The sequence below is a fragment of the Gopherus evgoodei genome, chromosome 12, assembly GCF_007399415.2.
Source record: "Gopherus evgoodei ecotype Sinaloan lineage chromosome 12, rGopEvg1_v1.p, whole genome shotgun sequence".
NCBI classification, from domain to species: Eukaryota; Metazoa; Chordata; order Testudines; family Testudinidae; genus Gopherus; species Gopherus evgoodei.
Window position 1 is genome coordinate 7,800,611 of NC_044333.1, and position 70,607 is coordinate 7,871,217.

The window sequence follows — 70,607 nt, forward strand, 5'->3', positions numbered from 1 at the left end:
ACTGGGAATACCCTCCCAGCCTAAGTATACAAGTACAAATTAAAATCCTTTTAGTAAAATACAAATTTGAACTCCTTCCAGCCAAATACACATTTGCAAATAAAGAAAACAAACATAACCTAACTCGCCTTATCACCTAGTACTTACTATTTTGAATCTATAAGAACCTGTATTAGGGAGACTGGAGAGAAACCTGGTTGCACGTCTGGTCACTCTCAGAACCCAGAGAGAACAACAACCAAAATCTAACAGCACACACAAAAACTTCCCTCCCTCAAGATTTGAAAGTATCCTGTCCCCTGATTGGTCCTCTGGTCAGGTGACAGCCAGGCTCACTGATCTCGTTAACCCTTTACAGGCAAAAGAGATATGAAGTACTTCTGTTCTATTAAGTCTTAACTATCTGTTTATGACAACAAAGAACAGGGCTAAGACGACCCTGGCATCACTACAGCCTCCCGCACGGCAACGGAGACACACACACACACCCGCAAAGGATGTGGATGACGTCCAAAGGGGACAGCGATGACCTGAGGGAGGATCCAGGCTTAGCAGGGAGACCAAGGAGACCCAGGAGAGTTTGCTGGCCCTGATGTTACAAGATGGTCACAAAAGATTTGCTGCCCCTGGGTTGGGATCTCTGCTGGAGGCTTGCGTGCAGGCTCGATAGTAGTGTTCGGTCACGTCCACCTGAGGATTTAAACCGCCTGTCGGCCCAGTCCTTTCTCAGGGACCCTGGAGCTAGTGGCTGGCCTGGAAGATTCCCCCAGAGAGGAAGCTTGACACTGGGGCTAGTGCTGGAGCAGGGCAAGCGGGGGCTGTGATGCACATTAGAGACTGCCAGATTACTGATTATTAGCAGGTAAATATGCTCAGTGGTCTGTGATGGGATGTTAGATGGAGTGGGATCTGAGTTACTACAGAGAATTCTTTTCTGAGTGCTGGCTAGTGAGTCTTGCCCACATGCTCAGGGTTTAGCTGATTGCCATGTTTGGGATCGGGAAGGAATTTTCCTCCAGGGCAGATTGGCAGAGGCCCTGGAGGTTTTTTGCCTTCCTCTGCAGCATGGGGCACAGGTCACTTGCTGGAGGATTCTCTGCACCTTGAGGTCTTTAAACCATGAGTTGAGGACTTCAATAACTCAGACATAGGTTAGGGGTTTGTTACCGGAGTGGACGGGTGAGATTCTGTGGCCTGCATTGTGCAGGAGATCAGACTAGATGATCATAATGGTCCCTTCTGACCTTAAAGTCTATGAGTCTATGAGGTAGAGGAGGTGGGCCGGCGACAATGAAAGCGCTGTTCTGTTTGCATGAGCTGCTTGGCTAACGAAAAGAGCTACTGACCCCTGTTGATGTGTGGTGTACTCTGTGTGTGTCACTGCTGTGAAGAGATGAGCCTATCTGAGCACCTCAGGATCGCGTGAGGGAGCACACGCCCTCCTTTCTTATGTTCCGCGGACGGCCTATGGCCCAGTAAGGTCATAGGAACTTCCCCTGCAGATCAGACCAGGGAATCCATCTAGCCAGTGACCTGCCTTCAGCAGTGACCAGTACGTGCTGATTCAGATGAAAGTGTAACACCCACATTGCACCTGGCCAGTGGTGCCCTGCTGTGGGATTCTTTCCCAGACCCACAAGGTGAGTCCAGCGGCCCAAACTTGAGAAGTAGTCGGAACCTGCACCCCTATCGCCACCAATGAGAGCCCAGCATGCTCAGCAATGCTCCTGCTTAGCATTACCCCCCAACAACCCAGCCATCGCTGGTTCACGCCTCTGTCCTGCCTTCAGCACCTAGCGTGACTGGGCCCCTATTGAGTTCTCTCTTAATCAGCTTTCTGCCTCTCCCCAACCCACCTAGAGTCTCCTAGAACTCCATTCTCCCTTTGGCTGGACTCGATTTGCATTCCTTAGCCCCTGGGGGCCACACTGACCCAGGTCCCTCCTGAAGCCCTCCGGCTGCAGTTCCACTCATCACAAACCTGCTCCTTCTATCAAATGTACAGAGTTCTGGGGATTTCTTGGGCCTGTGGGACCTTAGTGAGTTTCCCTGCTTCCCCATCTCTCCCCTGCGGCCAGCTTCTGTAGCATGGCAGGGTTGGCTGTGGAGTTCCTCTACTGTGATATCTCCCCTCAGATCCTTCGCAGTGCTTTACTCCCCTGCTATGCTAAAGGAATTCCAACTGTGTGCTTATCTTCCCCCACAGGTTTACCTTCACAGTCCTTCCGGCACCACTGGCAAGCGGTGGGTGGGAAAAGCACACAAAGCTTCCCGCTCCAGCATGAAGGAACACAGATGGCGCTTGAATGCATAAATCTAAAGCCATGTTGGAAACGATGACGAGCTCTGGCAGAGCCCAGCCAGGATATTACACAACTGAAAAGGCTCTGAGGAGCAAGAGCAAAGGGCCCAGACAATTTTCGGTGGCATGCAAAGCTGTGTTCCCAGAAACCAGACCTCAACAGCTGAGCAATTTGCAAACACATGCATGGTCAGGTTCAGCTGCTCATTATGCAAACTGCTCTGCATGTGTCCTCTCTCTCAGGCTCCCACTCGGACAGGAGGTCCATTGGGACAAATAGCACACTGGTCAGTTCTGGGACACTGGCAGAACAGTGGGTGCAATGACCTGACACTAGCTTTCAACACTTGATCCTTATGGGGCTCATCACAAGGTCGGCTTCCTCCTTGTGCGCCTTTCCTTTCCTTTCCCAAACCAGAAAAACAAAGTCTCTCTGTCCCAATAAAACTCCCTCCCCAAACAACAACCAAATCCTGAGCCCCAAACAGGAGATCAGTTCCCCATGGGCAGAATCTGGTCTCATTCCTTCCCGGAGTAGCCGTTCCTTTCTTCTGGCCTTTCATGCTGAATCCAGTAGAGTTTAAGGTCCCAGCTGCATCTCCTGTCCAGCCACTTACCCCCGCCCTGTCCAATTGCAAACCCTCAGAGACTGGGTGAGGATACCAAGGTTTGGGGCTTTGGTCTACTCAGACAGCCCCATCTCAATGGCCCAAGGGATTTGTAGGACACAGATGGGAAGTCTAGCATGTCACAGGGCTGTCTCCATGGACCTGAGGTTCTCTCTGGCCTTGCCATGTGACAGGGCTTGGTTCTGTCTTTGGCTCCCTGAGCTGGTGGGGGCAGGAAGTGCCGTGGAAGAAGAATGTTCAGCCCTTCAGGGAAGCAACATTTCTCATAGCTCCAGAGCAGCTCTGAAGACTGAGCTTCTGTGCTCATCACCCTTTCCCCAAAGAAGGTCACGGCAAGGTGGGACCATGAGGGAGAAGGAGAGCTTTCTTCTCTGGAGGACAAAATCGGCATGAAAAAAGGAGTGATTCTAGGCTGTTTAGTGGAACCAGAGAACAAAATGTTAAGGCACTGGGGATAACCTATAGAAAGGGAAGTATCCCAATGTCCTCCACTGCTGCCGGAAGAGAATGCACAGACATCCATCCAGCTCACAGGGGCAGTGTGAGAATCACACGAGACGCCAAGGGAAGGACAGTAGGTCAGGTAGGAGCTTGGGACGTTCTGCTAGGGGACCCCTGAAATCTATAGCATACGGGCAGGTCCCCTCTGTGTTCCCAGAACAAGCCGAATAAACCCAGCTGTCCCGAAGCTGGCCCAGGTTTCTCACAAGAGTGACTGCAGGCCAGGGTAGGAGGCTGGTTGCTTCTACAGGGGCAGCCAGACCATTGTGATGGGCTCGGTACAAAAGCTGGTTCCTTATCGCCACAGCCTTGTGGCTTAACAATAGAGTCCTCATCGGGTGGGGTGGGCGGGGGAGACACACACTCACCCTATCCTTCACACCGAAGTGTTGACCGTGCCTGGCAAGCGGAGTTGCTGTCAGACACACTGGCAATATTGAAACACCTCATTGAAACCCGATCCACAGGGCATTTATTCTGAATTCCTTGAAAATGTGGGGGCCTGGGCCCTGCAGGCAGCTCCGTGCTGTTCGGGGAAGTGAGCAGAGCCTGGCTAGACAAGTGAGACTGAGGGGCTAGTGGATTTCCAGGTTGGAACATATGAAAGAAGAAAACGCCCCTCTGGGGCAGCATTCAGAAAAAGAAAGAAAGCAAAGGAAGCCTTTTTATCTAAGCAGGAAGGAGCTCTCCTGAGATACATAGACACAAATGTTCACGGTGAGCCTTCCGGCCCCAGCGAGGATGTGAATGGTGAGGAGATTCCTGATCTTCCAGTTAGTAAGAGTGCAGGTGACCTGACAGCTACTGCAGCATCCATAGCTCCAGCTCAAATGGATGTAACCATACACATTCCTCAAGAAAAGTGTTGATCAGAGAAGAGTGTGGTGGAGGCACAAGAAACAGCTGCTGCTGAGTTTAATTCCTGAAGTCTATGTGATCCAGGACTGTGGACAGTTTCCTGTAACAGTTGCCAGTGCAGAACGCAGCGTCTCCAAGCTGAAGAAAATAAAAACACATCTGCGCTCCACAATGACACAGGAGAGGCTGTTTGGCCTTGCAACCATCTCAATAGAGCATGAGCTGGCCCAGACTGTGGACCTTCAGCAAGAAGCAGTGCAAATCTCTGCAACCTAGAAGGCACAGAAAGCACCATTTTGATTATTCAAACAGATAAAAATGCCAGTGTTTACTATGCAGACAAGAAAACTTACATTTGCTGTTCAGGCATTTGAAAGTTAAGTGTTAAAATTTTTGAACAAGGCATTTTAAATTGTTCATTCTCCTTTCTTGGGGTAGGTAGCAGAGCAGCACCATGAGAGGAGTGGAACAGGAAGATGGGAGAATTGAGACCTTTCAAAGTTTTGGCCCAAATGAGGGAGTATAGGGGCATCACTGGAGTTCCCTGCCTCAGGTGCCAAAATATGTGGGCCAGCCCTGGCTTGGACACATGCAGGAGTTAGCTGCTGGGCCCAAGTCTTTCAGTGCCCTGTGACCTCCAAAGAGGGCATTTCACACAAGCCCATCTTTGTCCTAGATGAATGAGGCATTGTAAAGAACAGACGTAAAGTGTACATGAGCACACACAGAGTGCGTGCGTCCCCCGGCCATCTGCACTGAACTGCACGCCAAATAGCTTCGCCTCTCTGAGTATGGCTACACTTACATTTGTGCAGCGCTGGGAGTTACAGCTGTGTTCGTACAGCTGTGTAGGGCCAGCGCTGCAGTGTGGCCACACTGACAGCTACCAGCGCTGCAGTGTGGCCACATTTACAGCACTTGCAGCGCTGTTGGGAGTGGTGCATTGTGGGCAGCTATCCCACAGAGCACCTCGTCCCATTTTGGCGCTGTGGGTAGTGGGAAGGGGACGGAAGGGTGAGAGTCATTCCGCTTCTTGTCCCAACGCCCCATGGTGCATCGCTACACATCCCAGCAGTTTGGTGCCATTGTGAGTCTGCAGCGCGATTTCTGTTAGAAATGGAGCTTGAGCTGCTGAGGACCTTGCTGATGAATGTTGCCAGCACATCACGCATGGCAGTGGAGCTATTCCTTCAGCTCCAAAGTGACAGTGAGGAGTTAGACGATAATATTGATTCGCCTGACGCGCAAGACACTAAATTGCTTGTGGCAGTAACGGACTCAGCACCTTCGAACGCCGCCTTTGGGCTCGGGAAACAAGCACTGAGTGGTGGGATCACATCGTCTTGCAAGCCTGGGATGACGAGCAGTGGCTGCAGAACTTTCGGATGAGAAAAGCCACTTTCATGGGACTGTGTGAGGAGCTCGCCCCCACCCTGCGGCACAAGGACACGAGATTGAGAGCTGTCCTGCCAGTGGAGAAGCGGATGGCTATTGCAATCTGGAAGATGGCAACTCCAGACAGCTACCGATCAGTCGCGAACCAGTTTGGAGTGGGAAAGTCGACCGTTGGAATAATGTTGATGCAAGTTTGCAGGGCCATTAATTGCATCCTGCTAAGAAGAACCATGACTCTGGGGAACGTGCAGGACATTGTGGATGGCTTTGCACAAATGGGTTTCCCTAACTGTGGAGCGGCGATAGATGGGACGCATATTCCTATTCTGGCACCACCCCACCTGGCATCCGATTACATTAATCGGAAGGGGTATTTCTCTGTGGTTCTCCAAGCGCTTGTGGGTCACCGTGGGCTTTTCACTGACATTTACAAAGGATGGCCTGGAAAGGTGCATGATGCACGCATCTTTCAGAACAGTGCCCTGTTCATGAAGCTGCAGGCTGGGACTTTTTTCCCAGACTGCAAGATCACAGTAGGGGACTTCGAAATGCCCATTGTTATCCTTGGAGACCCCGCTTACCCCTTAATGCCATGGCTCATGAAACAGGGAGGGAAGCTTGACAGGAGCAAGGACCAGTTCAACTACAGGCTGAGCCGGTGCACAATGACTGTGGAGTGTGCTTTCTGCTGTTTAAAGGGACGCTGGAGGCGTCTTTATGGGAAGCTAGACTTGGGGGAAAGCAGCATCCCTGCTGTTATATCCGCGCGCTGTACCCTCCATAATATTTGTGAAGGGAAGGGTGAAACATTCAGTGAGGAATGGCCCTCCGAGGTTCAACGCCTAGAGGCTGAATTTGCACAGCCAGAGAGCAGGGCTACTAGAGAGGCCCAGCACTGGGCTTCCAGGATTAGGGATGCCTTAAGGGAGCAATATGAGGCTGAAAGCCAACAGTAATGTTTGGTGCCTTGCACGGGTGTGAAGTGCAGTGGTTACAATGATTTGCAGTGCCTGTTTTTCCTTTGGGGTACAGTATTTTTCACTTTCTGCAATAATAAAAAATGTTTTAAAAGCCAAGAAATCATTTATTCAAAATACAGTACATAAAAGGGCAGGGGGGTAGAGTGCTGAACTGTACATTCAGAGGTTTGAATATGTCCTGCCTGGATTGCTGTGCAATGCCTGCTGCACTTCAGGATTAATATGCTGCATGGTGATGGGGGTTGAGTGCATAGGGTAAGGATCGTAGTTCTCAGGGCTGGTAGGTGAATGTACAGGTGTTGGGGTCAGCTGGTGGTGGTAAGAACCAGGCTGCTGGAAAAAGGGGTTTTGAGCAAACACTGGGGCACAAGGGAGAGAGCTTTGGGAGTGGGGGGGCTTAGCTTGGTACTGATCTGCCTGCATGGCTACGAGAGACTACATACAGTCCATTTGGCGTGCCAGGAGGCTTATCAGCTGCTTTGTGCTTTTCTTGGTAGCCAATTCCTTTCTCCTGCTTTGTGTTTCCCTCCACTGATGCATTTTCTCTCTCCAGTCCTGCAGCCTCTTATTCTCTCTGGCAGACTGATTCATAACTGCTTTCAGCAAATCTTCTTTGCTTTTACTTGGTTTACGCCTCAAGTTCTGTAGTCTTTCAGAAGGCTGTGATAGGGCCGGAGGATTCAAGGACACTTAAAAAAAACAGAAATAGAAACATTTAATACAGAGGCTGCATTGTTTATTATCACAGGGAAGGAGTTTGTAGACTATTTGTAGCATCATTTACACATAGCAAACAGCACAGAGAGGCCACAGCAGCGAAGACATGGTGAGTAATGGGGTGAGTGTTTCTGCCGTGACTCACCTGGGAAGGGGAGCTGCTTGAGTCAGGGCTCACTGCGGTTTCTGTGCATTGGGGAAAGCAGAGAGCAACTGGGAGGAAAGTGCACTGAACACCACCCCCACAATTGCCACAGCAGTTACTCCTCTGGGAAGGGGAGCTGCGTGAGTCAGGGCTCACTGGGGTTTCTGTGCATTGGGGAAAGCAGAGAGCAGCTGGGGGGGACCTGCACTGAACACTATCCCTACATTTTCCACAGGTTTTTCTACTGCCAGATATATCGCTGCTGCGTGTTACCTGGGAAGAGAGGGAGGGTCTTCTACAGCAATGTGGATTCCGCCCTGGTCCCTATGCAGCTTGCCTGTGTGCAGCAATGGTCCCCCCACCCCTTGTGGCACAGTGGCGCGGATGCATTAGCCTGATTGGGACAAGGACCACGGTGGCTCTCCCTATAAACTTGCGCAAACGCATTGCCCACGCTCTGGCTGAAACTTTTGAAGAGATTACCGAGGCCGATTACAGAGACATGATAGACCAAGTCAATGGGCTATTCCACATCTAGGCATGCATGCATGCAGCCATAACCCCTCCCTCCTCTCCCAAAACATTTCCATCCTTAAAATAAAAGCTGCTTACCAGGAACCCGCTCCTCTGCTTCTTCTTCACCAACAAGTTCCAGCTGCTGCGACTGGCTAGCCTCCTCCTGGCTTGAGAAGAGCTCCTGTCTGCATGCCTCCTGGGACTCCGGGGTGTCTCCCTCCACCCCAGTAGCCTCACTCTCGGCTTCCTCTACACCCTCCCCCTCCTCTCCCTGCTCTGAACTCTCCATCGTGGTCCTTGGATTGGCAGTGGGGTCACACCCAAGTATGGCATCCAGCTCCTTGTAAAAACGGCAGGTCGTGGGGGCAGCTCCTGAGTGGCGGTTTCCCTCCCGGGCTTTGCAATAGGCACTCTGCAGCTCCTTTACTTTAACCCTGCACTGCAAAGCGTCCCGTTCATGGCCCTTTTGCAGCAAGGACTTTGATATCTGCCCATAGGTATCATAATTTCTACGGCTGGAGCGCAGCTGTGACTGCACAGCTTCCTCACCCCAAACACTGATGAGGTCCTGCAGCTCGGAAGTGTTCCATGCTGGGGCTCGTTTGGGGCATGGAGGCATGGTCAGTGATTGATTGATTTGCACTCCACACCTGGCTGAGCAAACAGGAAGAGGATTTTTAAAACTCCCGGGGCATTTAAAGGGTGGGTCACCTGAGCCCAGGGCAGTGGAGTGCAAAACGATGAGCAGAGTGGCTGAAAAGGTATGCTGGGATACCTCCTAATATCCTGGAGGCCAATAAAAGCGCTTGTGGTGGCCACACTTGACCAGCGCTGCATCACCAGTGCCGGAATCGCTACACCCCAAGCAGACCAGGTGTACAGCTAGCGCTGCAGCCAGGGAGTTGCAGCACTGACTGTGCTTTGCAAGTGTGGACACAGAGTGAGTTGCAGCTCTGTAACCCCATCAGCAGCGCTGCAACTCTCCAGTGTAGCCAAGCCCTCTGGAACCCACAGAGCCCTTTGAGATTTAAAAGGTCAGCACACAGCAAACGAAGTCATTGCAGTTACTAAGCAAAATACATTGACATTGCCAATGCAGAGCACTACGTAAGTGCTAACTGTTATCAGCTGGACTATTTTATGTGTATGGAGCGTTCCCCTCCCTCCTCTGCCCCTTCCCTAATAGCACCTGTGGGTACAGTATGCAAGTGACTTCCTCTTCCAAGTCTGACTCTTCTCCACAGAATAACCTGGCCTGTCTGCTGAGGAATACCAGAAGAGCCTGCTTAGGCCTCCCATTCTTCCCATCTTCCCAGTGTCACCCTCCCAGGCAATCCCAAGGGCCAGTGGTGTGAGAGGCAGCCCTGCTGCCCCTGAGACTTGCAGGTGAGAGGAAAGAAGGCCAGAACAAGATGTGCACAGGTCAATGGGAACCTTCCTCTTTCTGACTCCCAGCCCTCTAGTGTGTCAAACAGACGGGAAAGCAAAACCTGAGCCACGCAGAGCCTTGGAAAGGCTCAGCTCTGTATTAGCTTCCTCGGAGAATATCCAAGTACATAATCAACAGCTCTCACTTCCTCACAAGACAAGGAAGAAAGACACATTGGAGGGACACAAAATGGGGCACCAGCTAAAGGGGAGGCACATGCTCCCCCACGTGGCCTGCACGTTAAGGACATTATTCAGTTGCATCCATCTCATTGATGACTGGAGATAATTTTTAAGTCTTCTGAAGCTAGAGAATGAGTTCAGGATGATACAGGCACAGTGAGAAAGCTTCTTATTAGGGCTGTCGATTAATCGCTGTTAACTCACGCGATTACATCAAAAAATTAATCGCAGTTTCAATCACTCTGTTAAACAATAGAATACCAACGGAAATTGGTTACATATTTTGGATGTTTTTCTACATTTTCAAATCGTTGATTTCAATTTACAACGCACAATACAAAGTGCATAGTGCTCACGTTAGATTATTATTTTATTAAAAATATTTGCACTGTAAAAATGATCAACAAAAGAAACGGTATTTTTCAATTCACACAAATGCTGTAGTGCAATCTCTGTGCTGAAAGTGCAACTTGCAAATGTAGAGTTTGGTTACATAACTGAACTCAAAAACAAAACAGTGTAAAACTTCAGAGCCTACAAGTCCCCTCAGTCCTACTTCTTGTTCAGCCAATCCCTGAGACAAACAAGTTTCTTTACATTTACCAGAGATAATGCTGCCCTCTTCTTATTTACAATGTCACCTGAAAGTGAGAACAGACATTCACATGGCACTGTTCTAGCTGGCATTGCTAGGTATTTACGTGCCAGATACTATGCTTGATCTTAGCTCACAGAGAGCCGAGAAGCGATATGCCCCTTCATGCCCCTTCACCACTCCAGAGGACATGCTTCCATGCTGATGACGCTTGTTAAAAAAATGTGTTAATTAAATTTGTGACTCAACTCCTTGGGGGAGAATTGTATGTGTGAAAGTAGAATGAATTATATTGTAAAAATAAGAATGAATTAAAGAAATGTTGTATGTACCTTTAAGCAGAAATAAGAAATGTTGAAATACAGGTGCCAGGAAAAGAAAACATTAGGCATAAACAAGGGTGCTAATGGCGAAACATTAACAGAAGATCGGTAATAGTTAGTAAGGAAATAAGATATGCATGCCTAGCCCAGGTAAACTTATCAGATTCTGCTTCCTTTGTTATCTTGCTAAGTGCTCGCCCTTTTATCTGTATAAATAAGATAGTTTATGTCTTGCATGGTGCTCACATTATCTGGCTGTTATTAGCAGAGCGCTGTGCTAATAAAACAGAGTGGTCTGACAAACTGAGTCCTGAGTCTAACTTTGACATATGTCTCCTGCTCTGATTACCTGCATTCTGCCATATATTTCGTGTTATGGCAATCTCAGATGACGACCCAGGACATGTTTGATTTAAGAACACTTTCACTGCAGATTTGACAAAACGCAAAGAAGGTCCCATTGTGAGATTCCTAAAGATAGCTACAGCATTTAACCCAAGGTTTAAGATCTGAAGTGCCTTCCAAAATCTGAGATGGACGAGGTGCGGTGCATGCTTTCAGAAATCTTAAAAGAGCAACAGTCCGACGTGGCTACTACAGACCCCAAACCATCAAAAAAGAAAATCAACCTTCTGCTGGTGGCATCTGACTCAGATGATGAAAATGAACATGCGTCGGTCCACTCTGCTTTGGATTGTTATTGAGCAGAACCTGTCATCGGCATGGACACATGTCCTCTAGAATGGTGATTGAAGCATGAACAGACATACAAATCTTTAGTGTGTCTGGCACATAAATATCTTGCAATGCCAGCTACAACAGTGCCATGCGAATGCCTGTTCTCACTTTCAGATGAGATTGTAAACAAGAAGCAGGCAGCATTATCTCCTGCAAATGTAAACAAAATTCTTTGTTTTAGCAATTGGCTGAACAAGAAGTAGGACTGAGTGGACTTGTAGACTCTAAAGTTATATAATGTTTTATTTCTGAATGCAGTTATTTTGTGCACATAATTCTACGTTTGTAAATTGAACTTTCATGATAAAGAGATTGCACTCCAGTACTTGTATTACTTGAATTGCAAAGTACTATTTCTTTTTTTCTTTTTTACAGTGCAAATATTTGTAATCAAAAAGAAATAGAAAGTGGGCACTGACACTTCGTAATCTGTGTTGTAATTGAAATCAATAAATTTGAAAACAGAGAAAATATCCAAAAATATTTAACTAAATGGTATTCTATTATTGTTTAATAGAACGGTTAAGCACAATTAATTTTTTTAATTGCTTGACAGCCCTAATTCTTATACCTTTGCAGTACTCTGGAAACAGCACTTCCGGGGTACTGAAAGTGTGTCCAAGATCTCTTTCTTGATGGGTAACAGCTAATTTAGACACCATCGTTTTGTATGTATCATTGGGATTATATTTTGCCACGTGCAGTACTTTGCATGTAACACTGAATGTCATCTGCCATTTTCTTGCCAAGTCACCCAATTTTGTGGGATCCTTTTGTAACCTGTTGCTATCTGTTTTTGACTTAGCTGGCTAGCTTGAGTAATTTTATATCATCTGCAAATTTTGCCACCTCACTGTTTACCCCTTTTTGCAGCTCATTTATGAATCCGTTGGACAGTGCTAATCCTAGGCCAGTACAGACTCTGAGGGACACGACTATTTACTTCTGTCCATTCTCAAAATGGGCCATTTATTCCTCCCCTTGGTTTCCTGTCTTTTAACTGGAATGCCTGAGAATGCTAACGATCGTTCATTTAATTTAATTTAATGACAAGCCTTTTATTATCTTAATCACTCTATTTGTTTATAAAAAAGCTTGCTGCACTGGGGGGCAGAGTCATTAGCAGCGCCCTTGCATCCCCACCCCTGCCCCAGGTGATGAGGGAGGGGCATGGGACCCGTCCCCACACACACACATCTCCCCTGCAGGAAGCCGTGCAGCCCTTCCCATGAGCTCAAAGGTGCAGCCCATGTTTGTAGTCCTTGCCCAGGAATTACAATCACTGGTGAGGCAAGGGAGTGCTTATCTGAGCTATCCTAGCCGCACATTCTTCTCAAGGAGAAGTGACCCTCGAAAGGTTCAGATGAGGGCCCACCCTTCCCGAATCTGAAGCTTTGCGGCATGAGCCAAACCTCAGGCGAGTGCAAACTCCTGCTAAATGAGTCCTTGGGGATATTAACGTGGCTCCGAAGTAGGGGTCCAGGGCCTAGCTGGCTGTAGAATAGGGACTGGGCAACCAGTTTGAGTAAATGAAAATTTCCTTGGACTGTTACCTGTTTCTGAACTGAATGGGGCCAGAACCTTTTTCTGAGGGAAGAAGTGGTTTGTCGACCTTCAGTTCTGCCTTGCCAGAAGCAGAAATGCTGGTGTCTCTCAAGAAAGCATGTTCTGTGCAAAGATCTAGGGCAGCATGTGGTCCATAAAGTGCAAACACATGGGGTGCAACCACAGCCCCATTGAAATCAATGGGTGCTTTGCCATTAACAGCAATGAAACCACCATTTCACCCAGATTATCAAAGTCCCAACTCACTTCTCCTTAGTGCTGGCATTAGCCTCGAGACCTTGATATTCATTATTTATCCAACTACATCCTTCGATGAAGACATTGACTTTTGTCATAGAATTTTATTGGTTTTTTTCTTACAAAAATACTAAAGAGAATACGATACATATATCAGGGGCCAATCCTTTTCACCTTGTGCTTTAAACTAAATACTTTCAGTACTACAGAGAATGCAATTGGAAGCCCCTGTTTCCAGCCATATCACCCCAATATAACAAAGGTCCATGCTGGACAGTCAGTCTTCCTGCACCCTGCCAAGATGACCAGTGTGCAGGATTTTTTAAAGAAATAATAATCCCAAGCCTGTACCAGTAAAAGTCAACGGCAAAGTTTGCCTCTGATTCCAGTGGCGGCAGATTGGGCCCAGTGTGACCTTGCATTTGCTAAGAAACTGCAACTGTTTTAAATAATTCCTAGCCCATTATTAGCTGAAAGGAATTCCAAAGTTCCGCCAACACACTGGCCAGGTAGCTGCCCCAAGAACTCCCTAGCTGCCTTATCCTACACAATATGGATGCTTGCAGCCCTGAGTGTAAAAAATGACCCTTAGCACAGCCAGGGGCAATCAACTCTATCTGGGTGAGTGTGGACTGGGTAAGAGGGCATGGCCAAGTGGCTAGGGCACGGTGCTGGAGGGAAAACATGCTCCACCTGTTCCACACCTGCCCTGCTGCTAGAGGCATTAGGGTTGCTCCTGCCCTGTGCAGCCCACATTTAAAGGTCACTGCCCCCTCTCAGGGCCGGCTTTAGGCCTATTCCATCAATTCCCCTGAATTGGGCCCCATGCCTAAGAGGGCCCCGCGCCCAGTGAGTATCTCTTTCCTGGCTAGAGGCGCCTTTTTAATTTTTACTCACCCGGGGGCGCTCCAGGTCTTCAGCGGCACTTTGGCGGCGGGTCCTTCAGTGCCACTGAAGACCTGGAGGGAGTGAAGGACCCGCCACCAAAGTGCCACCAAAAACTTGGAGCACTGCCCAGTGAGTACAAGCCCCACATGTTTTTTTTACATGGTTTCTTTTTTTTTTTTTTTTAGTCATCCCTGCCGGGGCCCCATCAAAACTGTTTGAATTGAGCCCCGCACCTCCTAAAGCCAGCCCTGCCCCCACCACTGAAATGGAAGGAGCCAGCTTCTCGCCATACACCACATGACACCATAACCTTTTGATCAAGAAAGGAGGAATAGCCCTTCACGCCCTATATAAACAGCCACAGGAGGAATGTAAGGAGCAGAATCTGAGACATCATTGGGCCAGGACACTGGAAGTAAAGCCCTTTCTCTCACAAAAGTGTCTTGGGATCTTTCAGTGGCCCAGATCTCAGTTTTAGGTCTGCAGGTCTAACATCAAAGAGCCCCTTAACAGCCTCCTGGATCATTAGTCGAGACCTGGCTTAGTGGGAAGAGGGAAGACAATAGCTACTCAGTCACCAGTCCTCCTTCCTGCAGCATCTAACTCCAGCTATTCTGTGATGAAGTCCGTGCTCATTGCTAGAACACCAAGAGGACACCGTTTTGTACTGAAGGCATCTGTCAGTCCTAGGCATTGCTAACGTTCACTAGCCAGGGACGGGTTAGGAGATCAGTAGCCTGCACTCTGCATTTGCATTATATTTCTAAAGCTATGTACTATAAAAATAAAAGGCTAAATTTTGTATTTAAAGGACTATCCTTTGTACATCATTCTGACAACCTACGGGTTCCTATTCCCATAGGGCTAAATTCACCCCCATGCATGAAGGCCTATGTACTTCCAAATAGGGCTAAAGTAATGCATTAGTCATTGGGTGCCGGGCCTCTGCACAGGGCTGAATTTCACACATAAAACTCAAGTATACACTGTATCCGATCACATTCGGAATCCTTTGTACCAAGTTACCTCCAGCCCCATCTACACAACCAACACCCAAGGGGAAGGGAACTTGCTCTCGAGCAAAAACAAATATTGTTGAGATGAAACCCATCAGCCCAGCTGCTGGGTCAGAGTTCCCCTACAAGTGTGTCTGCTGGTTCCCAATTGGGGTAACCTCAGCACCTATGCCTTGTCCAGCTTTTCTTTCCCAGAAGTTGAGTACAGAATCAGCTGTGGCTAGCTTGTTCTACTGTTTGTATGTACTTGTGTATTATGCAGATAAAGCAGTTGCATTTTATGTGTCTTAGCTTTTGTTATACATGTTTAACTTTCTTTTTCTGCATGCACATTTAGATTCTGGAAGTCCAGACCTGTTCACATTGAAGTCAATAAGCGCAGCACTGGATTCGTTATGTGTGTGTGTGTGTGTGTGTGTGTGTGTGTGTGTGTGTGTGTGTGTGTGTGTGTGTGTGTGTATACAGTTGCCTCCAGTGGGTGTTTAGCTGCCAAAATCTGGATTCCGAGGTCTAACTTTAGGCAGCCCCATTGGAACACTGGACTCAGAGTGGTCAGGTCTGGTAACAGTTAGTGACACGGTTGGCTCTTGAAGACTGGAACAGCCAGCAACCAGTTGAGTGACACCTCAGGTATCACGCAAACAGAATCAGAACAGAATGGCCCCACATGGGGACCCAAAGTGCAGGGAGTGAAGCAGCAGACGGGTAACAAGTGCAAAGTTTGGGACCACACGCTTCAGGCAGGGAGAGGCTCGAGGTGGCGTAGCATTCAGCTTGAGAGCAGCTTGGTTGGGTTTTTAGCTGGATGGTGCCAGAATGGAACTCTTCCAATACCAGTTCAAAAACATGCCTTTGGCACTGAGTGGCAAACAGCAAATGAGCTGCTCTATAACTGCTGTGACCTTTACATATAATGATGCAAGACAAAAGACAACCAACTCATTCCTAAAACTTCGCCCTTGGCTCCCTGGGTATTTTTTGGCATTCCACTCAGAAGCTGTGAGTTTCCTTAGAGTCTCTCTACCTTGGCCCATTTGCCTTGCATTGTTTTTTGGCTTAGTCCAGTATAAACCTGATTAGTGTGAGGTTTAGCCTCCCTGCTCCCTGTTAGAGAAACATCCTAGAGTCCACCTATTAGCAGTAGCAACCCAAGTCCATGCTATGAAGGATTCAGATGGCTTCCATAGCATATTCATTAGTTCGAGAGCCCTGCTGATTAAAGAGCAAGCTTTATATCATTTCTTTAGCTGAGTTTCCAGGGCAGTTTTTGGCCTTTACATACATCCATGCAGCGGCACTGCAAATACCGAGAATGCTCGCCAGCAAAGCAAGTCTGAGGATGCGGGTTCGGGATGCAGGCAAAATGCTGGATGCCAAGGGACCATCTGAAGGTCCCTCTGCTCTGTTCTGAAGTGGGAAGCTTCCGACAGAAAGGACTGACGTTTCTGTAGATGAAATGAATTCAGGAAAAGAGTGAGAAGGATCTTTCTTTCCTAAAAGAGATAAGTAGCTACCTGTGCGAGCATCAGCCGTAGAGTCACTAACAGCATCTCTTTCATAACCACTGTCGGGACTGACAGAACTACTTTCTCCTCCAGGAGATGTGGGGTGTGGAGTGGATCCCTTGGTGGCATCACTTCCATTTAGAACAGCTGTGGGTTTTATGGTAGAGTTCTCAGTCACTTGCCCTATAGATGTAAGGCCTATAACAGGCTTGCTGGGAACAGATTTTAGTAGAGAAGGTGTTGTCGGCAACGTAGGTGATAACTTGGCAATCTCAGGGCCATTTACAATGGATGGAGCATCTGAAATAAATCTACTGGGAGCACTGGCAAGTCCACCAGCTGTTTGATTTCTAGTAGAGCCTACAGAATTGTATGTAGGTTGTATGGGACTCTCAGACCCTTTGATAGCAGTGGTGGGATCTGAATTAAATCTGCTGGGAGCTGTGCTAGGTATATCAGTTGTTGGACTGATAGTAGATCCTGTGGACTTGTTTCTAGATTCTATGAAACTCTCAGAGCTTTTCATGACAGGGGTGGGAACTGAATGAAATCTGCTGGAAGTGCTGTCTGGTATGTCAGCCGCTGGCGTTGTAACAGATCTTATGGAAACTTCACTGCTGTCGGCAACAGGCTCAGGGTGGACAGTAGATGGAGTAACAGTCTCTTGTAATGCAGAGAAGGATTTTGTAGAAGACCTCTTGGTCTCTTGCACAGTCAATATGGATACATTGGGCTCCTCCGTCCTCACAACAGATCTGTATACTGCATGTGAAACCAGTGTGCCAGCCCCATGAATGAGACTGGCCGGAACACTGGGCTGTGTTGGTTTAGAGCCAGCATCGCCAACTAATCTGTGAAAAACTCTTGCCCCTTCTTGCACAACTGCAGAAGTGATGGTGCTTGAAAGTGGCAGATTCAGAGGAGCACTTGCTTGGTTTAGCTGTTGGACTGCTCCCTTCACCCACTTCGCCTCTGGGTCTGCACAGAACTCTTTATTCTTCTGAGTGACAAATCTGAAGAGAGACCAGAAACAGCAACAATCACAAGAAACAGAATGGAAGAGCTGATAAATATGCAAAGCCTGGATAAAAGCAGCCATGAGGAAGCTCATACTACCTTGGCAGAAGCTCCAGACATTCCATTTTCCCAATTACTTCTGAAAGTTAAATATAGCCATGTTCTGGTGTGCAGGAGACAGAGATATAATCAGCTGGTGTTTGAGTCATGATCTAATGTGATGAATGATTTCCTGACTTTCTCTTTCCTGTTCATTGTTAAAGTAACTATTTTGAAATGGGGCAGTTGACCCGATTTTCACCTGTGGATGCTGTAATGAAGTTAAGAGGGGCCAACTGTGTAATCACAAATAGGGTTGGATCCTGTTCCTACTGAAACCGAAGGGAATTTTTCCACCCACTGCAATGGGAGCAGGGCCAGACTAACACTGAAAGTACAATTCTGCTCTGTAAAGTGGCTGCAAATATGGCATCATGGGACTCCATGTTTTTGACTCTCTGATGCCAGATTATTATTTATTATTTAGCACCTACAGGCCCCTACTGAGCTCAGGGCTCTGTTGTGCAATGTGTACATAACTAGAGACAAGCCTCTGGCCCAAAATGTTTACAATCTCAATAAACAGAGCAGATCAACAGTAGGAGGGGAAAGAGGCAGGTCACTGGCCAGATGGGGAACAGAACTCAGCTTTCCTGACTCGAGCTGGTAGGTTTTTGACTCAATGCAATTTTTAAGAAAAAGCGTCCGTGTTCCTGGGAAATTTTGACTTTTTGTCCAGAAAAAACAAAACAAACAAACAAAAAAAAAAACCCCAAAAAATGAATGCCCAAATTTTTCAGCTGGAAACCAAAGTGGAAAAGCTGTGATCTGGAAATTCTGCCATGGTGCCTCACGGGAGTTGTTTTGACTGCCTCATTCCCCCTCCCTCCATTCTCTGGGGCTGGTTTCCCCAGCTAGACTCCATCTCCCATGAGCCACTACAACCGGGGACGTCTATGATGGGTTGCATCAAGAGGGGGAGACTATAGTGCAACATGGGAGATGTAGTCCATCCAGGCAGCCCAGGCCATTGAGGAAAATGGGAGCTTGAAGCACCCAAACTACAGTTACCATGAGGCACCAAAGTATCATTTTTAAATCAAGACTTTCATATTTTCAGCTGAACGGTTTTTGCCAAAAATGTCTGATTTCCTATTTTTCTTCCAAAAAAATCCACATTTTCCCTGTGGGGTGGGGGAGAGAGCAAAAATACTTTCTGAGCAGCTCTACTCATGACTCCCAGCCTGGAACCTGAGCCACTTGATCATGCTCTGGTCTCGCCCATGTTAGTAGAGCAATGCCAGTTTACATCAGCCGAGGAGCTGGCCCCAAATCTGTAACAAATTTGGAGCGTTGCACCCACTTAAAACCAGGGCTGAATTTGGCCCAGGCTAAGTAAACTATTAAAAAGGTTGAAATATTTCCCCAGCCTTTTCTCCGGGGCTGAATTTCTGGTAGCTGTATAAAGTGTTTATACATTAAAACCACATGTAGCAATTGTCAGGTTTGTTTAAAATGAATTAATGAGTTCCCAGGGGCTCCCAGAGTGGAAGGCTGGACTTGTGCTTAAGGCAGAGGCCTACTCTTCAGGTCCTGATTCTGCCACAGGCTTCCTGTAGAACCTTGTCCAAAACACTTAGGCTTGGTCTACACACTACTCATTCATCTCACTATAACTACATTGCTCAGGGAAAATCCACAGCCCTGAGTGACTCAGTGATACTGATGTTAACTGTTGGTGTAGACGGCACTGTCGATGGGAGGGCTTCTCCTGCCGAAATAGCTACCACCTCTCCAGGAGGGGGAGAAGCTCTCCTGTCGACGTAGTGTAGATAGCATCTTCACGAAGCGCTCCAGTGGTGCTGCAGCAGCACTTGTAAGTGTGGACAAAGCCTTCATCTCCATTGGTCCCCTATCTGTAAAACAGTCCTCATAATCTTTCCTTTCTTCTGCCTGTCTTGTGTATTTAGCTTGTGAACTCTTTCAGGGCAAGCCCTGCCTCACTATGTGTGTGTACATCACCTAGAAAGATGGAGCCCTGCGTTCAGCTGGAGCCCGTGGGCAGTTTCCAGAATGTGTTTTGCACCAAAACGAGGATCTGTGCAGGATTTTGGCCCATTTATTCTCAGAGTTGCAAATTAAATTAATCAATTCTGAAAAGGGAACCACATAGTAGAAAAGTACTTACATGATAGCGGCTTTGGGACATGATGGTTCTGTCTTCCTATAGGTCTTCAACAGTTTCTGGGGTATTTGTTTTTGTGAAAATTCGGTGCATAATTTTTTGCACTTCACATGTGCTTTAGGTTGTCCTAAGGAAAAAAAAAATTAAACGTAAGTATCAGTTCGTGCTCTGGATACAATGAAAGCTGCACATCATCCCCATTGTCCTCCTGCATGGAGAAGTAAAAGCCTGCTTTCAAATTGGGCAATCTTAAAAGGAAGTGTGCTGCATCAGTGAAAACAAATCCTAGCAACCATGTTCTCATCAGGGCTAAGTGAGTGCTCTACGAATTTAGGGGAAGGCCCTAGCAGCAAAAGCATGTGAATACAAAAGATTCTTGAGACATCCTTAAATAAAAGCCCCCAGTGGGCTCAGGACGGATGGGGAATGCACAGAAACTCTTGCTTGTGGGGCTGCAGTTCAAATCTGAACGGCATCGTCGCTAAATGCCCTAATAGCAACTATGTGGGTAAAACCAGACAATCATCGTGCTCCCAAACGAACTTACACAGGAAAATTATAAAAGATCAAAAGCACCACATCACCTGTGTGTGAACACTTCTCACAAAGAGGTCAGCCAGAGCATGTCCTCAGCTTCAAAGGAAACCATCACAGCACTTTCAAAAGGTTAGCCTGGGAGCTTAAATTCAAAACTACATGAGACACTAAAACTCTTGGCCTGAGTAGAGCAGGGATGGGCAAACTTTTTGGCCGGAGGACCACATCTGGGTATGGAAATTGTATGGCAGGCCATGAATGCTCACAAAATTAACACGCCATATTCCAACAGTGACAACACAAAATCAGACTCTGTTTTACAAGATTGCACGCACTGTGAAAAAACTGGGCCCTCTCTCTAGCCTGGATTCGTCGAGCATCAGCTTCCAGTCATAGGAACACGCTGAGATTCACCAGCTCTCTGCTTTCAGAAATCTCCTCCCAGGTAGGTCCCGACAGCCCACAATCTAGTTGCCTGGGGTGGTAGGAAAGTCACCTAAGCCAACAAGTAGCAGGCACCTGGGCTTGCACCTTCTAGGCACTGATGGTGCATGAGGTGTGTTTGAGTTGGACACTGGAGTAACACAAGTGTCCTCACACGCATCATGTCGGAGCGTTGGGCGGGCGGAGCGGACCAAGCCCCCAACCCTGCTCCCAGACGAGAGTGCTGGAGCTAGGGTGACCAGACAAGTGTGAAAAATCGGGACGGGAGTGGGAGGTAATAGAAGCCTATATAAGAAAAAAATCCAAAAATCAGGACTGTCCCTATAAAATCGGGACATCTGGTCATCCTAGTTGGAGCAGGGCAGTGAAGCTTGAGGGGCTGGATTATAAGGTTTTACGGGCCGGACGCAGCCCACGGGCAGTAGTTTGCCCACCCCGGCATAGAGACACTGGATTTATGGATTATTACAACAATCTATAGCTCACTAACAATCCCCTCCCCTGGCCCTTTTCCTCCCTCTGACTGGAGTAGTGTTAATGGGTCACTTCACCTTGAATGGTTCCCTGAGATATGCGGTAACTACTTATGCCAAACACTCTGTTCTGCCTTGTATTTACCTGTGACGCTTTCCCAGCCCTGAAGAAGAGCTCTGTGTAAGCTCCAAAGCTTGTCTCTCTCTCTCTCTCTCTCTCTCTCTCACCAACAGAAGCTGGCCCAATACAAGATATCACCTCCCCTACCTTGTCTGTTTGGTGGCATTTGTGAAACAAATTAATGGGTCTCAGTCCAGGTCCTGGTGGCTCGTGTCTTTGTCACAAAAGCAACTGCTGCAGCGGTCGTTCGTTGGCCCCTTTGCTGGCACTCTCAGCACAAAGGTCGCAGAGGATGAGTGGCTCTACAGGTCAGGGCTGAGGCACTGTCACTGATGGGGCACTATGAGGTAAGCTTGCTCTATTGCTGCCCATCCTGTACATAGCCTTTTCCCCAGCAATGGCTTCCATACAAATAAACTCCACCCACCTTGTCGCTTAACATAGAGTTTGTACATAGGTGCCTGTTGCCATAGAGCGTATGTCTGCAAAGCAGCTGGAAGGTGCTTCCCAGAGAGAGTAGTTGTGCAGGTGCTAGCTCCACTCCAGGTAGTGTGCTAAAAATAGGGGTGGGGCTGCAGCGGCCGAGTACATACCCCCAGGGTTGGGCAGACTTGCACTTGGGTGGCTCGCCTGAGAAGGTGTTCGTGCCACTCTGACTACACGGCGATTTTTAGTGCACTAGCTCAAGCAGAGCACCTGCCCAGCTGCTGTGTGGACATACGCTCAGTCTCTGAGCACCTCCTGGGAGTTGGGGAAAAGTGCAAAGAAAACACCTTGGGAGAACTTCTGTGAGTTTTCTCATAACTATTCCCCGTGCTTAGATATTAACATGAGAGCCATAGACACATCCCAGGTAGCCTTTCTAAGACATGGCTACTGAAAACATCCTTCTGCAAAAATAGCATCTTGCTCAATATGGGCCAAATGGTGCCATCCTTCCACACATTGGGGAGACTTTCTTCCTGCGAGTGAGCCCATTGACTTCACTGAGGCTACTGCCCGTCCACTGTAAGCAGGGGTTGCACAATCAAGCCTTACGTTCTTCCCTGCGTGCTTTGGCGTTGGAGCGTGTTTGGACTGGCATGTCTTCCATGCTCCTTTTAGCTAAATTAAAATCATTGCTTCCACCCCATAACTTCCTTATGGTATTTTTTTTCCTGAGTTCTCTCTTTGTTCCTGTGGTTTAGTTAATGAATTACAGAGGAGGCCAAAGGGTCTCCCTTCATAATCAGCACTAAGTGGGCCGGGCTGTGGTGCCTGGTTTCTCCCATTCAGGGAAGTTATACAAATATTTGCTGTAGTAAGTGGAATAGAATCACCAAACCTTCAACATCAAGGACCACATTCTGCAACCGCAGTGAGCGACCCTTTGGCAAGCGAGAGGATTACTCACAGAGTTCCGTGCTACTCCACAGGAGCAAGGTGGGAGGAGGGCAGCGTCTGACCCTTAGCCAGTGAGGTAGGTCTGCAGTGAAATGAAAGACCCTGTGGCTGGCCTGGGTCAGCCAACTCAGGCTCGGGCTGCAGAGCTAAAAATTGGCTTGGCCTGGAGCTGGGGCTCTTGGATCCTCCCCCCTTATGGGGTCCCAGACCTTAGACTCCAGCCTGAGCCTGAACATCCACACAGCAATTTTACAGCCTGAGCCAGCTCTGCGTACATACTCCGAGTGCATGCCCAGAGACAGGGCCGGCTCTAGCAATTTCACCGCCCCAAGCACGGCGGCACGCCGCGGGGGGCGCTCTGCCGCTCAGGGCCGGCTTTAGGAAGTGCGGGGCCCAATTCGAACACTTTTGGCGGGGCCCTGGCAGGGATGACTTAAAAAGAAAAAAGTGTAAAAAAAAGCCTTCCATTTCTTCCATGTATTATTTACTTTCCATAACTATATAAATAATAAAATTGTATATTATGTACATTGCACCATATATGCTGTTGATTGGTTATTAATGACTGCCGTTTCACATGTGTGGGTCCCCGCCACTCCCTGGGGGTGTGCACATGTGTGGGTCCCCGTTGCTTCCTGCCCCCCCTCATTGAAGCAGGTGTGCAGGTTACTGGCCTGGGAACTGCAGGGCAGCAGTGGACATGGGGCTGGTTTGAGACAGGGCAGGGGCTGACTGGAGGTAGGGTCTGGCTGCAGGCAGGGCAAGGGGTGTGGCGCTGACTGGAGACAGGGGAATGTGGGGCGGGCTGGCTTCAGGCAGGGCCGCAGAGGGGTGCAGCAAGGGTTGGCAGGGCTGGAGACAGGAGTATGGGACTGGCTGGCTTCAGGCCGGGGGGTGCAGCGGGGTTGGCTGGAGACAGGGTAGGGCGGGCAGTGCAGGGCTGATGCGGGCAGGGGTGTGTGACAGGGGTTGGCTGGAGACAGGGCAGGGGGTTTGGTAGGGGCTGGCTATGGGCGGAGGGTGCAGAGCTGGCTGCAGGCAGCGGGGGGCGGGGCTGGTGCGGGCAGGGCAGGGGGTACAGCAGAGGCAGCTGGAGCCCCGGCCCTTTAAAAAGCCCCCAAGGCCCCCGCTATCCCAGGGCTCTGGGGGCTATGTAAAGGGCCCGGGACTCCCCTGCTTCTACCCCGCCCCGGACCTTTTAAATAGCCGTGGGAATGCATGGGGGCAGCGGGGCTCCGGCGGGGTTCCGGCGGCTATTTAAAGGACCGGGGTGGCAGAGGCAGCTGGAGCCCTGGCCCTTTAAATAGCCCCCAGAGTCCCATGCTACCCTAGGGCTCTGGGGGCTATTTAAAGGGCCCGGAGCTCCAGCCGGGAGAGTGGGGCCGCGGAGCTTGTCGCGCTCCGGCCGGAGCTCCAGCCGGGGCCACGGGGCTTGTCACGCTCCGGCCGGAGCTCCAGCCAGGAGAGCGGGGCCGCGGGGCTTGCCGCGCTCTGGTCAGAGCTCCAGCCAGGAGAGCGGGGCAATGGGGCAACCGCTCTCCCACCGGTGCTTTGGTCAAGGGAGCGGGGCCATGGAAGACCGCAGCCAGGGTAAGTAAAAAAATTTAAAAGGCGCCTAAAGCGCGGGACCCTCTTAGGCGCGGGGCCCGATTCCCAGGAATCGGGCGAATCAGCCTAAAGCTGGCCCTGCTGCCACTCGCCGGTCCCGTGGCTCCAGTGGACCTCCCGCAGGTGTTTCTGCTTACCGTCAGCTGGTCCTGCGCTCCGGTGGAGCTGCTGCAGGCGTGTCTGCGGCAGGTCCACCGGAGCCGCCTGCTGCCCTCCCAGCAACCAGCAGAGCGCCCCCCACGGTGTACCGCCCCAACCACGCGCTTGGCGCGCTGTGGCCTGGAGCCAGCCCTGCCCAGAGAGTAAAGTACGCATTGCAAGGGGGGGAGGGGATTCGCATTGGGACGGGACTCGAAGGGGCTGGGCTGTTTGCTCTCAACAAGATATATCTGGTTAGTTGAGCTTTGCTCCATAAGCACTCTGCAGTCTATAGACCCCAGTGGGTAGCTCTAGGTGTGATGGTGTATTGGCAAAGATGACCAGTGAATCATTATTGCAACTCCTGTTACACAGTTGCGACAAATCTTGTGCAAAGTATGTCATGTAAGGTGTCAATGGAAAAGTAATGCTTTGCTAAGTAGGATGATCCTGTTTAAATCCATGTCTCATCTTTATATGTAAAGTTATTAATGTATTTGCATCTCAGATGTGTTTGTTCCTGGGTGACACCTCTCAAAGAGATATACATCAAGACTAGATAGCTCTGTGTTGATGGCCCATCAAGAACACTCAGCTCTCACAATGGGCTATAAAAGAAATTCATTCTGTCCAGATAGCTCGCCCTGAGGATGCCTCAGACACCAAGTGGGCCAGTGGCCAAGCTCTGTGAATCAGCCAACCATGCAAGGACATGTGACATGCTCTTGTGACCCTGGACTCCATTTTGGGCCTGTACCTTTCCACAAACTGGGGGTGTGGGGCTTTGTTTGGGACAGTAATTTTCCATGCACATGGCAGAGGAGATTAAAAGACACCCGAGACATCGCTATTTTGTTTTCATTTCCTGCTTTGTTTCTCTGAACTGGATGTCTAACAAGGACTGATGACCCCCATCTGTGTGAACGATTCCAGAGAGACTTTTGCAAACTAGCAGTTTATTCCATCATGGCTACAAACCTGATCTAAGGCCTTTGCAACCACTTGCATGTACATGTTTCCTTTCACCATTCAATAAGTCTCTGCTTTTTTTCTTTCTTTCTTTATATTATGAACGCTTTAGTTTTTGGTTACTAAAGGACTGGCATCCGCGTGATTATTGGGTAATCTGTTATATATTGACCTGGCTAAATCCTGATCCCTTGGGATTGGAAGGCCCCGATATCTGATTAAATTGGTTTTCAGTAACCACTCACCATAAAGTCCAGTAGCTGGGTGGAGAGCCGGGGGCTGGAATGCCGAAGGCGACTGCATGTTTGATGTTTGTTAACTGGTGTGGTGAGAGAGAAGTTCCCTTTGGCTACTGGCTTGGTGTAATCTAATGCTAGAATAACCACCAGTTTGGGGTGAGTCTGTCCTATTGCTCAGCAGTTTGTCCTGAATCTGGTATTCTCAGCTGGGCCCCACTGAGGCATGGGGACACTACAGTATAGATGAATCTGCCGCCCTCCCCCCTTCCCAGCCAGCAGGTCATTACTGGGGCTGTTTTGAAACTTGTGTCGCTAGTCACAGTTACTCCCACTGAGCTTGGGTCTGTGCTGGGCCTTCCAGGAGTGGCTGCGCCGACAGAAGAGAAGGAAAGGTGGCTTTAAACTAAACTGCCTGGACAGTGCCAGCTCCAGGGGTTAGTAGCCAGTGGGCTGCTCCAAGACCCCCACAATTCCCCTAGTGCTACAGCCCCACCCTTTCCCAACCCCTCCTGGGCCTGCTCCTGGCAACCCTATGCCAGAGGGATCCTCCCTGGGGCCATTGCAGCCTTTCACAGCCATTATACACCCCCTGAACAGTGGGGGACCAGAATCTGAGCCATTCTTTTTATCTTAAGTAGAAACAGGCCTGACCCAACCCCCAGATCTGACCCTTCCCCTTCTGCGAACATTGGGGAAAGTGACAAAGAGTCCTGTGGCACCTTATAGACTAACAGACTTTTTGGAGCATGAGCTTTCGTGGGTGAATACCCACTTCATCAGATGCATGTGGTGGAAATTTCCAGGGGCAGGTATAAATATGCAGGCAAGAATCAGTCTAGAGATAATGAGGTCAGTTCAATCCGGGAGGATGAGGCAGGGCCGGCTCCAGACACCAGCCTACCAAGCACGTGCTTGGGGCAGCACTCTGGGAAGGGGCGGCACTCAGGGTTTGTTTTTGGTTTTTTTTGGTTCGGCCAAGCAGCACGGGTGGGGGGGGGGGCTTTGGAAGCCTGTCACTGTCCTGGGGGGGGCGGGGACTTGGGTGACGCGACGCTCGGGGGGGGCAGGGACTTGGACGGCATGACGCTCGGGGGGACGAAGACTTGGGTGGCGCGACGTGATGCTTGTGGGGGCAGGGACTTGGGCGGCACGATGCTCGGGGGGCGGGGGACTTGGGCGACGCAACGTGATGCTTGGAGGTCGGGGACTTGTGCGGCGCAGTGCGGTGCTCTGGGGGGAGGACTTGGGCAGTACGACGCAACGCTTGAGGGGGGTGGGGGACTTGGGCAGTGCGACGCGACGCTTGGGGGGGGTGGGGGACTTGGGTGGCGCGACGCTCGGTGGGTCGAGGACTTGGGCAACACGACGCGACGCTCGTTGACCAGGGACTGGGTGAAGCTCAGGGGCGGGGAGACGTGACGCTTGGGGGGCGGGAGGGCGCTCTTTGTTTTTGCTTGGGGAGGCAAAAATGTTAGAGCTGGCCCTGGGATGAGGCCCTCTTCTAGCAGCTGAGGTGTGAACACCAAAGGAGGAGAAACTGCTTTTGTAGTTGGCTAGCCATTCACAATCTTTGTTTAATCCTGAGCTGATGGTGTCAAATTTGCAAATGAACTGAAGCTCAGCAGTTTCTCTTTGAGGAAAGCGCGGCTCTGATTCTGTACTGGCTCCTGTCTCTGCAATGGGCCAAACAAAAACGCTGGCTATGACATCCCCCAGCTTTGGACATGTTCTTACCCTGACTCACATCCCTACTTGGCAGCTTGCGCCTCTGATTATAAACATCTTGACTGGAGACTTCACAAGGGAAGTCAGACACAGCACAGTCTTCTGCCACTTCCAGCTGGCCAAGAAGGACAGAAGTTGCATTATGAGAAAAGTGGGAGATCAAGATGATGGAAGGTTTAAAAATAATTATAGCAAAACAAAACCTAATGCCCATCCACATGAACTGGGTAAAGCCTTATGGAACAGTCCTGCAGAATTTAATAGAACATGAGAACCTTTCTATAAGGTTTTTGAACTGTCTTATTGAACAGAGAAATCTACCTCTGCTGTAGAACGGTTCAAACTATAGATTCCCAACCTGGAGGTCATGACCACTCTGCCTTGCCCAGGCCCCATTGCTAGATGGGGTCCCAGTTAGTTGGGGGGGGGGTCTTGGGATGGAAAAGCGAATAGCTCAGAATCACTGGTTTAGATAAACCTCCCCGTTAAATCCTAGATAGAGCCCATAAAATGACTCTTTATTGAAAAGCCTCTATGAGGAGTATCACAGAGATTCCTGCTACTTCTAGCAGGACACAGATTTTGCAATCCTAAGCGAAAGTAATAGTCTAGTATGTTCACCGCTACCCTGATATAACGCGACCCAATATAACGCGAATTCGGATATAACGCGGTAAAGCAGTGCTCCGGGGAGGGGAGGGGGGGTGTGCACTCCGGTGGATCAAAGCAAGTTCAATATAATGGTTTCACCTATAACACGGTAGGATTTTTTGGCTCCCGAGGACAGCGTTGTATTGGGGTAGAGGTGTAACATTATATGCAGCCGAGGATTCTAAAGGTCCTGTTATTTCTCAGTCTCTACACCAGCTCTTCTGCGGGGGCCCCCGGTAAAAGTTTAGGCTCCATTCCTGTTGAGTTAGGACTGTCTCTGATTACCCTTGTTGTGTGATACGTAGCAACGCCTTCTTCTAGAAGGTTCCTCAAGGAAACCAGCCTTGAGCCCAGCAGAGAACTCTGCCTCGTCAAATCTATTATATTTCTATAGATCGCTATTGGCTTCAGCCTAATTCATTTCTAACAGAGTGTCCCACCACGGAGAGAGGCAGGCAATTATAGGTCTGTGTGCACATGCCCAATCCATGTTCATTTTTGTATGTTGGATAGATTCGACTCATACCCACATTCAGATGTCACCAGCCTCCATGTAACATATCACCTTACTGTCCTGTAATATTCTTATGCAAATAATGGGCCACATTTTCAGACCCTGGGATGCACAAATACAAGCCTTTACCAAGAGCCTGTGCACAGGCAATATGGCTGTGGACACCACCGTGCCAACTGAATGCCCAGAGGGCCAGTTATCCCTAATTATGTGTGTGCCTAGGTGCTATTTAGGCACCCAGATGCACACTCATTCTTGCCCAGGGTAGAGCTGAATATCTAGCCCAGTGGTTTTCAAACTGCGGGTCAAGACCCAGTACTGGGTCACGGAATGGAAGGCACTGGGTCCCGGCGGGTCTGGTCAGCACTGCTCACCGAGCCATTAAACCTCCTGTTAGCGGGGCTGCCCGGCTAAGGCAGGTTAGTCCCTACCTGTTCTGGCACCACGCTGCGCCCCAGAAGTGACCAGCAGCAAGTCCTAGGTGGGGGGGGGGCACTCGGAGCTGAGGGGCAGTGCAGGTGGGCGAGACCCACACAGAGCCCCTTGCGCGCCTCCACCTAAGAGTCGGACCTTCTGCTGGCCACTTCTGGGGCTCAGCACAGTCTACAGTGCCAGAACAGGCAGGAAGCCTTCCTTAGCACCCCCACTGAGCCGCTGACCAGGAGCCACCCGAGGAAAGTCCGCACCCCAAGCCTCTGACCCAGCCCTGAGCCCCCCTCAAAACCTGGAGCCCCTTCCTGCACCCTAAACCCATCATCCCCAGCCCCATCCCAGAGCCCGCACGCCCTAGCCCAGAGCACTGACCCCCTCCCCCACCTCAACCCTCTGCCCCAGCCCTGAGCCCCTGCAAATGTGGACCCCCCCATCCTGCACCCCAAACTCCTCATCCCCAGCCCCACCCCAGAGCCTGCACCCCCAGCCCAGAGCCCTGACTCCTTCCCATACCCCAACCCCCTACCCCAGCCCTGAGCCCCCTCCTGCACCGCAAACCCTTCATCCCTGGCCCCAACCCACAGCCCTCACCCCCCACACCCCAACCCTCTGCCCCAGCCCTGATTCCCTCCCACGCCCCAAACCCCTCATCCCCAGCTCCGTTGGGTTGTGGGTATCAACAATTTTCTTCAACTGGGTCACCAGAAAAAAAGTTTGCAACCCACTGCTCTAGCCAATCTATCAGCTACCTTTTTTTTAAAGTTTCTGTTTAACATTACAAGCCTGGGCTAAACTGTCTTTTTGTCTGCCTCTGGGTATAGCTCTGATACAGTGTGTAGCTCTGATGCTCGGGAGGGGGGCGGGGGGTCTGGCTAATCCTGAACCTTTCTCTTTCCCTCGCCTGACTCAGAAAACAAACTGCAGCCCGGGCTTGTTTGGATTTCTTTGTTGGGCAGGTTATGCCTCACACCCAGGACACGGGGCCTGTTCCTTCCTTAAAGGAATCTTTGCTTTCTGAAATAACACCGCAGAGCAGTACCATGGATCAGCTTCACCCGCAGGTCTTCCCCACCATCCCAGGAAACCCAGCCTTTCCTCCAGTTCTTTCTACTTCAAAGCAGCTCACCTTCGACGCGGTTTTCCACATTCCAGGGCACCACCAGTGCCAGCAGCAAGACAGAAGCGATAGAAGTGCCCTTCATCTTCCAGCGATCGGGAGCCAATGGCAGCAAGAGGGAGGCTGTTAAGCAGGCAGTTAGTTCCAAGAATTATGCTTGGCTGCCTCTCAGATCTGGACACAGCCGCAGCAGCGTCCCAAGGGCTAGAGGCACGATGCAATGCCCAGCCTTTATTGAACATGTGGTTTCAATTTTGATTTTACGTGAGTGTGCAGGCTGGATTTACCACCCCCGCTCCTGTCCTGTGACAGAGTGAGCAAGGGAAAACCAGGGTTGGGAATGTGGGTCGGCGGCAGAACAAACGGAGCCAGGAGTTTCCCAGTGTGTCAATTATGTAAGCTGTAAAACCTTTTCTGTATACAGCAGGTAGCAGGGCACTATCAAAACGGGAATTGGTATAAACCGATGGGGCTCCACTGGCGCCGAAGGAGCAGAGTTAATTTATAGGAAGTGACCTCGTGGCCCAGTGTCATTAATCTGAAGCCGTCTGCTGTTCCTTGCTCTCTGCTCGCTACCTCGTTTCCAATTTCAGTGGAAAGCAGAGTGTTTCTCCCTCTTCCCCTGTTTTCTCCAAGGGAGGTTGTGGGTGGAATCCCTGTCACTGGAGGTTGCACAAACATCTGTCAGGGACGGGGTAGGTCAGGTTTACCTGGTACCGCCTCAGCCTGGGGGGATGGATTTGCTGCTTTCTCCAGGGTCCTGCCCAGCCCTACACTGCTGTGATTCCAGGGTCACGCTGGATAAATTGCAAACCAAAGTCATTTTGAAATGCCAAACTGAGCCGCACCTGAGGCTCAAATGGAATGTTTAGATCTGAGCAAAATGCTTCTCTCCCCACCCCCCCGCCCCTGCTGGTTCCAAAAAGGAAAATTCACTGTCATAGACATGTTCCTGCAAACGGTTTTGATTTCAAGGAAAGGGTATTTTCCAGTGAACAAAATGTCCCACTGAAAAGTTTCCAGCCAGCTCTATTCTTTGGCTTGCGGGTGAATGCCATGCACTGAGGAAGAGGCAGTCCCTGCCCCATAGAGCAGTGGGTCTCAACCAGGGGGCCAGGGGCTGCAAGCAGGTTTCAGGGGCTCCGGCAAGCAGGGCCGGCATTAGACTCGCTGGGGCCCAGGGCAGAAAGCCGAAGCACCACCGCATGGGACTGAAGCCTGGGGCCCTGAGCGCCGCCACCCCGGGGCTGAAGCTGAAGCCTGAGCAATGTAGTTTTGTGGGGGCCCCTGTGGCATGAGGCTCCAGGCAATTGCCCTGCTTGCTACCCCCAATGCCAGCCCTGGGCTTTTTATGCAGAAAACCAGTTGTGGCACAGGTAGACCTGGGAGTTTTTATAGCACGTTGGAGGAGGCTCAGAAAGGAAAAGGTTGAGAATCCCAGCCGTACAGCCCACAGCCTAAGGGCACAAAGGCAGGGGAAGGGATACAACATACCACCTACGTGTTGAAAAAGATGAGGGGCCTGGCTTATTGGACACACGAGCTGTTAGCTTTTAAGGTGAACCATTGGCCCACATCCTCAAGGGGAGTAAAGCAGCTGAGTTGCACTGAAGCCAATGGACCGAAGCTGATTTATACCAGCGATAGCTCTTACGTTCTCCTCTCTCAATTCTCTCTCCATGATTCGTCCCTCTCCCGTTCCCATGTCCTTATTCCCTCCCTCCTCGCAGGCCAGCAAAGAAAGGGCAGCTTTGACGCAGATTCTGAGGGTTTTTTTTGTCAGAGTTGCTGGACAGTTGTGGTGTCAGACTGAGACTGTGCACTGAAACCTTGCCACATGGCATTGGAAACCTCAGCACTGCTGCTGCTGTGGTTTGTTACTCTAGCAAGCTGCAAACCTTAACCTCTGGTGTGGGGTTGAGACGCCCACTCTCGCAGTGGTTACCACTGAGGCTGGTAGGGGAGTGGAGCACTTTAGGTTTACAAAAGCTCAATTGCCATCTAATACTTGCTGTAGAAATCAACTCTTTCTAATGCACCGCAACCTTGTGGTGGTGGAGAGGCTTGAGTGGGCTAAAGACCTTCAGAGCTACATAGGCCGGAGCTTTTATACTCCTGGTAGGGACCCCTTGGTGAGCAGGCCTGAGGCGAGGCTCCTGACTAACCATGGACCAAATGTCACAAGACCCCAATGGTGGATCGGGTGCACATAGAGGACCTTCTAGTACTCTGCGACTGTGAAGGCGGATGGAGGTTTCAGCAGGAGGGAGGCCCCTGGTTGGCTTGGATCTCCTTGCCACTGGGTCAGAGTTTTCCTCCTGTCAAGTTTCGTGTGGTTACCACCCGCACATGCGTTTCCCCACATTAAAAGATTTCACGCGCAGGCCTCTGCCAAAGTGTTCACACCTGCACAAAGTCCTGCGGCAACGCGTGAGTGGCAGGGAAGACAGGAGCAGTGATCTCTGGGTGTCTTTAGTCACAAATCTGCATGCAGGCAGCAGCTGTGTGATGGTCGTTTTGTGCTTGGTTGAGACAGAAGTGCATTTCGGCAGCAGCAGCTGTGACTAATCATGGCCTTTTCGGGATCTCCTCTGCTCACCCCAAATAGGGAAGGGGCTAGAAAAGGTGCCCCAAACATAGGCTGTCTCTCACTCTTACGACTGGATGGCCGCATCCAGTGGGATCATTCAACTTTGCAGCCGAAACAAGAGATAGAAGACAATGAATTTCGTCACCTGGAATGTCTGCACCTTTATGGACTCTCAGAGCAGCAAATGCCCAGAAAGAAGAACTGCCATAATTGCCAGAGAACTGGCAAGACTCAAAATTGATATTGCAGCTCTTAGTGAGACACGCTGGGCCGATGAGGGCCAAGTAAAAGTGGATGGAGGTGCCTACACCTTCTTTTGGAAAGGGAAGCCACCAAAGAGGGATGAAGTCACAGGATCGGCTTTTCCATCAAAAATAAGATCACCAGTCAGCTTTTGGAGCTTTCTGTGGGGATCAACGAGCGTCTCATGACTCTTCAGCTCAAGCTCAGCAACAACCAATATGCCACGGTTATCAGCGCGTACGCCCCAACACTCCATGATGAGGAAGACAATCAGGAGCAGTTTTATAGAACTCACAGTCACACCTAAGGCAGACAAATTCATCCTCCTAGGAGATTTCAATGCCAGAGTCAGATGGGACTCCCAACTCTAGAGAGGCACAATAGGCAATGAAGAGGTGGGAAGTGTAAACCCCAATGGTATTCTCCTCCTCAGTAAACGAGTGGAGCATGACCTGCTCATCACAAATTCCATCTTTAGGCAGAGTCACAAATTTAAGATCACCTAGAAACATCCTCGGTCCAAACACCGGCACCTCTTTGACTATGTTATAGTCAGAGCCTGAGACTATACCAACATCCGTATAACACAAGCTATGAGAGGTACCGATCACTGTTGGACAGACCATCAATTAGTAAGATCAGTCATGTACCTGCAGCTTGCTCCACCACATCACAAACACCCAAAGACTAAGCAAAAGTGGTACAACGTCAAAGCACTTCAAGACCAAGCCAGCTGTGAGACATTCCAGCAACATCTGCCTGAAAAACTCTCTAATCTGCCTGAAAACATCATTGACATTCAAGAGCACTGGGATCAACTTAAAAACACCATTCACAATGAATGTGCTGAAACCATAGAGTATTCTACTCATCGGCACTAAGACTGGTTTGACGAAAACAATGAGGAAATCTTATCATTAATTCAACACAAAAGAAATACATTTTGTAACTAGCAAAATTATTGCTTTAACAAACAAAAACTTGAGGCCTATCACCTGCTTAAATCCAAAGTCCAAAGGTGGTTACATGACATCAAAAACAAGTGGTGACAAGAGAAGACTTCTGAGGTCCAGGGTTTCGTAGACCAGGATGATATGAGAAGCTTCTTTAAAGCAACAGAAGCTATATATGGACCAAGCTTCAAAGGCTCAACCCCATTACATTCTCAGGATGGCTCCACCCCCCTCAAGGACAATGCAGCCATTAAACAATGCTGGAAGGAGCACTTTGAGAGCCTACTAAACTGTGAATCCGTGATCTCTGAAGACACCATCAACTTTATTCCACAACGTTCAGCAATGGAACTCCTTGCTGATCCTCCCGTCTTCTGAGGAAATCTGGCATGCTATCACCCAGACAAAATATCACAAGGCTCCAGGCCCAGACGGCATCCCAGCTGAGGTTTTTAAAGCTGGTGGAACAATGTTCCAGCACAAACTTTGCCAACTCCTTGGCAAAATTTGGACCTGCGAAGAAATTCCACTTGACTTTAAGGACGCCAACATTGTTACAATATTCAAGAAAGGGGACAAATCTTTGTGCAGGAAATACAGAGGTATTTCTCTCCTCTCCATCGCAGAGAAGATCCATGCCTGGATCCTACTAAATCGCCTCCTCCCCCTTGCCGAAGAACTCCTCCCCGAATCACAGTGGGGCTTCACGCCGTCCTGAGGCACAACCAACATGATCTTCATGGCATGACAGATCCAGGAGAAGTGCAGAGAGCAACACTAGAACTGTTCATGGCATTCATTGACCTAACCAAGGCCTTTGACTCTATCTATCATGATATCTATGGAAGATGTTGTGTAGGTTTGGCTGTCCACAGAAATTCAGACTACTCCATGATGGGATGACTGCCAGCATTCTGTGCAACGGCTCAGAGACTGAATCATTCACCATTTGCAGGGCTGTCTCATTGCTCCAACACTCTTCTCCATTTACATTGCTGTGATCCTGATTCTCATCCACGACCACCTTCCTGATGGAATCAGGATTGAGTATCTGAGGAGTTCGCCATCCATACATCTTCGATGTCTCCAAACAAACTCTAAGATAATGAGAATTGCCATCACTAGGTCCTTCAGTATGCAGATGACGGTATCATTCTTGCGCACACAGAAATCAAGCTGCAAAGAACCCTAAATCTTTTTGTAGATGCCTATCGCAATCTGAGTCTCTCTCTCAACATTGGGAAAAACAAGGTACTCTACCATCCCTCATCTGCACAAACTACTCTTTGTACTTCACAAATCACTATCAGTGGAGAACCTCTGGAAAATGTGGACCATTTTCTGTACCTTGGCAGCTCCAACCCTTCCACCATCCACTCCATCCGACTGCCCCCCACAGAAACCCCAACCCATCCAACCCCCCCCCCCGCTCCTTGATCACTCCCTCCTGGGACCACTGCCCCCCAGGATCCCACCCCCTATCTAAGCCTCCCTTCTCCTTGTTCCCAACAGCCCCCTCCTGAGACCCCCCCCACCCTAACTTCTCCCCTAGGATCCCACCCCCTACCTGTCCCCTGACAAACCCCCAGGACTCCCATGCCTATCCAAATGGTGCCTGTCCCCTGACTGCCCCCCCAAACCTCCATCCCATCTAACCCCCCCACTCCCTGTCCCTTGACTGCCCCCCCCGAAACCCCCTACCCCTTCTCCAACCCCCCAGCCCCCTTACCATGATATTCAGACCAGCGTGTCTGGCTCTGTGCAGCACCAGACACGCTGCTGCATACATGCTGCCATGCTCCCCTGCAAAGCCCACAGCCCCCCCCAAGAACGCTGCCAGCCTGGAGTGCTGAGGCTGAGGAGGGGGGCCAGTGGAGGGGTTGTGGCTGATGGAGACACATGCGAGCGGCTCAATCTGGCCAAGCCGCCCTGTCAGCTATGCTGCGCTCTTCATTGGGAGAGAAATCCTGGACCTTTTGAGAGTTTTACAAGTTCCTCACGGATGGCTATTTAAAATCCCAAATGCCAGACATGTCTGTGAAAATATGGATGTATGATAATCCTAGTAGTATGCCCAAGGAGAAGGCTTTGGTCCAGATATCCCCTTCAGAAGACATCCCCAGACTGGCTTAGGGATACTGGTGTGACCTCACCTTGCAGCCCCCGAAGGAGGAATTGAGTGGACTAAATGGACAGTGCCCCTCTCTATCTGAAGCCTAGCAAGGGAGGTACGTGCATCCCACTAGAATTTAAAACGAAAAGTAAGGGAGAGGAGGCTCTGGACCTGAGCAGCTTTAGATACAGTACCAGGCACGTAGGAGGATTTCCACTTCTGAACCATGGAAGCAGAAATTGACTTTTCCTTTCCAGATTTAGCTAATATTCAGAAAGGGAATCTAGCACTTGCCTTCCAGATTTGAACACGTCAACATTCAGGAGCGCTCAAGCTCAGTTTGGGCAGCTCTTACTTCATTTCTCCCAAATCAAATACACTGATCCACTGTAACTTGCTGTAGAAAAAGTAGGATAAAATTGAGCAAGAAATTCTTCCCCGCAGTTATTAGGACTGGAATTGCTATTTTCAACAGCCATTGCTTTTATTTTTGTTTGTTTGTTTGTTTGTTTGTTTGTTTGTTTGTTTGTTTGTTTGTTTGTTTGTTTGTTTGTTTGTTTAAAAGGAAGACAGTGATATTGCATTGGCAAATTCCCCATAGAAAGAAAGAGTGGAACAAACGAATAATAAAGACACCTCAACTTTTCATTATTTATGGAGGACGGTTTTATAATATGCATCCAGATATCCTCCAATCACACAAACTGAAAATTGTTCCACTTTACTGCAGCTCTGTAACCATACGGGAAGCAATCCTGTCTGTGTTCTGTGCACATCCAAAATTCCTGCTGAATGATCCACCCTGGGAGTGAGTTACCAGTGACCCAGGGCTGCGGCAGAAGGAGGATGCAGGTGGTGGTGGGGAGGGCCCAGGGCTGGGGCAGCAGGAGGTGTGGGGGGGGGGCAATGGTGGAGGAGAAGGGGGGAGCCCAGAGCTGGGATGGCAGGGGGTGTGTGGGTGGGGGGGCACTCGTGGGGGGAAAGAGGGGAGCCCAGGGCTGGGGCAAAACAGGATATGTGGCGGGGGAGATCCCAGAGCTGGGGCCAGGGGGGGAAAGCCCAGGGCTGGGACGGGGGGGCAGCCAAAATTTTTTTTGCTTGGGGGGGGAACCTAGAGCCGGCCCTGGTACCAGCCCAGTGACCATGCACTCAACAGACCAGGCCATGCATGTCAGGAAGTATCCCTGGGCTCCAGTGAAACCCTCAAACGCCCATCTGCCATCTGGCTACTCTATCAGTGTTCCCTCTAGCACAGCCTGGTGGCGTACATCCCCTCAGGTCTAGCTTGTTGTCCTCATTTAGACTTTTAAAACCTAGGTGTTACGAGCCCTCCTGACCCATTCAGCAATGGGACACATGCTCTATTCTAGTGAAAGCAGCAAAGAATCCTGTGGCACCTTATAGACTAACAGATGTTTTGGAGCATGAGCTTTCGTGGGTGAATACCCACTTTGTCAGATGCATGTGAGAAGCTGGGTCTTACCCAACCCCTTGGGAATGGACCCAGATGCGAGTTTGCGGCTTTATTCGTACGCTCAGCCTCAGCTAAACCCCACTGCCAAATACCAGGAATTATGGGTACATTTGGTTTGGCTCCTGATTTCAGGCACCAGCATTCGTGAGCGTTCAGACCCAGCGTTCTAAGAGCCAGGAAAACCAGATCCAGATGCAGGTCATATGAACCAGTGCTCATGTCACTGCACAGCTGGAACCAGTTATCCTCCCCACGGGCAGCCTCAGCAGAAAAGCCATGGATCTACTGATGCAAGCAGACGAAACAACCCTGTGACCCCTAGCGATGGGCCTTTCAGGTCTGCCATGCTGGAGGCAGGAGGGTTGGAGCGGGGAGAGATGCAGTGAGGGAGATGGGGGCAGAATGGGATGACATGGGGGAGGGATGCAGTGAGGGAGATGTGTGGGGGGGTTGGGCCATGGAGAGATGTAGTGAGGGAGATGGGGCTTCAGGGGCGTTGGGATGGGGATGGATGCAGTCATGGGGATGGAGGGGTGCGACAAGGAGGGAGGCAGTGAGGGGAATGAGGGTGCAGGGGGGTAGGGATGGGGAGGGATGCTGCACAGGGGTGGAGGTGTGGAGGGTTGGGGTGGGGAGAAAGGCAGTGAGGGGGTGGGGGCACGGGACGTTAGGTCAGGGAGGGATGCAGTGAGGGGGGTGGGGGAGCAGAGGGTTGGGGTGGGTAATGATTGCAGAGAGGGGGATGGGGAGGCAGTGCAGGGGATGGGGGTGCAGTGCAGTGGATGGGGGGTGGGATGGGTAGGGATGCAGTGTGGGGGATGGGGAGGCAAAGAGGGGATGGGGGCATGTGGTTTGGGGCGGGTAGGGATGCAGTGGGGGATGGGAGTGCAGTACGGGGGAGGGGGTGCAGTGCAGGGGAGGGGGTGCAGTGCAGTGGATGGGGCGTTGGGGGTTGAGGTGGGTAGGGATGCAGTGTGGGGGATGGGGTGCAGTGCAGTGGATGGAGGCGTGGGGGGTTGGGGCAGGTAGGGATGCAATGTGGGGAATGAGGAGGCAATGAGGGGATGGGGGTGCGGGGGTTGGGGTGGGTAGGGATGCAATGGGGGATGGGAGTGCAGTGAGGGGGATGGGGTGCAGTGCAGGGGCGGGGTGCAGTGCAGTGGATGGGGGCGTGGGGGGTTGGGGCGGGTAGGGATGCAGTGTGGGGGATGGGGTGCAGTGCAATGGATGGGGGTGCGGGGGGTTGGGGGGTAGGGATGCAGTGTGGGGGATGGGGTGCAGTGCAGTTGATGGGTGTGGGGGGGTTGGAGTGGGTAGAGATGCAGTGCAGGGGATGGGTTGCAGTGCAGGGGGTGGGGGTGCGGGGGGTTGGGGCGGGTAGGGATGCAGTGGGGGGTGGGAGTGCAGTACCGGGGATGGGGTGCAGTGCAGGGGAGGGGGTGAAGTGCAGTGGATGGAGGCGCGGGAGGTTGGGGCAGGTAGGGATGCAGTGTGGGGGATGGGGTGCAGTGCGATGGATGGGAGTACGGGGGGTTGGGGTGGGTAGGGATGCAGTGTGGGGATGGGGAGGCAATGAGGGGATGGGGCGTGGGGGTTGGGGCGGGTAGGGATGCAGTGCGGGGTTGCAGTGCGGGGGATGGGGGTGCAGTGTGGGGGAGGGGATGTAGCCCCATTCCCTGCGCTCAGAGGCGGGGAGACACACACCTCCAAGCCCTGGGTGCCGGCGAAGGGGGCGACAGACAGACGGTGGGTGGCCGCAGGGCACACGCCGCAGCTGGAGCCCAGGCCTGGGGCAGCGCAAGGAGAGGGGGGCCGGGCAGCAGTGGGAGAGGCGCGCGCCACGTGACCCCTCAACAGCCACCCGCTGAGCGCTCGCGCGTGGCCGTTGTGCTAGTTCCTCCCTCCCGAGCCAGCCAATGGGAGCTGCGTCTGCAGGCAGGTGGCGGGGCAGCAGCGGGCCCCCCCGGCAGCCCCTAAGGCTAGGAGCCATGGCGGCGAACTGGACACTCACGGACCCGGCCAATGGTGATGACCGGAACCACCGGGATCCCTTTTCGACCGGGTGTTCGGGTCCCCTGGTCACCCCGTGTACCTATCCTGTAGAGGCTCCCGCTCTGTCTCCAGGCCTGGGGACCCAGCACTTTGCACAGTGCTAAGGGGCACCTGAACGTTTCCTCTCAATGTCTTCCAGCCCCCAGAGGTCACATGACCCACCCAATTGCAACAATCCCTCCGTGAGGACAAACCTGGGCCTGAAAACTCTTGGTCAGCGCGCACTGTACGCAGAGCAACACAACGACACACGACACAACTGGTTCCAAAAAACTAAAGATTGAATACATTTCACAGTCACGGATCTTTTACATAAACAGAGCCGGGCCAGCAGGCCCCGGGGAGTCCAGCCCTGCTAAGGGCTGTGCTAAATTACTTCTTTTTCCTCAGGCGCCGGATTGCAACTTGTACCCACATAGCCTCTGGATCGGCACAGACTTCTCTGTTTTGGAGAGTCACAAACCTGAATGGGGAAACATTAGGGAGCCCTGTTACTAACAGGTGAGCGAGGTCGGGCAGTGTCATACCCTGGTGTCAACTTTACAAAGGGTTGCGCAGACATCCAGGGAGTGACTCCCACGAAATTCAATTAATACCCCAGAAAGGAAACCTGAAGAGGTCTGAATAAATCAGTTTTACAGCTTTGCTACCAGCCTCTGCTGTAATATTTGTGCTGCTCATGGCATACTGATATGAGGCAGCCCGGGAGGTGTCTTTTGCCTCATGTACCTGGTGCACTAAACAGCTGTGACCTGGCTAGTGTCTGCAGAGGACTGAAGGGGAAGAAGTTCCCTGGCTGCTAGGTGGTAACATTAAAATACTTTGCATTTCTATGGCTCCTTTTACCCAAGGATCTCAAAGCAGACTTTGCGCTACCCCTGTGAAGTCCTGTAGTTACAGATGGGTAAACTGAGGCAAAGAATGGTTACGGGACCTGCCCACAGCTAGTGCAGTGTTTCTTCATCCCAAGCCAGCAGGCAATGCTTTGACAGCTTCTTAGTTATAACAGTCTCTAGCTCATGCAGCACCTCTTGTCCCAACATGCGTCATCACATATAAATACACTCCCACTACTGGATTCCAGCAGCTGAGTTCAGCACACAGCTGTTCAGGAAAGAAAAAGAAGCATCATCTTAGGGGCTGAGTCTCCCGTCACAGACACTGGGTGTAAATCAAGAGTAACTCCACTGAAGTCTGTGGAGTCATGTGCATGTGAAAGGAGAATTGGGTCCTTTATGGCTGAGTGAAATTACCCGGCTGGTTTAGGCAGGCTGAACAGAAGAAGTCGGATTGAAGTCTGTCTGGGATGCAGTGGTTAACACTCTTATCTTGCAAAAAGGGCACCTCTATTCTACTCCTCAAGCCCTTCAGTCTGATCTGACATGCCCCCCCTTATCGGGAAGCCAGAATAAAGAAGAATCTATAACTACATATGAAAATGCCGCTGCCGTTGAATTGGGGCCAGCTATGATGAGCATGCACCCTCTTCGTTTTCTCTGCGCTGTTTGGGTCAGGAGTGTCTCCACTCGCTGTGCCTTTTAACACCTCTGAAGAGCCTCAGGGCAAAAGCATGTCACATCCCCTACTGTACAGCCCTGTGTACTGGGACGGTGCCTTCAGAATAGACAAGGAGGATGGGGTGGCGATTAGGGAGTTAGCCTGGCTTGAATTCCCTGCTTTGTTTTATGTAAAGCTTCCGTGTAAACTGTCATTACTGCACTGCTATTTAAAGAGTGTCCTTCTGAGCGAGGAAGGGAGCTAAGGCCAAGGGTGGGCATATCAGACGCCTCCAGGGCTCAGCGTATATCACAATGCATGAGGCACCCAGCTGGGAAGCTCAAGTGTCTACAGCGCTGCACAGCCTAGAGGGTAAAGTCACTCCCATCAAGTCCCACTTCATTCTGGTAACTGGTGAGTCTTGACCTGAGCAGTTACCCTGCTTAGCCACATGGTCATCAGCCAATCAGATCCAGCCTTTTCTCTGTAGCATAAGAATGAATCAATGCCAGCCCCTCGAAATATGCTCCATACATTTGCATTTTTATAGTACAATTAATACAATAATTATTTGGTTTACACTTGGGGCCTGATTCTCCTCTTGGTCACACCAGTGTCAAGTCGGAACGACTCTGCTGAAATTAATCAGTGTAAATGAGGAGCAACTCCACTAGAGTCATACGGCTGCAAAACCAGCGTGACATCAGAATCAGGCTCCTCGTTACTCAGCGAATAGTGCAGTTTCCTGGCCAAGTGACCACAGTATGGGATCCTTCCCCCTAACACTGGCAGGCGCTGCATGTCCCTGACACACACCTATCCTAGCCTCTCCTCACCCTAAAGCGAAGCCTGACTGACTGAAGGCTACTTACACCACGGCGTGTCTCCTACACTCCGGAGAGGTCCTGTAGAAACTCCTCAGGTTACTAAAACGAATGGGTCCCTTAGTGACGCCTATGCAGCAGGTTGTGTCTTCCAGGATACCTTGTGGAGCTTTTGGGGGAAAGGAAACCAAATGAGAAACAGTTTCACACATGTTACATCTCTCTAGCATCCCCACCTTAATGTAGACGGAAAAGAGCCCGTGCTACGAATTCTGTTCAAAGACAATAATGACTTGCAACTACACAGCATCTTTCTAGACAGGAGCCCCAAAACAGCAGGTGAGAGAGTATCAAATTCAATTTCCCTGGTAGAAGGTTTTTGCCTAGCATGCTTTGCTACTCATGCTGCTGAACGCCCCTGAAACGCCCCTCCTTTGTCCCTACTCTGGGGGCTGCAGGAAGGGTGGCACAAGAGGCCTGACAACACCCACTGGGGAGATCTGGCCATTTTCTGAAATCTTTGCATCACAAAGCAGACAGAATGGGTTATCGAATCTGGCCCTGGAAGTATGATGAGGCCTTCTCTCACCATGACCCCAAAGGCATCTCCCCCCACTCCTCACAGATCTCTGCTGAGAAGGTCTGGCAATGCCATAGGTTCCCACTGACCTGCACGGATGCGCTGAAAGGAAAGCCCTAGAAGGAAAATCACCAGAAGAGCTGTCGTCAGGCTGTTCATGATTCTGGGAGGTTTCTCCTTGGCTGGAGAGCTTTGGACCTGGACTGTTTCCCTGGATGGCTGGGATGAACTGACAGCCTGGGACAGAGCTGCAAAATTTAAACCTGGCCATGAAGATGTGGAATTCACCCTTTTCCTGGAGTTTGGAGAACTCTAAATGCAGTTCTGCAGAAAGCTGAGCTTGGGCATTCTTAGAACCAAACCTTGTTTCCCTCTGTCATGCTGCCTGGAGTGAGTCATGACCATGAGCTCAGGGAAAACTGTCAAAAAGCAGAGCCGATACCCCAACTGGTGGTATTATAGGGGTACAATTGGATTTCACCAACCCAGTATTAAAGGAGAACTCCCGAAGTATTACAGTAGCCTCACTTACGGTTAGAGCAGACTCTGGCACTGCAGAAAAATCCTCAAATTCCTCCTCAGAAGCCAAGCTACCACTCTCAGCACAGACAAGTCATCCTCCACCCCCGCCTCCTCCCTTTGCAGCTTTCCCCGCTGTCCACAGCCAAAGCAGGTGAATCAGAGCCATACTCTCTCTGGTTGCATTTTATGATATTAAGCTGCTTAGACCTGGCTAAAATGTTATTGTCGATTAAAATATCAGCAGGCAGCAAATTTCTGATGCCTACGATTGACAGCCCCTTAAAATCCGCCCACTCCAGGTGGACGTTAGCCAGGGGCGCGGTCACAGAAAATTTATCCAAAGCTAGAATATTTAGACTTTTGCCAGGAAGTCTGTCCTCTTCCCTTCCCAAACTTTCCTTAACCAAAGTGGCTTGCGATGCCGCGTCTCTCCGGCCTGTACATTCAGTGCTATTCACTCCAGCACTCTTCAGTTCTTCGCTACCTTCCCAAGACTCAGTCCTAATACTGTTTATGAGGCCATTCTCCATCCTCCTCTACAATTTCCCCTGGGATCACAGTGGTGCCATTGGCACTCATTGGGGGGAGGCTGTGGGTGCAGATTGTGGGGTGGCCTTAAGTTTGGGGCAATTTGGTTTGACATGGCCAGGAGCCCAGCAGTAAGGGCAGACTGCCTGCCTTCCCCTAGGGCAAGGGGCTTTAAAATCCAGGCTCCCTTTGGGTTGTTTAAGAATGTTGGGATTAGGTTTATTCCCAGACCCCTCTTTCTTCTTTACCTGAAGAACAAGAGGATTTCCCTTCTCCTGGGGCTTCTGCCCCCCGTAAGCCCTTGACTCATCAGCGATTTCTGCTGCCTCCAAAACTGGGGAAGGTGTTTGGTCACAGAGGGCCACTTTTACCTCATCAGTGACCGTCCACAACAATTGTGCAGGTGCCAAAAGATCAAACCGTTTTTCATCGTTACCTCTCGCCCCTGCCCCTCTTATCCGTGTTTTCATAGCATGACACATTTCATGACATGAGGGCCGTTGTCAAACCTTTTAAGATTTCTGTATTTCAGTTGACGGGACCCAGGGGTAATCTTAAACCTTTTCAGTACCATAGCTGCCGACTCCATGGGTGCTCCGGGGCTGGAGCACCCATGGGGGGGGAACAGTGGGTGCTGAGCATCCACCGGCAGCCCCCCATCAGCTCTCTCGCACATCTCCCCACTAGCACCTCCTGCCCACCAGTGGTCCAAGCAGATCAGCACCTCGCCATCCCGCCCTGTGCCTCCCATCCACCGCAATCAGCTGTTTCATAGCGTGCAGGAGGTTGGGAGGGATGGGGGAGGAGCAAGGACATGGCGTGCTCTGGAGAAGGGGTGGAGCAGGGTGGGAAGAGGCAGGGTGGGGGTTGGGCGCGGTGAGAAGAGGTGGGGCGTGGGTGGAGCAGGGGTGGGGCATTGGAGGAAGGAGTTGAATGAGGCGGGAAGAGGTGGGTGGGGCAGGGGCAGGAAGAGGCAGGGTGGGGTGAAGCGGTGTGGGAAGAGGCAGGGTGGGGTGGGGCAGGTGCGGGAAGAGGGGGGCATGGGTGGAGCAAGGGTGCGATATTGGAGGAAGGGGTGGAGTGGGGCGGGAAGAGGTGGGTTAGGGTGGGGCAGGGGCAGGAAGAGGTAGGGTGAGGTGGGGCAGGGGCAGGAAGAGGTGGGGCCTGGTGGGAGCATTGGAGGAAGGATGGAGCAGGGGCAGGAAGAGGAGGGGTGGGTGGGGCAGGGACGAGAAGAGGTGGGGCCTGGGTGGGGCATTGGAGGAAGGATGGAGCAGGGGCAGGAAGAGGAGGGGTGGGTGGGGCAGAAACAGGAAGAGGTGAGGTCTGGGGGGGCATTGGAGGAAGGGGTGGAGTGGGGGTGAGGTCTGGGGCAGAGTGAGGGGTCAAGCACCCCCTGGCACTTTGGAAAGTCAATGCCCGTGTTCAGTACATTTTCTTTAAATGTCTTATACACCGTGGCATCGCCCTCCTCCATAACATTAAAAACTTGTCTCACATTCCCAGTGAATCTGGTCAAGCGGCTAGACATCCACGTCTCCTCTGGAATCTTATGGATCCTACGCAGGCTCTCGAAGGTGGACAGAAACATTTCTATGCATCAGTCTCTTGATAAACTGCCTGGTGCCTTGGGGGGTTGGATTCAGTGGCTAAGGCTGCTGCTTTTGCTGCTCCAGTACTCTGAGCTGCAATGGTCAAGTTCTCTCCTCGGGTTCTAGTTGTTCCATGCACCTGCGGAAAGCTTCGGCCTCAATTTCAGCATTGGCTTTGCATCTCCTCTGCTGCCTCGGTTTCTTTCTTCTCCTTCAGCTGGAGTTCCACTATCAGTATCTGGGGCTCACACTCTTCCTGGGCTATCCGGAGTGTCAGGCACTGCAGAGGTGTCTGTGGCACTGGGTGCTCAGACACTGCTCCTGGGGCAAAGACTGTGAGCAAAGCTCTCGGTTCTTGATTGAAGGCTTTTTTTTAATGGGATATTCCCCTATTTTTGCATAATTTCTCAAGGCCCCCATGTGAACACACACACCCCTGCCTGGCTGCTGCTGGCTGTGGAGCAGTGACATGCATCCCCAGGGCTTGGGGTGCAGTGGGCTCCCGCCTCCTCCCTCCTGTCAGCTTTGCCCCCCGCTCTGGGCAAACTCCACACAGCAGTGAGGAAGAGCCGGAGCAGGAGCTGCCAGCCCCACAAGAGGAACAGGAACAGGGAGCGCTCTCAGCAAGGCAGTAGAGGCACCTCCAGCTGCTGCCTTCAGTGCTGCTCTTCTGTCGCCAGGAACTCTGGGATACATCCAGAGCACTTCCGGGACCAGAGTCAAGCTGGGGTCATGTGCTCACAGAAAAGCAACAGGGCTTGGACCTCACGTCTCAGCTTAACATGGGTTCAGACCCGGCAGCCCTGCAGGGTCCTGGGACCCTAGGTCCAATCCCTAGGTTAGCACAATTGGTGTGTGGACACAAGGGGGATCAGGCTTGAGCCTGGGCTTACATTGCTGTGTAGACATGCCCTAAGACTCTCCAGTCTGTCCTACCACCCAGGCAAGCTGGACTGCGTAATAAATGGTGACACACCAAAAGTTGTACAATATTCAGGTTGTTTCCAGTCCCAAGAGACCAGTCACTTTAGATCTCACACCAAAGACTATGCCTGTAGCCAATCCTGTAATAAACTAGGAAAAAGACAAGAGAGTTATTGACAGGTTAAAGCAAGCAAACATATACACACAAATGAATTTCAATCTGAATCCTAAGAGTGACAGAGTTGTAGTGATCTGTCAATTCAAAGTGTCATTTAGGGCAGACCCCAAAGGTAACCACTGGAGATTGCTGACTTCAGTTTGGTGTCTCTGGCCCTGGGAGAGTTCAAACAGCAAAGAAGTGGAAAAATTTCCTGTGTCTTTTATTTCCTTCATTCAGCTTCCCAAGAACAAGCTTCCTTGCAGGTAGCATTTCCAAGGTGCAATAAGGCCAATAACCAATCCTTTGTAGTGCAATGTTCCTTGATGTCCTACCTGATTTTGATAGTCCTCCTGGCCGGGCATGGGGAAACACTCTTCCCATCTGAGTTCACAAGTTTAGAGCAAACATTTTCAAAGTTATAAAGCAAACCTTACATATTGCCATATAGCATGGAATAGAGACATTCCATGTGAGATTAATCCATGCAGCAACTTGCAAGCATTTCACAGACTCTGCACTTTAAATATATCCTTATAAGACTAATACCTGTTCTGAGCAACCCCACCACATAAGTGAACTGGTCTGATCTCCAGCTAGAGTTTGTCAGTTCTTAGCTAATGCCTGCAGCCTGGGCTAGAGCTGGCCCCTGGCCTGCCAGGGTCACACAGCAATCTTCGTTTGTTATACGTGTGTAATGCACTTAGCACAACGGGGCTTTGATCTTTCAGTGGCACCTCTGGGAACTACTGCAATATAAATAATAATTTATGAAACGAGGAGAGCTATTGCTTCTTCTTGTCATGTCCCTAAGGTCAGCCTGAAGCACCAGAGTGCATTCATTACAAGACTCTGCTACATATAACTTAGAGTATGTTCCCTGTCGCTAACTCTGTGACAAATGTTAGCTTGTGTGGGGCTTTTTCTGAAATAGCATGATTCTTGTTTTCATCCAAGCTGACATGTCAAGCCCATGCCCTGAAGTATGTTTTGAATAGGCATAAATTCCTTTGGAAACCACTCGCATAGGTGTTAGAATGACCAGGTCATCGGCATCTGGGAGCGGCAAGTGATTTATCTGGGAATTCTTTACTTGAACTCAGGATCCAGGTGTGATGGGTCTGCCACAGAGTGGTCAGAGATCAGGGGATGGGGAGGGTTTGATGGATCCAATATCTTCCACCAGGAAAATAATCTCCTGTTGGATTTGATTTCATAGGAGACGAATGCTGACTTGTACTCCATGTGTATCAAATTAGCAAGATAGCACATGTCCCTTCTGTACTAATATAGAAAGAAGTTCATGTAATTTACTTCTTAGGATACTTGCTTGTTTGTACATGTTCCGTTCTGTGTATTCGCACTTAAACCACTAAATGACCCTTAAAATCAGAGGCCCCTTTATTGCAAAATCAGCAAGCCCTGATCTCAGCACTTTTCTGCAGCTGCTTCTAGAGATGAATTTTACAAATGTGGAACAACAGTGCATGAGCTAATCAATCTGAGAAACTCACACTTCCTACCCTCCATTTCTATTGTATTTAAACCAATCGACTTTTCGAGGGAAAAGGAGAGGAGAAATTCTGCGAAGGATCCCACAGAAATAGAATTTTCTTCTTTTATTCCGCACAGTTGCAAAGCCTCAATCTGAGAAAGAGGCAGGAAATGAGCGATAGCTGAGCTCAGTCTCCCTTCTAAGTATTGTGAAAGTCCCTCTTCTGGGTTTTCTAAAAGTAGGATCTTTTTTCTCAAAAGGAAATTATTTCACTTAGCCGAAAATGCCAGGAAACTTCACATATGTGCAGCGTAATTGTAGCTTCTCTGCAGAGTTACTGCCTTTACGTAATTATAATGAATTTTGTGCTGGTGAAAGGTGCCAGACAGACAGTACTAAATACAAAGATCCTCTGTTTTTCCACAAAATGAGGAAACCGTAAGCAACAGCAGTGTAAGATTCCCACACATGCTGCCCAGCCAATGTCCATCAAAGTGGCCACCTCAGAGCTGGAGCGGAGAAGCTCAATTCCTTGTCTATGCTGACGTCAGTGGCCAGCAACTGCTGCAGCTGCTCTAATGCAAAACCTTAGAGCAGACAAGCAAAGCAGCAGATCTCAGCAGCGCAGCTTCTCCCGGTTCCAAGCAGAGGTAAGCTGTACCAGTGCAAATCATAGTTTCCCAGAGCTACGGGATTGCATCTCTGCAGCTACACCAGTGGCTGGAATCGAGGCAAATCCCCAGTGTAAACAAGGCCTTCATCTCTATGACCCTTCAAATCCTTAGAGAAACAATCTGTGAGGCAGTATCTTTTCTTGAAGCTACTCAAGCTGATGGGAGAGACAGGCGTCTGAGTCGCACAGAACTCCTCCTCAGGTCTGGGAAAGGTACTCTGAGTGTCACAGCTAAAGGTGGAACCGACTGTTTGGCATAAGTAGTTAGCACATATGGTAAGGCACCATTCAAGGTAGGGACATGACAAGAAAAGGCTATATAGCTCTCCTCGCTTCATCTACCTTGAATGCATCTGACAAAGTGGGCATTCACCCACGAAAGCTCATGCTCCAATATGTGTGTTAGTCTGTAAGATGCCACAGGACTCTTTGCTGCTTTATTCAAGGTAGAGTGGCCTGTAAATACCCCTGCAGTCATAGGATAAAAGAAGGGATTAGTGGGTTACAGATTGTTGTAATAAACCATAAATCCAGTGTCTCTGTTCTGTCCATGATTTTTAGTGGCTTGCAAAGTTATGAATTTAAACTCCCAGGATGGTCCTACCTTCATAGATCCAGTAACCACCCCAAACACACAAAGAAAATTGTTCTCTACAGCCAGACACTCAGACACCACAGAATATGCTCTGAGGAAAAAGTCCTGAATATACACTTGAACACACTCAAAATCGCCTTCACCAAACAAGGATGCTCTACCAGAGAAGTAGATCCCATCATGGAACAGGCTTCCCAAACACCCCAAGAGAACTTGCTTCAATACAGAAATAAACCCCCCTCTGACCGCACGCCCCGAGTTGTCACTGTGATGTTGCACTCCATATGTTTTATGGAAATATGTTTATAAGTGTGAATATGATGTAACTGGAATATGCTTTATGCAAAAAGGTCTCTTGTAAGGTATCATTACAAAGCTTATAATCTACTGAGTGTGTTCATCCTATTTGTATGAATGTATCATTCTTGTATCTGAAACTAGAAATACGAAGTATAACTCTGAGGTCCTATTGTAATTATGCAAAGTGTGGGCCATTAATGGTGGTTTAGGATCTTGATGGCTCTGTTTACTTTCAAGGACAGTTGGTTGTAAACGGCTCTGTTTACTTGCAAGCCTTCCTGTGTACGCATAGCCCAGCCTGTGGGTAATGAAGAATGAGGTCTTACAGTGACAAGTGACCATGTCACCTGATACTGGAATCTATCTTAAAACTGGTGCTTTTCCATTTAGAAGATGGGGTGAGGAGCCAGCGAGTCAAAGGATTCCCGCCTTAAGCCAAAGAGATAAAAAGGGGTGGAGCAGGACAAGAGTGGGGCCAGTCATGAGAAAGCCCCTGCTTTTCACCCAAGATGTCGGCTGCAACTAACAAGGACTGTACCAGAGGAAAGGACTGGGCCCAGACTAGGATGGAGTCTAGTCTGTGAAAGAAACTTATTGAAACATCTGTGGAGGTGATATTACCAGTAATCAGTTTCTTAATGTATTAGGCTTAGACTTGTGTGTTTTATTTTATTTTGCTTGGTGACTTACTTTGTTCTGTCTGTTATTATTTGAAACCACTTAAATCCTACTTTTTATACTTAATAAAATCACTTTTGTTTATCAATGAACCCAGACTAAGTGATTAAAACCGGGGGGGGGGGAGGTAAACAGCTGTGCATATTTCTTTATCAGTATTATAGAGGGCAGACAATGTATGAGTAAAATGGGTTTATTTGGGGTTTGGACCCTATTGGGAGCTGGGTGTCTGGGTGTTGGAGATAGGTGACGTGCTGAGCAGTTTTTGGTTAAAGTCTGCAGCTTTGCGGGCGTGGACCAGACCTGGGTCTGTGTAGTAGCAGGCTAGCTTGTCTGGCTCAACAAGGCAGGGTTCTGGAGTCCTGAGTTGGCAGGGAAAAAGGGCTCAGAGGTAATTTCAGCACGTCAGGTGACAGTCCCAAGGGGCTCTCTGTGACTGAACCCATCACAGTCACCTACCACACCACACTGAAACCCATTTGGGGTATCATCAAACAGTTATGACCCATGCTCGATGGGGACCCCATCCTGAAAGAAATCTTTCCTGAATCCCCACTTCTGGCCTTCAAACAACCCCCCAGCCTCTCTGAGCTCATCATCAGAAGCAAGTTCCCCACAGACCAGGACACACCAACTCAAAGCGGCAGCAGACCCTCCCAGAGCACTCAGAACCATTAAACCCAAAGACTTGAAGCATTTCAGCCGGTTCAAAAGGACTACACTCACTGATTACTTCACACCGGGCCAGAATCTCAGCTGGCATAAACTGGCATATTTCCATTATTTCACTGAGACCCCAGGCAGCCCTTTGCATGCAGCATCTTTCTCCATTCTCCAGTATGCTGGTGAATTGGGAGGGCCCCTAGATGGGGGGTTTTCCATGTAGACTAGCAATGAGATTGTGGGAAAAACCCTGTGGGATTGGAAGCACAGCACTCCCCACAAAACTGCCCTCTTCAGTGCCTGAAACCTCCACTCGCCAGGATGCTCTCCAGGCAGCCCACGTTCTGCTAAGCCCCCTCTCTGATCCCCAGCATACAGTCCCTGTTGTGGGGGGCAGAGGGGGGGTGGATGGATGGGCGGACATACACACACACAATGTATCCCATGAATTAAAATTACATTTCATACATGGAATAGTCCCTACACTATGGCTGCTCTTTTAAAGAAACAAAATCTCAATAAATAAGCAGACATCTTTCTATTCCTTGGGGAAATGAAGCTAGAGACTCATGCGCTAAAAATAGACTCCTGTTTCATAAGGGTGAACAGCAGATCCTCTTTGCTGCTCCGGCTAATGGTGCCATCATGTAGCCAGTTCTGTTTAGTAACGGAAAGGTTCCATGCATTAAACATCTTTTCTGTGCAATTCACCCTTGCCCTCTTTTCTACAGTATTAGCCAAAGCTTTGCCCAGATCTCTGCTCCTGAGGAAAGGACCCCAAACACACTCTGTTAACCTGAAACTGGAAAACTGGTAAAATAATGTCCCTAGCACAGAAATCCTAAATTCCAAGCTACCCAAGTGGGCCTCAGACATCCCTAAAATCCCCTACCCTGTGTGGGAATTCCCCAAAGATTTTTGTCTGTGGGAATTTCTCACAGTCCCACCATGTGAGCAATTCAAACATGCTTCTCAGCTGATGTACATATCCAATTATTTTATCTGAACTATGTCAATTCATAAGAGATGAGGTCTGGCTGCAGTTTTCAAAACATCCTGCTTAACAAGGAACAATGCCTTCTAAATATTACCGGTGAGACAGAGTCTGAAAGCATGAATGCAACTTGGACTTTCCTCTCATAAAAACAGGGGGAATAACCAGTCTCAGAGACTCTCCATGGTCACCCCCTTATTTTCCCAGAGCATGGAATCCACTCTCACGTCCACACCCTGCCTTCCTTCCTTTCTGATAATTCATTCAAAGGTAGCCTGCCAACTAAGCTGCACACATCTCCCCAGGGCTACTGATGGGAGCCAAATGCCCCTTGTGATGCTGGCAGACCAGGAGCCAACTCGTGCCAAGGTCTTCATGACTCTACGGAACACTAACCAACACCCAGCCGCAACCAGTCCAGTTCCCCTGTGCGATATGGTATACCTTGACTTTAGTAAAGATTTTGATATTGTCTCGCATGACCTTTTCATAAACAAACTAGGGAAATACAACCTAGCTGGAGCTACTATAAGGTGGATGCAAAACTGGTTGGAAAACTGTTCCTAGAGAAAAGAACAGGAGTACTTGTGGCACCTTAGAGACTAACGAATTTATTTCAGCATAAGCTTTCGTGGGCTACAGCTCACTTCTTCGGATGCATAGAATGGAACACAATTAATTAATTAATTAATTAATTAAATTTGTTAGTCTCTAAGATGCCACAAGTACTCCTGTTCTTTTTGCAGATACAGATTAACACGGCTGCTACTCTGAAACCTGTTCCCAGAGGGTAGTTATCAGTGGCTCACAGCCATGCTGGAAGGAAATAATGAGTGAGGTCCTGCAGGGATTGGCTTTGGGTCTGGTTCTGTTCTGTTCAATATCTTCATCGATGATTTAGATAATGGTATGGAGAGTACACTGCGGATGATACCAAGCTGGGAAGGGCTGCCAGTGCTCTGGAGGATAGGAGTAAAATTCAAAATGATCTGGACACACTGGAGAAATGGTCTGAAGTAAATAGGATGAAGTTCAATAAGGACAAATGCAAAGTACTCCACTTAGGAAGTTCTCCACTTCGGAAAAATGCAAAGTACTCCACTTAGGAAGGAATAATCAGTTTCACATATACAAAATGGGACATGACTGCCTAGGAAGGAGCACTGCAGAAAGGGATCTGGGGGTCATAGTGGACCACAAGCTAAATATGAGTCAACAGTGTAACACTGTTACAAAAATGTGAACATCATTCTGGGATGTATTAGCAGGAGTGCTGTAAGACACAAGAAGTAATTCTTCTGCTCTACTCTGAGCTGATTAGACTTTAACTGGAGTATCGTGTCCAGTTCTGGGTGCTACATTTCAGGAAAGATGTGGACAAATTAGAGAGTCTAGAAAAGAGCAACAAAAATGAGTAAAGGTCTAGAAAACATGATGTCGAGGTTTTTCCCCCACTTTGAACTTTAGCGTCCAAAAAGTGGGGACCTGCATGGACCCTTCTAAGCTTAATTCCTAGCTTAGATCTGATAACGCTGCCACCAGCCAAAAATATAGCATTTGGCACACTTCCTGTTCCCCAAAAACCTTCCCTGGGGAACCCAAGACCCAAACCCCTTGGATCTGAACACAAGGAGAAATTAGCCTTCCCCCTCTTTTTCCCCCCAGACTTTCCCCTCCCTGGGTTACCCTAAGAGGCTACACTGATCCAAACTCCTTGGATCTTAAAACAAAAAGGAATTAACCATTCCCTTCCTTTTCCCCCCACTAATCCCTGGTGAGTTTAGACTCAATCCCTTGGATTCCAAAACAAGGAAAAAATCAATCAGGTTCTTAAAAAGAAAGCTTTTAATTAAAGAAAGAAAAAGTAAAAATTATCTCTGTAAAATCAGGATGGAAAATGTTTTACAGGGTATTCAGATTCAAATAGCCTAGAGGGACTCCCCCTCGCCCAGCCTGAGATTCAAAGTTACAGCAAACAGAGGTAAAAATCCTTCCAGTAAAAGGAAAAAATATTCACAAGTTGAAAGAAAACAAACATAAGACTAATCCACCTTTCCTGGCTATTACTTACTATTTTGAAACATGAGAAACTGATTCAGAAAGATTGGAGAAAACCTGGTTGCACGTCTGGTCCCTCTTAGCTCCAAGAGCGAACAACGAACAAAACAAACAGCACAAACAAAGACTTCCCTCCACCAAGATTTGAAAGTATCTTGTCCCACCATTGGTCCCCTGGTCAGGTGTCAGCCAGGTTCACTGAGCTTCTTAACCCTTTACAGGTAAAAGAGACATTAACCCTTACCTATCTGTTTATGACACATGACCTCTGAGGTAAGATTGAAAAAACTGGGTTTGTTTAGTCTAGAAAAGAGAAGAATGAGAGGGGACATGATAACCGTTTTCAACTATGTATAAGGTTTTTACGAGGAGGAGGAAGAAAAAAAAATTCTTAACCTCTGAGGACAGGACAAGAAGCAATGGGCTTAAACTGCGGCAAGGGTGGTTTAGGTTGGACATTAGGAAAAACTTCCTAACTGTCAGGGTGGTTAAGTACTGGAATAAATTGCCTAGGGAGGTTGTGGAATCTCCATTATTGGAAGTTTTTAAGAGCAGGTTGGACAAACACCTGTCAGGAATGATCTAGATAATACTTAGTCCTGCCATGAGTGCAGGGGACTGGACTAGATAACCTCTGAAGATCCCTCCCAGTCCTATGATTCTATGATTGCAAGGATGCTCCCTGGATTGTGAAACGTGAACAGAGATTGTCCCTGGCTGTGAAGAGAGCCTTGCTGGCGGGTTTCATGACATCACCCAAACAGCCAAAGTTGCGCCTGGCAGCCATTCTGCAATAGCAGGGCAGCAGATCACAAGGAAGCAGAATCACGCATGTTCTGGAATGTTTGCTCATGCAAAGCAAGCCCTTAGTGTAAACAGGATGCTAACGTTGAGTTTGGGCTCAGCTGTTGCATCGAGGTGCTCAAGATCCTGCTCTAGCTGTGGGGTAGATCACTGCTATTTCAAAGCTGGTGTCGGAGAAAAGAAGAGAGTCAGTCCTGTGCATAGAGGGGCTATGGAGCTGGGAACGGACAGGTGTCTTATGCTGCCAAACATTCGTGCCCTCAGTGGATGAAAGTCTACTTCCGCTTTCAGTGGCATAGGGGGAAAGAGATGGCTGAAGATAGCGGCTGAGCACCAGAGCAGTAGGTGGAGAAGGAGATTAAAGCTCTTCTCCTCCCGAGCAACAGGAGGTGGAGGGGGAAGGAGAGCTCCAGAATGCCTCTCACACCCCACCACAATCCCCAGTCCCAAGGCTCTGTGTCTAGGACATGCTTGTTCCCAACTCCCCACCCCGGCTTGGGTGACCTGCATCAGTGGGGTCTATTCTGCATTCCCCACCTTGACCTCACTACCTGCGACGTTGACAAAGCAAGCCCATTCTCAGCTCTCTCACAATCACCGTGCAATTCACCTGTAATACGGACCAAGCATCCCTTGTCTCAGCAGCGTGGCACAGGTTCACAAAGGGACTTACGGGTGACAATACTCAGCAGCGCCAGCCCTAACTTTCAGCTGTCTCGAGACATCTAAGCATCCCACTACGGGTTCCCCAAGCCTGCGTCAGGCACTGAGACTCCTTCATCAAGGCATGGGGAGAGAGGGGCACCAAAGAATGGGATCCAGGAGAGACGGCAGGGAACCGCCTGTGCCAGCCACTGGGAGATGCCAGTAAGAGGGGTTGTGATAGTCCCCGTCCCTTTCAAGGAGTTCGGTGCCTGTCTCGGCTTGCGATCCACAGCCAGGAACCCCGAAATCGTTTATTGTGCAATTGTCAGGTTCCTGCCTAATTCCTGCAAAGCAGCCTAGGGGAGAGGGGGAAGGAGGGGGAGGCCTCTGTCCTGTGTTACATTTACGCAGCGGTTGGGGTACCCACACACTGTGCTTCACTCCATAGGTGGCAGGTTATATACATTTGCGGTGCTCGGGCTCCAGGAATATTCAGGGCCAGGTGCCCTGCTCCAGCAATATTTGGACCTGGGTCTCTCCCTTGGCCCTGCCTGGACCAGGTCCCAGCCCCCGCCTGCCACCATACCCCCTGCGCGTCCCCTGCCCCGCCGCGTCCCTGCCTAACAGAAAGCAGTGTGTGCCTCTGCCCTGCCTGCTTGGGAGTAGAGTGGATCCCTGCAGAACTTCTGTCTGGTACCCCAGGGTCCTAGCGCCTGCCATCCGATAATGGCATGGCAGGCTGCCCTTACCTTGCCCTTCTGCCCTAGCCCTGAGCCTCTCCAATGCTCCAAACCCCTCATCCCCAGCCAGAGCCCTCATCCCCCTGCACCCTAATCCTCTGCCCCAGCCCTGAGCCCCCCCGCATCATGAACCCATCATCCTCAGCCCCAACCCTCATCCCTCCTCACCCTGATCCTCTGCCCCAGCTCTGAGCCCCCTCCCCGCAGCATGAACCCCTCATCCCCAGCCCCGCAGCCCTTACCCCACACCCAAACCCTCTGCCCTAGCCCTGAGCCCCCTTCTGCATCATGAACCCCCCATCCTCAGCTCCAACCCTCATCCCTCTGCACCCTGATCCTCTGCCCCAGTCCTGAGCCCCCCTGCATCATGAACTCCTCATCCTCAGCCCCAACCCTCATTCCCCTGCACCCTGATCCTCTGCCCCAGCCCTGAGGCCCCCCCTGCATCATGAACCCCTCGTCCTCAGTCCCAACCCTCATCCCTCCACACCCTAATTCTCTGCCCCAGCCCTGAGCCCCCCTGCATCATGAACACCTCATCCTCAGCCCCATAGTCCTTGCCCCACACCTCAACCCTCTTCCCTAGCGCTGAGCCCCTCGCATCATGAACCCCTCATCCACAGCCTGCACCCCACACCCAAACCCTCTGCCCTAGCCCTGAGTCCCCTCCTGCATCATGAACCCCCCACCCTCAGTCCCAACCCTAATCCCTCCGCACCCTAATTCTCTGCCCCAGCCCTGAGCCCCCCTGCATCATGAACACCTCATCGTCAGCCCCACAGCCCTCACCCCACACCCCAACCCTCTGCCCGAGCCCTGAGATGCCCCACATCATGAACCCCTCATCCTCAGCCCCACAGCCCTCACCCCTGCACTCCCTCCTATCCCCAACCCCCCTCCCAGAGTGTGCACCCTCTCCCAGAGCATGCACCACCTCCCCCTTCTTACACCCCCACCAACAGCCCAGAGCCTGCACCCAAACTCCATCTCAAAGCCTGCACCCCTCACCCCCTCCTGCACACCCAGCCCCTGCCCCAGCCCGGAGCCTGCACCCAAACTCCATCCCAAAGCCTGCACCCCTCCTGCACCCTAATCCCCAGCCCAGGACCTGCACCTCAGACCTCCCCCAAAAACCTTTCCCAGAGCCTTAGGCAGGTGGGGGTGGAGTTTGGGGGGGCAGAGTTGGGGGGCGAGTTCTGGGCGATTTGAGTCCCAACCCACAAAATTTCTACAAACTTGCCACCCATGCTTCACTCCCCGCACCCCGATGAGAAGGGATTTGAATAGGGCTCTCCCATTGCCCAGGTGGGCGCCCTACTCTTTGGGCATGGGGGCATCCCTCAGTCGTGCCTACTGAAGCTGTTCCACCTGAATTAAATATGATTTGGGCCTTGTTCAAATCTCCCCCTTGCCTGTTAGGAAGCGGTTTGAACAGGGATTTCCTCCCTCCCAGGTGGCTGTCCTCCGAGATGGAACATCCCCTCTTGCTCTCCAGAGGCCATTTTCTTCTTGGGACAGAGAGGGGATTTGGACAGGGATCACCCACCTCTGACCCTCCTGGGAGGGGGGAGACCCCTGTTCAAACTCCTTTAAGGAGGAGGGGTTTGAACTGGGGTTTTAATTAAAAGTGCAACAGCCCCTCAGAGAACGGCCCATTGTTCAGTGATACGGGCACTTACCCTAGGGCAGGGTCAGCTCCAGCTTCCTCCCGGTGTGGGGGGCTGAAGTGGGCTAGACATAACATTGAGGGTGGGGGCTGCACTATCCATCTTTTGGGCACACGTACTGAGTTATTTATTTAACAATACGCACTTAAACGTGTGTTTTATCTCTGTTATCCTCAAAAGGAGAATGAAAATATATACAGACAGGTCGGTTTTAAACTCCATCTACTGAAGCTCACCGGGGCAACATTTATTCACAGAAAATCAATAGGGGAGAAAAACGAAGCCAATTAATACATACATAACAATAAAAACAATAAGAAAATGCAAACAGCTGGGCAAAAATCACTGGTTAAATAATACCAATAACTAATTGCTTTAAATCAGAGAAGGTACAGTATTATATTTTTTAATTAGTCATTTGCACATGCAAAGAAAACAAAACAACACACACGACTATTTAAAGCAAAATAAGCAACGGACCAAAACTAAGTACTCTGTTTTTCCCTACATGATCATTTCAGTCCATTCCATTTCCATTCCAGTCAAATCAAAGCTTAATCTATATTTCGCAGCCTTTCCAAGACACTGCTATTTCGAGTACACACTTACAGTATCAACTGTATTTAGAAGCCTTCTGCCAGTTTTGGTGAACATTAAATTATTTTTCTATGAGTCAAGGCCCTTTGGGGGAGTTTATTTGTTTTTCCAACTTGGATGCCAGGTAACATTTAAATATTACACAATATGAGAAAAACTGCACAAATTGCAGCATCTGCATCCATCCAGATATGCAATGACATTTTTCTAACTTGTGGGTTACCCTAACTCAGTGGTTCCCAAACTTAAAATAAGGGATAGACGGTTACCCTAAAGGACAAAACTGGATACAGTGCCTGGCATGCATTATTATCTTCATCCGTGATTACAATAGCCTCTTACAAGGCAATGGATCTAGTGGATGGCGCATGGGATTACAAACAAAAGGATCCCGAGTTCATATCCCAACACAGCCACAGTGACTTGCTGCACAGCTCCCTTAACGTCTGTATGCCTCTGCTTCTCCAGCCATTAAAAAGGGGATGGTATTGACCTCCCTCACTGGTGCTGGGAAAATTACCTAGCTCACGATTGTACAGCAGCTAGACCAAGAGCTCCATGTTACTTCATGACTGTCTGCAACACAACCACGCCACATGCCGAATCAGCTTCCACCACAGCCGTACGGGGGCAGCACTGAGTATTTCTGGCCCAAATTTTGTTCTGCAAAAATTAACTTTACAAACTAATATTCCTAGAAACATTTTCCTGATTTTTTTGAGATATAAAACTTCAAGGGATGCAAATAAATTTGTGGATTTAACCTCCCCTGCCTCACAGTGCTTGATTTGCAAACACTGCAGGGTCCACAACCTGCATGGAAACCAGGAAGTGAAATTGAGCAGAAAGAGAAAGTGAAACTGAGTCTAACAATAGGTTAGAAAGTGAAACAGGTAAACAAACTGCACCAATAGGAGGAAAACTCCATTTAGGCCCAGGGTTTTCATTTCCTCCTCAGTTTCAATCATCTACAGTTTAACAGTAGGGCCATTTCCCCCCCCCCCCCAACCAAACATGAAACTTTCTATTTCTAAGGTCTCTTTAAAACAACACACGCCACATTCCATGCAAGCTCTGGAGCGACAATGAGGTGCCAGATAACAAAGGAAAAGGAGCAGATAAACAAACAGATTTCCTTCCCAGGGCTGCCCTTTAATTAATGCTGAAGAATAATAGGAAGCAATTCCCTTTCGGAATCCAAACGTCTCACTTCCAAAGGAGATGAGGGCACAGAAAAGAGCAGGCGCTGTCTAAATCACTCCCTGCAGCGAGGAATCCAATTATTAACGAGCTTTGAATCATCTGTCACTTCCATCCCACACCGGTTTGCACCCTACCACTGAACTTTTATACGCAGCACCATCAAATCTTTCAGCCTTATAGCAGCAACCCTGAGCCACCCCTCTATCCCCGCCTGTCTCAGTTTGGCATCCCCAAAACATTTTATATCCTATCCCTCTTGGGCCTCACAAGGCCCTTTCGAATAGACCCACTGGGGTTGAGACTTGCATCAGGGCAGGTGGCGGGGGTGGGAAGTAATAGAATCCATTCTAAGGAGCATTGTGAATGTGCACTGGACTCTGGAACGCGGTGACTCATATTTCCATGCCTGGTGTGCTTTGGAACAGATCCTATTGCACTCATTTCCTCTCTCAAGCTGCTGCTGTCAGGCGTTGCAAGGTTCGTTTTACTCCCATCGCCCCCCTACAAAGAGGAAAGCACAGGTTTTGGAACTTCCCAAGACATCCAGAGAGTTTCCAAAGAGTCTCTTGCATGACTAGTGTTAGGATATAGATATTCAGGCTTGTCTGAAAAGGCCTATACTTTAAGAATTTAGGTGTATTCTTATCACTTAGCTAGTTATAGAGGTATAAAAGAAAGAATCAAAAATCACTGTCTGTCTCTGTAATGGCTTTCTCTTACTATGACAGGCTAAGGCCTTCAGCTACGATGTAGTTAGGCAGCCATAAGCTGGGAAGTGTATGGTCACATCCTCACATTCCAAACTTGTCACATTGAAATAAGGTGCTATTGGGCTATTAGGAATACAAGAAAGGGAAGAGCCTAGAAGATAGCATCCTGTCTGGCAAGAACTCACTTATCAATAGACACAGCTGGAAAACCCTTATGTCTGTATAGATGTAGTTGTGAAATCTTCACTTCTGTATTGTTTTGTATGTTTATTTGCATGGTCTCTGTCTGGTTCTGTAATTGTTTCTGTCTGTTGTATAATTAATTTTGTTGGGTGTAAACCAATTAAGGTGGTGGGGTATAATTGGTTAAATAACCATGTTACAATCTGTTAGGATTGCTTAGTTAAATTTCAGTAAAATAATTGGTTAAGGTATAGTTAAGCAGAATTCAAGTTTTACTATATAGCAGGGGTCGGCAACCTTTCAGAAGTGGTGTGCTGAGTCTTCATTTAGTCACTTAAATTTAAGGTTTCGTGTGCCAGTAATACATTTTAACATTCTTAGAAGGTCTCTTTCTAGAAGTCTATAATACATAACTAAACTATTGTTGTATGTAAAGTAAATAAGGCTTTTAAAATGTTTAAGAAGCTTCATTTAAAATTAAATTAAAATGCAGAGCCCCCCGGACCAGTGGCCAAGGCCCAGGCAGAGTGAGTGCCACTGAAAATCAGCTCGCGTGCCGCCTTCGGCACCCGTGCCATAGGTTGCCTACCCCTGCTATATAGTCTGCAGTCAATCAGGAAATAAGGGGCGGGGGGAATGGGAACAGGGACTGGGGATGGGGGAATTGGGATCATGTTTTGCTAAAGGGGGAAATGGGAACAGGGGATGGGAACAGAAACAGGGACACGGACAAGGCTCTGTGGTGTCAGAGCTGGGAAGGGGGACACTAAGGAAGGAAACTGGAATCATGCTTGCTGGAAGTTCACCCCAATAAACATCGAATTGTTTGCACCTTTGGACTTCGGGTCTTGTTGCTCTCTGTTCATGCAAGAAGGACCAGGGAAGTAAAAGGGTGAAGGAATAAGCCCCCTAACAACTAGTTCAGGGGACACCATCAAGTCAAAGTAGGTCCCAAATTTAGACTTGGGAAAAACAAGCATCTACAGTGGGGGTGGCCAAACCGCGGCTCGCATGTGGCTCTCATATAGTTAAAGTACCGCTCACGGAGGCCCCCCTTCATTCTCCACTTACCAGAGTGGGGGAGGGAGTTTGGGGCTTCTGCCCTGCGGCAGACTGATGGGGCTAAGGGCTTCTGCAAGGGCAGCTCGGGGAACATTGTGAGTGTCTTGCAGCTCTCAAACATCTGAAGATTATTGTATGTGGAGAGTCAGTAAGTTTGGCCACTCCCGGTCTATAGAACCTAACAGCTATTGAAATGAGTCCAGGATTGAACCACCACCCCACCTAAATTCTGGTGGAAGCCAGGTGATTTTTCCTTTGCTTCTACACATTGTTCTGAAATGCTGGCAACACAGACGCCCCATTGTGGGACCCAAAAGTGAAACTGATTCTTTTAGTGGCATCATTCAAGCTACGAGCCAAGCATGAGACAAACAACTAGTGAAAAATATATTAGGTTGGAAAACTTCGCTGATGTCAAAGAGCGTTAACAACAAAGGAAGAACATTTCTCTTCTAAGCCATCGGTTTTCAAACTGTGAGGAGACCCCCCACCCACCCCTATGGATGCTGGAGACTCCTTGTGCACACTCCTGGCTGCTGCCCTGCCCTGGCCCAAACACACAGCTGGCCACAGCCCTATATAATTTAAACCCCTAAAGCCTGTGGAAGCGAGAGGCTTGTGGGGAGGGGGCGAGAAGGCCTGGTCCACTCTCGCCACACTGGGGATGGAGCCTGCCAGGTCCTGCCACCACCAGTGAGTCACTTTCTGGCTGGATGGGTGGGGGGGCAGCCCTCCTATGTGACTCCCATGGAGAAGGGGGTGGGTACCCGTGTCCACACCCTATCCAGTTGTAGTAATCTTTGAACCTTCGGGAGGGTGAGTTGTGTGGCCAGGGCCACCACCCAGGGGGAGCGAGTGCAGGGCCACACCTGGTTATTTGGGGGAGGCACAGCCTCCCACAGCCTATGACACCAGCCGCCCATGGCGGGCTCTGCTTAATTTGCATTTAAGCAGCAAACAGTGTCCTCAAGCAGGAAGGGAAACAAAAGAAGGCCTTACAAGTGAGGAAGAGTGGCAGGAGACTGTCTCCCGAATCTCAGATGGAAATGTTTTCCCAGGGGGAAATGAGGACACTATAAAAAGGGAGAAAAATACCCCCAGGTACTCCCTTCTGTCTGTCTGCCCATCAGTTCATTGCACGAGAAGGGACAAGGGAAGCAGCCATTAAACTGAAGAAGGGGTCCTGAGCTAAGAAGTTTGGGAAGACTGTTCAGAGCATGTGGTGAGAAAAACTTTGCTTTGAATTTAAGTTTAAATTAGGCACTAGTTGCAGTTCATCTTCATTTTTCCTGTACCATTTCTGACTTCTATGCCTCATTACTTGTACTCACTTAAAATCTCTTTGTAGTTAATAAACTTGGTTTATTGTTTTATCTAATCCAGTCTGTTTAAATTGAAGTGTCTGGGGAAACTCCATTTGGGTTACAAGATGCAGATATTATTTCCATGAAAGAAGCAGAGACTTTAGATGAATTTGTATTGTACAGGAGAGGGCTGAGCAGTACAGGACACATATTTCTGAGGGGGTGGGGAATCCAGGACTGGGGGTGCGTTGAGGTCCCCCTGCCATATAACCAATACTGGTAAGAGAACAAGGTGTGGCTGGCTGCAGCTCACACAGCTTTGACTTGTATGTCACACTTCCAGCAGGATCTGGCCTTCGAACCAGCTGAGAGGTTTACCCCAGTGTATGGTGATCCCTTTGTGGCACAGAGCTGGCGTAACGTTCTCTGGCCACTGCCCCGCCCTGCTAGCTCTGTGCCACCTGGGGATTCCAGCACTAGCCAGGCAAGCCACCTTAGCAATGCAGACTAGTCATGTTGGGGCCAAGAATGTGATCCCATGTGTCTCGCTAGTGCTTATGCTACTAAAGATGTGAGCAGGCTGTTTTGAGGTGCCACAGAGGCAGAGTTATGGACGACTAGGCCAGCTGCAGTGGGGAGCATGGCATGGTTAGGTGGCTGAGGGTAACATCTGCGGGGGGGGGAGCACATATCTTGGCTCTCTGATGATCTAAGCTTTACCTGCTCCAGACAAATGGGATTGGCCCCCGATCCCAGTAATATGTCACTTCCTGTCCTGTAAGAAAAATAATCATCTCTTAAAATGAATTCTGACCTCTGCCTGCCTCACCTGTGCAGCCTAGACAGGCGAGCTGCCAGCTCCCTGCATTAGCATGGAGACAGGCATGACAATTGATCTGTTCACCTGACAGCTAGGAAAACACAGCCCAGGGAGGGGAAATTCCAGCGAGGCTGTTACTCATCCCTCAGCCCTGAGGACCTGACAAAGGCGTGTCCTAAAATGTTGCTAATTTGTGCCCTCTGAAATACTTTGAGCTGCTCCAACACGGGTATGACGTTATTGACAGAATCTGTAACCATATTGTTGCAACCGAAGTCCTGTAGTGGTACCAGATCTTGTAAAAGGGAGTCAAATAATGTGTCTAAGGCAAGGTTATGGTTTGCTGGGTACAAGAAGAGGGGGGAAATAATTGTTCTTAACCTCTGAGGATAGGACAAGAAGCAAAGATTCTGTCAATAATGTCACAACGGGACACCCTCCTGCTGAGGCTGAGATACTCAGAGAGGGCCAAGCCAAGGGGTACTTTGAAAACCTTTTTGTCTCAGGATCCCCCTTCAAAAGCTGCAGCCACTTCTGCATGTTACCTATCATACTCTTTAAATCATTGGGAAGGGCAGGGGATGGCTGGGCTCCAGGTATGAACCTAGCCAAGAAGCTACTCAAGGATTGTCAATCAGCCTTCTTGCTCCCAACCTGAGCTCTGTGACCTTTCTTCTGCTGGCCACAGCAGCTCCATTGCAGTTCCACTCCTTGTCTACCAACCCCAGACCCCTCTCAGGAGAGCTACTCCTCAGTACTTGCTGGCTGCTCTGTGTTCTCTCACTATTTTGTCTGTGGCCTGCAGAGCAGCATCTGTGCCCTTTCCATTACCGGTGGGCTGTGACAGGGTGTCGCGGGGCCAACCTGACTCATCACACTGGATCTTTTGCTTGAACGTTGGGCCAGAAAAGGACGGATTCAGCTTTTGGAACAACAGAACTTCACTGGGCACCGTGTGCGTTGTATGAAGCTCCAAGGGAAAACCAGACAATGGGCTCAGCTCAGCAATTACCAGGCTATGTGGTGAAAGGTATGCCAAGCCCAGCTCCACCCCGAGGAGATTCCTTCTGTGGCTCGGAGCTCTCAGGGAATCTAAACGAGACTCAAGCACCTTCTGCTCAGGGGAGCAAACCCGCAGACAGTGGCCGTGCTGGTAAAATGGGTCACCACTCATTCTCTCACCACCAGCTGGTAGTCGCTCTCACTTTTTATCTGAAAATACTTAGTTAGCTTTAGGAAACCAAATAAATATGCACATACCCATGTCCAAATCATTGTAATTTATTTATCGCTAGCTAGTAAGTCTGTTGTGAAATGTGATATTAACAAACATACAAGTCTCACTTTTCAAAGCAGACTTACTCAGCCCTGGAGGGAGGGTCGGGGGAGGCAGTGGAGGTCAGGGGAGATGGGGGTGAAGGGCTGGGGGATGCAGCAAGGGCTGGAGCCCGAAGCCTTGCAGCTGGAGGACGGGACCCAGGGACGGAGCCGGAAGCCGTGTGGACGGAGCCTGGGGCCTGCCACCAAGCAGCCAAAGCACGGGGCTGGAGCCTGAAGCCCCGTGTCCAAAGCCTACCACCGCACCACCCCAGGGCTGAAGCTCAAAGTCTGAACCCACTTACCCCAGGGAAAGTGTGGAACTCTCTGGCTGCCTGCTCCTACAGCGTTATGCCCCAAGTGACTCCAGAGGGGAGCAGGGCCCAATCCCTGCCGGTGACCCTAGTAACCAACACCAAGTGGTGCATCCAGGAGCAACAGAGAGGGGGAGGGAGGGCTACTTTACCCTCAACCCCATAATCACAGGCTAGGAGGCTGTGACTGCAAGAAAAGTCCCCTGGTGGCCGCATTTGAGAAACGCTGTGTACTATATATGGTATGTAAAGTGCTTTGGGATTCTTCTGATGACAGATGCTGTGTAAACGCAATATACCATTGGCTGTTATTAATAACAGGCACTCTAGAATACAACAGAGACACACATACATGGGAGGCACCTAAGGATTTAACCGTACAGCTCTTCAAACACCAACCAGTTGAGTTCTATTTACATGCAGCTGTAAAATGTGCATTATGAAGTCAAGTGAGTGACAACTGGCACAATACAGTTTATACTTTTGCTTGATTCATCATTACAGCCTAAATGACGCCAGCCTCTCTTCCTCCCGGTACATCACTTTCATACCCACCTGCTCTCTACAACCCAAGCCTTGGGGCTTGATCCTGTGCTCCTTACTCCCCTCAACATCCTTGCTGACTTCAGCAGGGTTACTTATGTGGGCAAGAGCTTCAGAATTGGATCTTTTACCTTTTTCACCTTATACGCTCTAGGTTAAATGTGCAAAGGCAGATGCAAAAGATGCAGCCTCAGAACCACAGTTATACATGCAGAGCATTTGTACGCACCAGCCTGATGGCTCACTAATGCTTGCAATTACTCTGACTGTGTGTGCAAATGTCGGTTTTTGCAATCACAAAGACTAGAAGCCAAATCCTGGTCCCCCTGTGCTAGAGCAATGCTGAAGTCATCAGATTCAGTGGACATGCCCAACCGGGTGAGAATTCTGAGCCAAGCTGCTGGAGAGGCATGCCTTGGTCCTATAGCTGGGTTTCCCAGTGGATGATTTCCTCACTTAGCACATCAGTTCACATGACACCCTTATCGCAGAGCTGCTGGCAGGTGATCACTGTCCAGCTGCCTGTGGTTGAACCTCCCAACACAAGCTTCACGACTCAGTAACATGTGGAACCTAGTTGTCATGGGAAAGTTAACACAACAAAATCTGATACGGCAGTGCAAACAAAAGGCAGACAAAGGCCTTACCATACAGCTGCTCTTTACTGAGCTGCAGACAGAGACTACTTACCACCAACAGTTAAGCCCAAGCACCTCCATTCTGATTTTGACTCTTAAGGGTGAACAGAGAGAGAATAATTTGTGCCATGAACGGACACTGAGACCTTGTCTTCACAGTAGACAGGGTTTGCCACTATATCTTAAAGCGTACACCAGTTCCCCAAAAGAAATAAGTTATACTGTACTGGCAAAAGGACTTTTTCCCCCAGTGTAACTACATTACGTCTCCTGCCAGCCTAACTCTTCCACATTACTAACCGAGAGAGCTATGCCAGCAAAACTTTTAAGTATAGACCAGACCATAGGAAGGTTGCCCGCAAAAATACAGAACATTTAGATGCTCCCATAAATCTCTGGAAGCTTGACACACTATACAACTGCTAACAAATATTGCAGAGGCCGCAAACAACACAGAGACAGCATAAGAATGATCAAAAGGCTGGCACAGTTACCAGATCTGGGCTCCTTTCTCAGCTGTTTGGTTTTTACGCAAGTCAACTTAGCTCTATACTTCATTTTCCCCAGCTATAAAAATAGGGATAATCTTAATTAAGTAATTAATATTTCTACAGCATGTCTGATGCTATCTAAGTATAATACATTTGCAGTGTTGATCCCAAGATATGAGAGACAAAGTAGCCAAGGCAGTATCTTTTATTGAACCAACTTCTGTTGGGGGAAGAGACAAGCTTTTGAGCTTCACAGAGCTCTCCTTGTCTCTCTTACAATTTTACATGTCTCTTTGGCCCAAAACTGCCAAACAAGAAGACTGATTGTGCTGCATATCATGTTCTCACTGGGTACGCTAGCCCCACTGCAGCACAGAAATGTAACACTCTCCTTAGTCTAGTTCCAGCACGTTGCTCTTGTGTTTGAATACAAAAATGACTTAAAATAAACAGCGGATAAAAAAGGTCACGCACAAGTGATTATGAGGCTAGTGAAAGTGTAACTGACTATGTCAGCCATATTATCATCAGTGGAATGTGAAGGAAGAAGCAGGAAGACAAACTTTTGAAAGGGGATGGACAGATTAAACAATAAAGCTATAGATCCAAGGTGTTCATGCAACAACAAATACCTTCAGCAAGGAAAGGTATCAATCTCTAAGAGGAAATGGATGCCTGGCCTGAAAAACAGCTGAGAAACAGAAGAGGATAGCTTTAAAGACTATGGGCTGGTTAACACTACACATGCTTTGCCGCTACAGCTATAGCAGTACATCTATACAGGCAGAGACACCTTGTGTAGACACAACCTGTGCCCACAGGAGGGTCCTTGTGATGGTATAACACCACCACCTCCCCGAATGATGTAAAGTCTGCCCACAGAAGCTCTGTTCTGCCGGCATAGCTGCATCTACATTGGGGGTGTTACTGGCATAGCAATGTTGGCTGGAGGGGGGTGGTTTTTTCATACCGCTGACCAACATAGCTCTGGCAACAAAATGTCCAAGTGTAGACCTGGCTTGGCGTTTTCATCACTTTGCAGTGTGGTAGGTGGTGATGGGTAATGTAGCGAGGCCTGCTCCACACACAGATTTGATACCAATAGGACTGTTGGTTAGGGAGGTGATTTTTTACTGATACCAATACAACCCCTAGAGAGACCACAGCAATAGTGGGATAAAGGTGCTTTGGCCCCGTCTACACTAGGTGCCCAACACCCGCCGTCTGTCGCCTGGGCTGGGGCAGCCGCGCGCTAATAACGCAGCGACACCCACAAACCGCTTCCACACCTGGGCTAGAGCAGCGCTACACCCAGCCCAGCGCCAGGCTGCGGCCGGCTCATGAGGAGCGGGGGGGACACACGGGTCCAGGCCGTGCTGGGGGCGGCTGCAGGGGGGCGATCTGCCCAGAGGGAGGGAGGGACCTTGGTGGGGGGTCTAGTCAGCGGGGAAGAGAAGCGGCGGGAAGTCCAGGCTGGAGGAGGGGAGAGGAGCCGGAGGGGGGTCAAAGGGAGCCCGGGGGGCGGCCGGAGAGGGGCGGAGGGAGCCCGCCGGGGACCAGAGGGGGGCGCCGCGGCGCCGGACCGGGGAAGGGGGAGCCCGTGGCAGGGGCCGGTCAGACCCAACCGGCCTCGCCTCCCCGGGGCCCGCGAGCACCCTGGCCGTAAGGCGCCCCGCGCCAGCGCGGAGGGATTCGGAATGCGGCTGCGCGGAGTCCGGCCTCGGGCGGAGTGCGGCTGCGTACAGTTCCCCGGGGATGAAGACGCAAAGTGCGGCTGCGCGGAGACGAAGGCGCTTTTCTACTCCCCGGTGGAGGCTGGTGCTTATGGCGGTCAGGATGGCCGAGCGGTCTAAGGCGCTGCGTTCAGGTCGCAGTCTCCCCTGGAGGCGTGGGTTCGAATCCCACTTCTGACAAAGCTGTTTTTTTTATTTCCGTTAGCCCTTTAAATTTGAAATGTGCCAATTGCTGCCTCTGCCGCGGGGTAAGTGGGCATCATGGGCACGAACAAAAGTCTCACACCCGCTTCTATGCGCTCTGGGAGCCGGGGGCACCACAGCGTGAAATCCAAAAAGTTGAGCTTTGTCAGAAGTGGGATTCGAACCCACGCCTCCAGGGGAGACTGCGACCTGAACGCAGCGCCTTAGACCGCTCGGCCATCCTGACTTAGCTGTAAGCAGGCTTCTCCTTTCTGTTACATTCATACACAACTGGTGTCTCCACGTGCACAGTTTGCAGTGCAGCCTGTTCGTGCTGGTTATTGCTCATGGCCACTGAGACCTGCAGCCTCCTCCTCCTCTGAGCTGGGGAGCCGGACTCTGCCAGAGGACGCCTTCAGGAGCAGGCCTCTTTCCATTGCACTGCTATGTGCGCTGACACCATTTGTATTTCCACCTGGCTTTAGTCACAGGTATTTTTTGCAAAAGTCAGGAGTGGTAAACAAAAATGCACGGCCACCGAACTGAACCTTGGGTGGGGGCCGTAGTTGTTCGGGGGGCAGTCTGGGGTCACCGCAGGTGCTGGGGGATGGGGCCTGGGCCCCCGCTGGTGTGGGAAGGGGCAGTGCGTGGGCCAGGACCCCTGCAGGTGCTGGGGGAGAGGGTTGGCGGGGCTGGCAGGGGCTCCCTATCCAGCTCCGTGTGTTCCTGCAACTCCTAAGCGGTGGGGTGGCCAGGGGGCTCTGCGCACTGCTCCCCCCACAAGCGCCGGCTGCGCAGCTCCCATTGGCCGGGAACCACAGCTAATGGGAGCTGCAGGGGTGGGGCCTGTGGGTGCATGGAGCCCCCTGTCCCCTCTGCCTAGGAACTGTAGGGCCATGCCAGTGGGAGCCAGAAAGCCCCCACCCCAAGGCAAGCGCCGCACCCTGCAACCCTCTGGCCCTAGTCCTGACCCCCTCCCACACACCCAAACTGCTGCTGCTGCTGGACCAGGGGCTGCCCAGCTCGGGCTGCCCCTGAACCAGCACCTGCTGCTACAGAAAGTCACAGAATCCGTGCCTTCCATGACAGACTTGCAGCATTAATGTTTAATCAGCACTAACTCTTATTCTTGTACTGATCTTGCACTACTTGTGTTCAGTAGTAATTTATATTCATTCATTTACCACCATTAATGTTAAGAGTATTGCTCTTTATTAATTTCTCAGTAATTTTTAACAAATATTGATTTTTATTAAATTCATCAAGACCCTCATCTTCCAATAAACCCCACGCAGGTGACCCGCTTTGCATTCTGACGCATTCCCACGGCTCAGGGGGTGTGCTCATTTGAAGCACATTACAGGACTGGAGCCTTGCTTTTTATTAAACATGAGAACAGCCATACTGGGTTAGCTAATGCTGCTAGTCCAATAGCCTCTCTTCCAAGAGTGGCCAGTGCCACCTGCTTCCGAGGGACTGAACAGAACAGGGTAATTATCAAACGATCCATCGCCTGTCGTCCAGTCCCAGTTCCTGCCAGGCAGAGCTTTAGGGACACCTGGAGCATAGGGTGAATGCTCACAAACTGTCTTGGCTAACAGCCATTAAAGGACCTATCCTCCATGAACGTACCTAATTGTTTTTTGAACTCAGTTATACTTTGGCCTTCACAACATCCCCTGACAACAAGTTCCACAGGTTGTGCGTTGCATGGAGTGTTCACTTATTTATTCAGTATTTAATACTCCCCTTCAAGCTACATTGGTTTGTATTAATTCATTTATTTGGCAGTGACTTTGATTTGGTATTGATTCTTGTTCATTAAGGCCCTGATCCTAACATGTACATGCCTGACTTATCCATATGGGGATGCTCATTGGCTGTTTGCAGCATAGGGGCTTATGGACATGTACTCCCAGATGTAGGGTTCACTATTGTGCCTATTCCCATTGACCTCAATACTGGTACAGCCTGGTAGTGGTTTTGGTATTAAAACAATATTTTCCCTGCCACTGCATCATGGGCACCTATAAA

The 70,607-nt window shown here is 49.8% G+C and overlaps 3 protein-coding genes and 2 non-coding genes across 5 annotated transcripts in view; 1 reads left to right on the plus strand and 4 right to left on the minus strand.

Moving 5' to 3' along the window:
- The window catches only part of LOC115660424 (C-C motif chemokine 17-like), a 12,673-nt gene extending 10,418 nt beyond the window's left edge, over positions 1-2,255 (minus strand). Inside the window, exon 1 of the mRNA XM_030581851.1 lies at positions 2,213-2,255. The gene's annotated coding sequence lies outside the window, so the exon portion shown is untranslated. The remainder of the gene's footprint in view (positions 1-2,212) is intronic.
- Positions 2,256-14,201: 11,946 nt separating this feature from the next.
- LOC115660630 (mucin-12-like) lies at positions 14,202-30,430 on the minus strand. The gene is made up of 3 exons (XM_030582210.1): positions 30,124-30,430; positions 19,767-19,890; positions 14,202-17,535 (listed from the first exon to the last, which is right to left on the minus strand). Exons 1-3 carry the CDS (start codon positions 30,197-30,199, stop codon positions 16,248-16,250), a joined length of 1,488 nt encoding a protein of 495 aa, XP_030438070.1. The 5' UTR covers positions 30,200-30,430; the 3' UTR covers positions 14,202-16,247.
- A 9,415-nt stretch (positions 30,431-39,845) lies between these two features.
- On the minus strand, positions 39,846-43,059 carry LOC115660412 (C-C motif chemokine 17-like). Its single transcript, XM_030581834.1, has 3 exons — positions 42,530-43,059; positions 41,909-42,029; positions 39,846-40,002 (listed from the first exon to the last, which is right to left on the minus strand). Exons 1-3 carry the CDS (start codon positions 42,597-42,599, stop codon positions 39,912-39,914), a joined length of 282 nt encoding a protein of 93 aa, XP_030437694.1. The 5' UTR covers positions 42,600-43,059; the 3' UTR covers positions 39,846-39,911.
- A 25,428-nt stretch (positions 43,060-68,487) lies between these two features.
- Positions 68,488-68,570, plus strand: TRNAL-CAG. Its single transcript has one exon. It is a non-coding gene; the product is annotated as a tRNA-Leu (tRNA).
- A 167-nt stretch (positions 68,571-68,737) lies between these two features.
- Positions 68,738-68,820, minus strand: TRNAL-CAG. The gene has a single exon. It is a non-coding gene; the product is annotated as a tRNA-Leu (tRNA).
- Between the last annotated feature and the right edge of the window lie 1,787 nt (positions 68,821-70,607).

Coding starts and splice junctions, on each gene's coding strand:
- LOC115660630 (XM_030582210.1), bottom strand. CDS start 30,199: ATGAAGGGCACTTCTATCGCTTCTGTCTTGCTGCTGGCACTGGTGGTG. Junction 19,891..30,123: donor TGTGGAAAACCGCGTCGAAG/GTGAGCTGCTTT, acceptor TTTTTTCCTTAG/GACAACCTAAAGCACATGTG. Junction 17,536..19,766: donor TGTCCCAAAGCCGCTATCAT/GTAAGTACTTTT, acceptor GTCTCTCTTCAG/ATTTGTCACTCAGAAGAATA.
- LOC115660412 (XM_030581834.1), bottom strand. CDS start 42,599: ATGAACAGCCTGACGACAGCTCTTCTGGTGATTTTCCTTCTAGGGCTT. Junction 42,030..42,529: donor CTTTCAGCGCATCCGTGCAG/GTCAGTGGGAAC, acceptor TTCCCCCAAAAG/CTCCACAAGGTATCCTGGAA. Junction 40,003..41,908: donor TGTAGGAGACACGCCGTGGT/GTAAGTAGCCTT, acceptor TTCCCCATTCAG/GTTTGTGACTCTCCAAAACA.